The sequence below is a fragment of the Mya arenaria genome, chromosome 6, assembly GCF_026914265.1.
Source record: "Mya arenaria isolate MELC-2E11 chromosome 6, ASM2691426v1".
Classification (NCBI taxonomy): domain Eukaryota; kingdom Metazoa; phylum Mollusca; class Bivalvia; order Myida; family Myidae; genus Mya; species Mya arenaria.
The window spans coordinates 13516211-13588299 of NC_069127.1; the positions used below are offsets into that span (position 1 = coordinate 13516211).

At 39.8% G+C, this 72089-nt stretch overlaps 1 protein-coding gene and 5 non-coding genes across 6 annotated transcripts; 4 read left to right on the forward strand and 2 right to left on the reverse strand.

The window, feature by feature from the left end:
- The first annotated feature begins 1198 nt into the window (after positions 1-1198).
- On the forward strand, positions 1199-13755 carry LOC128239246 (beta-1,4-N-acetylgalactosaminyltransferase bre-4-like). The gene is made up of 6 exons (XM_052955795.1): positions 1199-1643; positions 3856-4088; positions 4415-4602; positions 10882-11004; positions 11365-11463; positions 13501-13755. Exons 1-6 carry the CDS (start codon positions 1337-1339, stop codon positions 13664-13666), a joined length of 1116 nt encoding a protein of 371 aa, XP_052811755.1. The 5' UTR covers positions 1199-1336; the 3' UTR covers positions 13667-13755.
- Positions 13756-39572: 25817 nt separating this feature from the next.
- Positions 39573-39645, forward strand: Trnaa-agc (transfer RNA alanine (anticodon AGC)). The gene has a single exon. It is a non-coding gene; the product is annotated as a tRNA-Ala (tRNA).
- A 4906-nt stretch (positions 39646-44551) lies between these two features.
- On the reverse strand, positions 44552-44625 carry Trnan-guu (transfer RNA asparagine (anticodon GUU)). The gene has a single exon. It is a non-coding gene; the product is annotated as a tRNA-Asn (tRNA).
- Positions 44626-48351: 3726 nt separating this feature from the next.
- Positions 48352-48425, forward strand: Trnan-guu (transfer RNA asparagine (anticodon GUU)). Its single transcript has one exon. It is a non-coding gene; the product is annotated as a tRNA-Asn (tRNA).
- A 472-nt stretch (positions 48426-48897) lies between these two features.
- On the reverse strand, positions 48898-48969 carry Trnad-guc (transfer RNA aspartic acid (anticodon GUC)). Its single transcript has one exon. It is a non-coding gene; the product is annotated as a tRNA-Asp (tRNA).
- Positions 48970-49087: 118 nt separating this feature from the next.
- On the forward strand, positions 49088-49161 carry Trnan-guu (transfer RNA asparagine (anticodon GUU)). Its single transcript has one exon. It is a non-coding gene; the product is annotated as a tRNA-Asn (tRNA).
- Positions 49162-72089: the final 22928 nt, after the last annotated feature.

Below are 72089 nucleotides of genomic sequence, written 5' to 3' on the forward strand. Positions count from 1 at the left end.
CAATCCGAAGACTTCCGAGTGATTTCCGGCCGTTACGGAGTTTTCCCTTGGTCCGGAAATGGTCATGTCCGACCAGTCTTTTATAGCCAACCGTTATATCGCAGTGAATAGCTACGTGCGGTTAGCGCTTTGATTTAGTTATGCCAAGATTCAGCTTAAGGGTTGAATGTTCGTTCCATAGAAAATGATAAAAATAGCATGTATATTGTCCTCTATCAATATACAAATATTAATGAACGTAACTTTATGATTTAAGATATGCCAAGATCCAGTTAAATTGTGGCATTTTCAATACTTTTGTTTCCATGGCAACAACTTTTCTTTATCAGATTTAGCAATCAAACGAATTATATAACCTCCTTATTGCCCTTTACCGTCATACCAAATTTCATGAATGTACCTTTAAAACTTTATATGTTTTGTTCTTGATCAATTTTGTCCCATTGTCCAGGGACTGGAAGACTCACCGATCAACGGACGGACGGAACAAGGTGATTCCCATACAGCCCGAACTACTATGGTATAATAAAAGTCAGTTTTCAGCAGTTACAGCATTTCACTACTGAATAGGACTAAAATGGGGCTGATGTTCATCGTGAAAAAAGGAGGTATATTGTTTGAATGACAAATGTATAACAACGGTGAGCATTAGATGGTCTCCTAAACCGGGACGTTCTATCTTCAGAGATAAGACTTTCTTCTACCAAGGACCAGGATCACAGGTCAGTCAACAATGAAAGACAAACCAATCTCTATCACATTATTGTTACATTGACCATAAATGTAAATTAAATTGAGAGAATATTATTAAGTTTTTATAAAAAAACACAGATATTTTTGAATTACATCCATCACATTCCCAAACGTATCCATATTGGACGTCGATATTTGTACCTATATCTGTAGCATAGTCAAACAGACAGGTAATGAACTGTTCAGATTTACAAATGCTTTAAATGTTATAAGTTAAGTTGACGTAATGAAGAGGAAAGTATATTTCGGGGCGAATAAAAAAAAGGTTATAAAATTCTGCCCAGATGCTATATCAATGAACAACATGTTGCTAAAAATATCCCAATAGCCGTAGTGACATGTTTAATGAAGTGTAAACAAATAATGCAAAACGATGAATCAACTATTACAGTTTGAAAGGCGCTGACAAGCGAATCGCATCACACGTCAAACGTCTGTGGCCTACCATGTGTCTTAATTAAGCGTTATGACAACATGAGTTATGCGTGTATTTGTGTAATTTAACTCATACCGCGCATTCATTCTGATAAACGGACCATTTAACGGTATGTTTTCAATGTCAATGTATACATCTAAGTTTTAAATGGTGCGGCGATGTACTAGATTTACATCTGTTGTTGTGTTTTTGGTGGGTTGTGCCGCCCTGGTCAGTGTTATAAATGTAAGGGAATTGAGCGTCACCCTCAAAACAAAACTCCGTGTTGCAAAACTCTCATTCGGTGCGGCTTCCGGTTTAAATAATGAGAAACGAACGTGTGATCCCAGAAGCAGAAACGAGCGTAATGGACGCAATTGCAATGACAAACCGCCAAACGTTATCAGGGGATTAACATACAAATCAAGAGGAAACGTGTCTTTGGAATTATGTCAGGCTGTTCCAGATTTACTCGGTAAGACAAGTTAAAACATACAAAGTTTACTGGACATCTTATATATGCTATGATTGAAGTAAAGTAAATAAAATTACTTAAATGGAAAAATATATAGCTTGTGCTAATTTATTAAGTATGTTAAGTCGTGAAGCTGTCAGTTGTCAGTATGTAGCATTTAACTGTCTTGTTTTATAACTAAAATGTCGACTTTGTTGCTTATGAATATCTTACTTTTATAGTAATCTCTTCGATTAATAAAATCCAAATATCCGATATGTTGAACATATCCGAGTTATATCACACACTCAAAACCAATAAATAAATGCCTAGAACCTATTTAATGGATGTTTGCAGTTTTGTTTCAAACGAAGTTTAATTGGTATATTTATGTATGGTTTCATTGATGAATATACCTGTATGTTTGTGCGTCTTTACAATGAGATTCATTTCCGCCTTGGGCAAAGGGTCTGCATATTTTGAATGACAAATGTAAAGCAATGGGAAAGAACTTTATTCTTAGAAAAGAACATATTCACGAGAGGCGTAATAAAAAGAAGTTGTTTGTTTACACAGAACCGACCTACCATATGTTTTTCATCCAGACCGAACATCATTTTGAGTTTAATCGATCATTGTTCAAGCTTGAAGAAATATTTGCGATTAAGTAACAATTTTTGCCAATTAGCCATTTTTATCTGAGTTTTGGGACGCTTATTTGCTCTGCAGCAGAACTTTTGTTACTGAATATCAAATACAGCAAAAACATATTTTAAAAGATGCTGCTGTCAACCACATGTGGTGGTAACGTTGACATGACCCCACAATGACCACGCCCAAACCCACAAAATGCAAACGAAATGTAATGGTCAAAAACAAAGTTATGAACAATAAATGATTGCAACATGAACACACATCATTAACACCAGAGACTTACCATCCAAATATATTACAATAAAGGCGGGAATACGTTCTAGAACTAATATCTATATGTTTTGCAATCTTGGAAGGAATTGATGCAGTTTCAGAAGATGAACAACTCCCATGCCTCTAGAATACTGAGACTTGACATTAGTAACAGAACATGTTCTCTGCTGACCCAAACTAAAACATGACTGAGGGTATTAATGTGTTCATTTCTTCAATTCAAACAAATGGCAGTGCATGTAAACAGTCTCAGTCTATACCAGCAACGGTATCAACCTACTTGCCGGTATAAATAATTCCCGATTTGACACCAGACAAGTATCACATCATTCTTTTCCATATTCATGGTCCCGATTCTCCATGGGTTAAATCTGGTATCAACAATTATTGCTGACTCTGGTCAGCAGTTTGAATGTTAGATGTGTGTACGTTGCCACGCCGTAACAAAACAGTTCACGAGTGTGCACGTTGACACTTTTACAGTGCCACTTGTTTCGGCGTTTTCTTTAATAATCATGCCATCAAAACATCTGAGAAGAGTAAATTCTTCTATTTCATCAAAAAGGTCACTTCAAAACACTTGTAACGAATGTGACGATTCATAACAAATTGGTCAAATGTGTTCGTTGACATGCCGTTTTTGGTTAATAGTGTTTGAATGTTTTTAAAAGTTAAAGGGGCTGTACTCCGTATGATAAAATAGCGAAAAAAAAAGAAAATTGTCGAAAACTGACATAAACTTGGCATCGATGTGTACAATGCAGTGAAACTTACTAACTGAAATACCACATAGTTTACAATGTGCTAGACTGCAATTTTGGCGACGCGGGTTCAAACCCGGTCTCCGACACAATTTTATTTTTACATTTTGGTACTTTTTTTAGCAATTATGATATCAAATCGGAATACATTCTATAGATAATTGTCCCGAGATTCGTTACAGAAAAAAACTATTTTTTGTGCCAATCTGGTGTACAGTCCCTTTAAACGTTCTGAAAGACACGCAATGTTTCTGAAAAAATATAAGTTTGGTGCAGTCGGTAGGCTAGGTCTGGATTTTAGGAGCGGGTTAATAACGTAGAAATATGCAAATAACTTACCTGATTTGTGCTCTTTTTCATACTTCCTGTGTGTACGTTACCATTTGTGTCACGTGACAAAATTGCTTCTTGACAGTTATATTTTGACATATGTACTGTTCATGAACGTTTTTTCAAACAGAATGTATTTTTAATTGACTGCCGAAGTAGCTGCAATGAGGTTAAGGTCTAGTTTTACTTTTACACATGTTTGTTGTTTTTTTCAGTAGGAAGACTGATTATTAACTTTGTTGCGGCACTTAAATCTCCACCGCCGCCGGCACTCCAGGATGTGTCGCCAGGGGGTACATGGAGTCCGAAGAACTGCGTTGCTACGCAACGGATAGCAATTATTATCCCTTTTCGTGACAGGCAGAAACATTTAGACATTTTAGCATACTATCTTGTTCCCGTATTAAAACGACAAGAAGTGGCTTTTCGAATATTTGTGGTAGAACAGGTAATTATGTATATATATATATTCCATCAATTATCATTCATAATCCAGTTTCAAGCCTTTTTATAAAAAGTAAAACAGTGATTAATCAAGTAAAACAACATTACATTCTGGAATAAATTATGCTTAAGTAAAACCGCAATTATATGGACATTACATACATGGTTAATTTGTAATAAAGACGCCTACTCTAAAGGATACTCATCAAAACTTATTACGCAATTGTCAACAACTGTTTGCTCCTTGTATAAGTGATATATTTTATACAGAGCAAATCATGTTGAGAGGGGTGATGCACATACCATCTTTACACATAAATTACGTTTCAGTACGGCAACAAAACCTTCAACAAAGGTCGGCTTATGAACATCGGGTTTACGGAAGCGCGGAAGTACGATGAGTTTGACTGCTTCATCTTCCACGACGTCGATCTCATACCGGAAGACGATAGGAATATGTATACGTGCTCTGAGAACCCTCGGCATATGTCCCCGGCCGTGGATAAATTCAAATATAAGTGAGTAAAATCGGTGTATTGAATGGACATTGTTGGCGTCGAGTCTATGGTATTGAGGCGTGGTGTGTCAATGGCTGTGCTGACAAAGGCAAAGTACGTTCAAGATACCTGTGTATATTTTCTAGACTGAGCTAATGTTATGCATAATTAAGAACATGAACATAATTTTATTCGACGTATACCAACAAGGTACATAGTCATAGAATATAAATACATTTATATAACGTGAATTTAACATGTCACATAATACAGATTCGATACAGGCAATGTCTATACGTAGATATGAATAAATGTCCATACGTGAAAAAAAAATATGCAAATGATAAAACATGAGGATGAGCTGATATAAACTAATCACTATGTAATAGAAGTTCTATGTTTAAGAGCTTCTTTTATATATTTGGATAATTTAAATACAGTATTTTTGTTGTCTGACTTAAGCAGTTCTATAAACTTGTACATGCTTGGTCTGACATAAAAAATATTTTTTAATGTATTTCCTTCTGATGTCATTATAACAAGGACATATTAATGTGAAATGAAATTCATCTTCTAGATCATTTGAATTACAAAAAGTACAATAACGTTCATTTCTAGGAATGTTGTTATTAGCATATCTACCGGTGTGGATTCTTAATGAATGAGCAGACACTCTTAATCTAGTAATATAAAATCGTAAGTCATGCGGTAGAATGTTCAAATATTGTTCAAGGTCTAATGTACTTTTAATATTATTATACAGATTTAGAACACTACTTCTAGCTTTGTCATTACCCCATGTTTGCTTAAATGTATCAATTAATGTGTCTCTGAATAGACTGACAATTGTATTAACATTATATAGCTGTGGATTATCGAACACATATGCAAAGCCATGTTTGCTTAGAATATCTTTAACATCAGTAACCCAATTATGTTTACAATTTTGACAGTCTTTAACAGACATATTATATATTTCCTTGATTATAATATTATCTGTTTCAATAACTTTGAACCAATACTTTAAAATTCTAATATATCGTAATCATACAGGGGATAACGGCCTAGTTCCCCGTATATAACACAATTGGAAGTATTGATGCGTACATTTAAGATTCTTTAACAAAACTTTAAATGAATGCGCTCGATTTCTTTTGATTTTCCAAATCCCCAAACCTCAGACCCATAACCTAGTATTGGGCCAACGAAGGCATCAAATAATTGACAACTAACTTTTGGCTTGATATTATACTTATTGCAATTAGCCATTAAAACATTTAGTGCCTTAAGAGCCTTTCCAATTATGTGTTCATGATTCCTGGCAAATGTGCCCGTGTAATTGAAAACAGTTCCCAAATAATTGAAGTCGCTAACAACTTCAATCCAATTATTTTTATATAGAAACTTTTCATTTCTGAACAGACCACCTCTTTTACGAAATACCATGGCTTTTGTTTTACTTGTATTAACCTCTAGACTCCATTTAATACAGTACACTTCTAATAATGACAGTGACCTATTGATATCTTCAAGAGTGTTGCCTAGTATAATCATATCGTCCGCAAACAATAGTAGTATAACTATAAGGTCATTAATAGTGAGGCCTGAATTCATATCTGCGTGTAAAAATAGTTCTAAATCATCTAAAAACAAGGAAAACAAAACCGGAGACATGACCTCACCCTGCCTCAAGCCTATGGCATATTCGAAAAAGTCAGAATAGTTATTTAACACCTTAACAGCCAATTTTACTTTTTCATACATATCTTTAACAATTCGTAAAACTTTACCTTTAATATCGGTTTTATACATTTTTAGCCATAACGCATTTCTGTAAATGCAATCAAAAGCCTTTTTAAAACCTACAAAAACACAATACAGACGTTTATTTTCGTTAAGAAATTTTTGTATAATACTTAATAAAACAAACTGAGCATCAACTGTTGATCTACCTTTTCTAAAACGGTCACTCTTTACTATTACTTTCATCGATGAATAACATTTGCATGAATTATCGACAGTCAATGTGACATTGTATCATCGTTTCTACGTGTCCATATAGAAACCCAATTGTTACTGACAGTACGTATAAAAAAACAAATTTGCCCATATATTAATTATTGATACATCTTGTGCTGAACGCCTGCGTACTGTTTAAACCGTAAATCAAAATCTCCCATCGGTGCTGTTGCGGTGGTCAACAACCTAATTCACATTATTAATCTGCTCTAACAGCTACGAAGCTCCTACAAAAGTGATGTAATGAATGCTCATAAAATGTTTTGTTTGATCTAAATAATAATAATAGGCAGTTTACGTGCAATCAAAATCATAGAAAATATTTTAATTTATTTTAATAGCGAACAGTCACAAAAACGCATTATGAAAAGCAAAATACGGAAATAGTTTCAAAATGAAATCGTGCTGGCTCCAAAAATTTTTTCGGTTACTCAATTCTGTGTACATGTATGTTTCTGGGTTAACATTTTGAAATCTCGCAGGGATCTAGAAGCTATCGGTTAATACTGTAATCTAGGTCATCGGTTTCGTGATTGGCTGATCGTTTTGTTGAAACCAATCCGAAACGAAGCGGAGACCCCAGCGTATGAATCAAGCAGCTTGCCGTTTATGGCCGAGTAAATACAATCGAAACTAGATACAGACGGAAAATCACATGTTTATTATATGCAAACGTTTTATTTAAGCGATCCATTGCGATCGGTTTCCCGAAAAATGTCATATAAAGGTGTGTGTACACCACTGCCAAATTATGCGGCCTCAGATTAGGAATCAAAGCGTTTGAATGTTTTTGGCCTGCTTTGTTTCTTTAGTATAGACATGTAATTTGTAAAATAAATAAAACATAAACATGTAAAGATAGTGTATGTATGCTCATCAATTCTTTCTCAAAGGCTTTTGGGTTTTACTGATACTCAATCAAATCAAAACGATGGAGTAACAGTCATTTGAAATACTCGTTTAATATGTGGAGTACCTAAATTATTTAAGTATTTAGATATAAATACGATAATAATTTAGCGCTCTCTGACGTCACGCCTTTCCCATAATTCTTAGGTAATATGTGGCGCCGTTTTTAGCGCTATTTTCATTGTTAAGCGCGCCGCCAGCCGAGCGGTCATCGTTTTTATTTTAAATTTAATCTTGGACAAAATGGCGTCTGGTGGTGCGAGATCGAAGAACGCGGTGGACGTTGAGGGTTCTATCCGCGAGCTAGAAGAACAGGGTGAACTTCTATCCCGAGAATTGCTGGAACTGACTCCCAGAGCAAAATCAAAACAAAAACCGATCGAACTTGACTTAGACGATCTGCTAAAGGAGCGAGATATTTTACGTAGGCAAGTCGAAGAGAAAAGGGCCCTTGGCGAGAAGAAGCGTCTTCTCAGCGAAATAGACGCGTTAAAACAGCAGCTGTCTTCCCTTTCCCTTGGTCGTGGCCATGATGACGTTCCGCGAGTCAAGGCTTCAGAGGGCGGCCTTATAACCAAACCCCGGACCCCTTTAGTGCCGAAGGAGGAGGTGACGCTCGACGATCTTCGTGCGATGCCTTCGATGACCGAAAGATTGGACTTATTGATGCCGAGTGAACATTCAGAGACAACAGTAGGTATAACACCTTACAAAAAGTTGAAATCTGGTAAATCTGCTAAATCAACTGATTTCGGTTCGTCACCCCCAGTTGTGGCCCCATGTGTTTGTACCGGCTCAAATATCTGGTCATTCAGACATTGACTATAAGGACCTGAATATGTCCCAATTTGTGGCCGGCTATTGTTCGCTTTTGACACATTTATGTTCTAAAAACACGGCCAGTGTGAATGGGGAGATAAAGCATAGATTACTTCACCTGAAATCGCTTATGTGTTTCGCTCATACATATCCCTGGACTTGTGTATTGAACATTCATGAGGAGATTCTACTTGAAATTGAGCGAGGAAATCGAGTCTGGGGTGATAGTTTCGCTGATTTAGAGAGTTTGAATTTACTACTGGAAAGGCCCGGTGCTGTTCGTAGTGAGGATAACCGTCGGAGGGATACTTCCAGCTGGAGTAAGAAAGAGGGACGCTTTTGGTTCTGCTCCAAATATCAACGTGGCGAGTGCAGTGAAACCAGTCCAAACACGGCGTACATTCGGGGAGAGAAACGTTCTGTGAAGCACATTTGCGCTGCGTGTCACATGAAGGATAATGTTTCCCGGAAACATCCAGAGAAGTCAGAAGAGTGTCCGTATCGGTCTGATAAGAAGGACTGACTAGAGAAATTGGACACGTTTTTTGTCAACACATGTTGCGACTCTTCAGAGCCGATTTGTTTTCTTGCTGAAGATTCGAGAACTTTGAATTATTTTGATGTGAAATGTGCCAATAAACTTTGCGAAACTTCAGAGCCCGCATGTAATTTTGCTAAAGTGTCGAGCCAAGTTGGGAGCTGCCCGGAGACGTCCGTGGACGGTGAGCATAATGGACTTTTTTCTTCCACCGACTACTGGATTCGCGTTCACGACGCCGTTTTTCACTCAGGACTTCCGAACTTTAAAGGTTTGCGTATTCCCCTTGTTTCGCACTGGAATGTACCTTAGTTGAGATCAGTGCTTCTTGGATACGAGGATTACGAGATATGTGATTTGATAGAATTCGGATTTCCTATAGGTTATTTTAAGGACTGTTTGCCTAACTCTGATAATCGTAATCATAAAGGTGCAGAAAACTTCCCAGAGTCTGTGGATGAGTTTATTGAAACGGAGATGAAGTACGGTGCGCTCTTGGGGCCACTCGAGCAGAATCCCCTGTGTTGTAACATTGCGGTTTCGCCATTGAACACCGTTGAAAAAGACATTTCAAGCCGACGTGTTATAGTTGACTTAAGCTGGCCGTTTGAGGAGTCCGTGAACTCAGGTATTTCCAAAGATTCATATCTGGATGAAGACGTAAGCTTGACGTATCCTACAGTTGATGACTTGGCGAGAATTGTGATTGAAAAGGACATGGTGCTTTAATGTTCAAAACGGATTTAAAACGAGCGTATAGACAGATTTTAGTTGACCCGGGTGACATGCATTTTCTGTGTTTTAAATGGAACGATTATATTTATATAGACAGATGTTTACCATTTGGACTTCGCTCAGCAGCCTATATTTGTCAGTGTGTGACTAGTATGCTCAGATATATTGTTTCTTTACATGATGTAAAAGTGGTAAACTTTCTAGATTATTTCGGAGGGGCAGACTATGCTCAGTGCGCGGAGAGGTCATTCAATATTATTTCGGAAGCGTTTCAGCGCGTGGGCGTGGAGGAGAACCCCAAAAAGGTATGTCGACCGTGTACAGGATAAATACTCATACAAGACTTTCAACGGAAGCAGATGCAGTTCACCAGAATACCAAGTTCAGTTATTGAACGAAATCGGATTTTCAGCTCAATGTCACCACAACCTTGACCTCTGACCATCTGACGTCAAAATAGTTAGGGTGGTGGTTATGTTTGAAGGGCCTCTACCGTGCGAGGTCTCTAGGCCTAAACAGTTTTCATTTATTGATAGGAAACTGTTATGTTCGGCTTACAGTCACTACTTTAGCATTTAAATAATAGTATCTTAATTTAACTACACATATTTTATTTGGTTAATGTTCCAGTCACAATATATTTTAGTAATGTAAACTTATCGTATTGTATGAATCTCCAAATGACTTCTTTTGACATTTTTTTAACCCCAGTTTGATAAAAGAACGCATTTATTGCAATATATTAACACTCTCTAGTAATTTTCTGTTTAAATGAAGTGACGTTCATTTTCGCATGAACGCCCCCGTATATTTTTTTTTAAGATTTGAAAGGGAGGCAAACGGGACCACAGTTTAGGCATATGCAAGTATGCTATAACCAGTGAAGACTATTAGGGCGGCTTTTTTTATTGAGCGTTGACACTGAAAACGATATAAACAAAGCGGCAAATTTGTATTTCTTTCCATTTTGTACACTGTTCATACAAGAAAATGGAAAAGGGGGGTAATAAGACCATGATATAGCCATGCTTACTGCATAGTTCGTACAGTCTTTATATTATACCATTGATCATTTTAGATGTTGTGAATTATCATGAATTACAAGTACCAACAACATAGCAAATCAAGTATACCGAGTTTGGGCAGAGATGCTGTGTCGCCTTAACATACATTTTATTTACTTTGCATAGTCCTGCATCAGTGGTTGTATCTGAAGCATTATGGCCACAGTTTAAGCTTTGTATACATTATGACTTTTTTGTGTATGTCGCGTGTTGCAGATTGCCGTACAAGGGTCTTGTGGGTGGGGTACTCAGCTTCCGGAGTAACCATTTCACCAAAGTGAACGGCTATTCGAACCTTTTCTGGGGCTGGGGCGGAGAAGATGACGAAATGTATCACAGGTAAGCAGGCTTTAATAAGTTTGAACACGGTTCTGGGAAAATAAAACATTACAGTATACTGAGCGCTGTGCTCTTAATATGCATATTTCAGTCAATGGTAAATAATGTAATGTTTTAAGAATGAATATTGATAACGATATATTTTTAGAGATGCAGAGCACCGGTTGCCTTTCATTTAACGAAATATGACTTTGTGTATGTTTGTTAATGCATGGCAATAGCTGAAAAACAACCAAGGGCGTATGGGTTTCTTCCTTCCAAACTATTTTCTAAATAGATAAAACATAAAATCCTTCTAGTTATGATGGTGTTTGTGGCTTAAATGGCTGTATGTACATGTCATTGTATTTTCATTTGTAGACTCACAGCCTCGAAAATAACTCTTTTGCGCACGCCATTCGAGACTGGAAGGTATAAAATGATAAAGCACGGCCGAAAAGGTGGTACTTCACCATTCAGGTAAGCAATATGGGTGTTAGTTTTCAATCACTTATTCACTTGGTTAATTCAATATTTAAAAACTAATGCTAATTTGTGTTTGTTTTATTCGTAGTTACAGCCGGATTATTCTATCTCGTGATTGTCAGTGGAAGACTTAAATGCATTTTTATATGTTGAGTCTAGATTGTTATGAGCCTTACAGTCGAAAAAGTAGATAAGAATAAATTGCAAATATAAACTGGTGTCCCTGTGCTATGTCGTCACGAGACATTAGTATTATGTAATCGGGTACACATTGTGCATATCGGTACCATCTTTGCGAAACCTACTGAAACGGTACCCTCTTTGCACATGCACTGGTCAGTCTCTGCTGAAAACAAATCGGTGATTGACAACAAGCCAGTAAATGCTCCTTCATTTCAGCACGGATACCCTCGTAGCACTGTATCGAGTTCAGTAATATTTTTTTTACTTTGTTATCTTATTTTTGCGTTGATCGTTTAATATGAGACAGAGAACGCATATATATATATATATATATATATATATATATATATATATATATATATATATATATATATATATATATATATATATATGCGTTCTATATATTGTGATATAAAAAAATCAATAGCAAAGAGGTATCCTGTGCCGCTGCAAAACCGAAAGTAGGGTGTTTTTATGAATTTACCACATATTTTAGACTATGAATTGCCATTTGTATGAATATGATATATACATGAATACTTGTAATATGTATGGGGTGTACATAATCAAACCAGTGGTTCATTTAAGCCCGCAAAACATGCAGAGGCGGTGGGCGAGGCAAGACATATCGGTATTGTGTAGCCTATTGTGGAGTTGCAGTAATTGAAAAATGGGCACATTACTAAAAAAGACATAGCTATAACATTCTAGTGTTCCGTGGTATACTTCTTTTACACATGACATACCTCCTTTCATCAGTTGAACGAACATTTACTGGCTTGTTGTCCATCGCCGATTTGTTTTCAGCAGAGAATTACCAGTGCATGTGCAAAAAGGGTACCGTTTCAGTAGATTTCGCAAAGAGGGTACCGATATGGATATGCACCGTGGTACAACAGCGTGAGAAATGACGTCACGATTATTTATCAAAGTATAACAAAACAACGTGACTTATACCAAATGATCTCCATAATGAGTTTTCGTGACTAAATTAAAGTAATATAACATGAAGTAAAATCTTTATGATAAAGAATGGGCGACGTATGTGCTCCTTAGTATACGATACTTAAGGTATATAATGACAGGACGATTTTCTGACGACCTGTATAACGTCCAGTTCGATGTGTAAACGTGTGTCCGTCAAGATATCCTTTTACTATTTCCATGTTTAATCGCACCGCTTTTAGCTTAAACTAACGAAACTGCACTTAGACTTGACACGATATTTCGAGGAAGTTCCAAACCGGATATGACGTCATAAATTAATCGCATTAATGTCGTGCATTTACTTTGATATAGACACATAACAGTAATTGAAAGCATCTAAATAATTTATATCGCAAATATAGTACGTTCACAAAAAATGTTACTGAAAAGTAAGAATATATGGTTAAAAACTTGAATAAACATAAGTCTATAAAAGGAAGCTGCAACACATGTTACTATACTGATGCGGGTTTGGAAAAAGGATATAAGGATTTTTCAATACGGCGTGCTTTAATTTTACTGTTGGATATTTAGAAGTATTTCTTTAGACATAGCGGTCAAGGATAACCCGTGAAAGTGCACGCGCAACGGGGTCCTTTATTTTTTGTGAAGGGACAGCACAGGGAAGAGACAGTGTTGGGATACAAGGAAGTCCGGGTGCAATACCCTAGCTCTTTTCGAAGAGGCCCCTCATTCCTTTTACGTGGTCGGTGTAAAGTACCACTTGTCTAACCACTACCCTTTAAATGCCGAGCGAGGGAGCTACTTGTGCCACGGAGACGATGGATATGTTTACTTAATGGATATGTAACTAATAAATATACATACTGCCTTCTGATTCATAGTTTACTTATATTTCAGATGGAAACTTTTGAAAACATTAAAGAAACGTTTAAAGAAAGACGGTCTCAACACTTTGGAGTACAAATTGGTTGAAACCCGGCTTGAGAAGTTGTACACACGAATATTGGCGGATGTGGGTGATCCGGCGAATGATTCGGATAGACTTTCCGCTTTGCTAGCCTAGAAGTGCGCAGACGAATCATTTGAATAATTCAATTGTTGCCTTTATCTAACGACAGTATTTAAATATGTTTATTCAGGAAATAAAATAAAAACCCGATCTTTAATATTTAAAAACTATGAACAAAGGTTGATCTGATACATACGGTGGGGTAAAAAAACATTTCATTACCCGCACCAATGAGTTTGAAAACAGGCAATGGATCTATTAATAAATTTCATTTAAAGGTTTCATACAATGGATGTACAGGGATAAGTCACTACCCAGGTCCCAGGGGCGGTTCCATGACTTAACGTTAGAGGGGGGTAACTTATGGGCGTAACCTTTGAAACTGTGCCCCTCCCTCAGAACGCAGGGTGGTTTGGGGGTACTTTCCCATGAACAATTTAACATTTTCGAGTCCGAAATGGTTTAGTTTGAGTGTATTGTATCACTTTTTTTCTCCTATATCGAAATAAAAAAAAACTTGGACGATCTCAGGAGGGCCACGCGCCGGGTGCGCCCCTCCCCTCCTAAATCCCCCCGCTCCGCAAGTGCTTCCAATATACGAGCACTGAAATATTGGACATATATCTGTTATACTCTACTAGTATTAAACTGGGCCATTGGTTCAAGACATTGTTATAAAAAGCACTATCATTAACGACATCTTTGTTAACTTTTAAACCTGATACATTTAATGATATGCTCACATATTCAAATATAAACAAGTACAGCTGAAACAGTTGTCTCAAATCTTGTTAGAAATATAGAAGATCACAAGTGTATCCTTTAAACTTGAGCAGATGACGTTAACAACGTTGTGAACTCTAACAAAGTTCTGGACAACCAAGCCTTTATGCCAAAGTCATATCAAGACAACATAGGCACTGGAATCTGTAGGGACAAGTCAAAATTATCTTGTTAGAGGCATACTTCGAGAGTCAAGTTCAAGTTCAAGTTTTTATTCGTCAAGGCATATAATATGCATGTGACATAACGAAACAATGAAACACATATCAATTAACATCAAATAAAACAGTGAACAAACATGTCAAACACAAGAAAAAAATAAACTTTTCTAAACAACATCAGTGAAAATATGAAGTAATAAGGCACAGTGGAATGGTATTGTAATTATTAATAGATCTTTGGTTAATCGGAGTCTGGAGAGTGAGTCATCTGAATTTCAGTAAGATGATTTTACAGAACAATGCCAACTTAATTAATTTAAGTCTATTGTTGCAGTTCATAAGTTCATTTAATTTAAAAGAGTTTGGGTGACGAATGTAATAAGAAGCAATAAGTTTTTACGTATGATTGAAAAATGGTTCCATTCATGTAAGTAGTGAAATTCATCACCAATAACATTCTTAGTACATAACTGACATAATTTTTGATTTCTCTCAATGTTCAAATGCCTGCCTTTTTCAATTGGCAAAGAATGGTTTGTGGTCCTAAACTTACAAAGTATTTTACAAAGGTTACTAGGTAACAAGTCAAGATAATCTTCAAAACAATGATTACTTTTAAACATTTTATATACAAGACATTTGGCAGAGCTATCAACAGTACTAGTCCAGTTTTGTAAGAATTGGTCATACAGTCTACTTTTAACAATTGACTTATTAATTAACAGGACTAATGACTGTTTGACTTCTAAAATAATCCAAGTTCGTTTAAGGTATTGTTAACGAAAGATAACCATGGAGAAACAATAACATTCTGTAGTTTTAGAGCCGTATTATATAATAACTTATATATTTTACAATCTTTTTCGTTTACTATCTTACTCCAGTAACATAAAACTCTCGATTTAATTTGTAAAGCTATGGGTTTTACACCAAGTTCACCATACACCATGCAGTTAGGGGTGGAAGCCTTGAGATTGAGTATTAATTTGCAATATTTCAGCTGAAACTGTTCAATTATTTTGATATTCTCAAAACCCCATACTGCGCAAGAGTATAACAAAATTGGAACAATCATAGAATCAAACAAATGTAACTGAACTGAAATGGGAAGTTTGAGTTTTCGGGACTTTTGAATAAGTGAGAACATAGCTCTTCTAGCTTGTTCAACTAATCTTTTCTTAGCTTTACAAAAACTGCCATTATAATTAAAAAGTATTCCCAGATAAGAGAATTCTTCATCACACTGTAGTACTTTTAATTATCGTTATAGAAAAATACTACATTATTTTTAACTTTTGATTTACTATACAGAACAGAACAACTTTTGTTTTATCCTCATTGACTTGCAAATCCCATAACGTACAATAATCAAACATAGCATTTAAAGCATTTTGTAAGTCATGATTACTTTTAGAAAATAATACCGTGTCATCTGCATATAACAATATAAAATTTCTAAGATAAACTTCAACATCATCATCACTAAGGCATTCAAAAGTAACCTTAGACATAGTGGCCAATCCTTCAAACTTTGTAGACATAAATTGGGATAAATCATTCAAAAATATAGAGAACAAAATTGGAGACAAATTCTCATCCTGACGTACTCCAGTATGACTACTAAAAAAGTTAGACAATGTATTATTCACCTTAACACATGATTTTGCCTTAGCATACATATTACGAATGTTCTAATACATTTCCCATCAATATTATGTGCAAGGATTTTTTGCCACAAATGAATGCGATTCACAGAATCGAAGGCCTTTCTATAGTCAACAAAAGCACAGTATAACTTTTTCCCTGTACCTAGGTAAAAGTCAATAAGTAATTTTAATGAGAAGATATGATCTACTGTGCTATACTTTTTACGAAACCCAGCTTGTTCTTCACAAAGTAAATTATGACTTTCTAAATAACAATTTAATCTTTCATTAATAATATTTGTAAATAACTTGCCAAAACAACTTAAAATAGTAATACCGCTATAGTTATTTGGATCTTAAACATCTCCCTTATTCTTATATATAGGTAATATAACTCCGCGGCTCCAGACATCGGGGGAAACACCAGAATCCAAAATAACATTAAAAAGTTGACAAATAATAGATAAAATGTCATCTCTGTCTGCATGTTTTATAAACTCATTCAGAACATTATCAAACAAAGAAGGGCATTTGTCATATGGCGACAAGCGTACAGATATATATTCATAAAAAATATCGTTATTAATAAATGTTGGACACAATGAGAGAGAGGAAAAACAATCACGTGACCACAAAAATGAATGATCAAAATAATGCATCTTATTGATATTTCATAACGGTAATCAAACCTAGCACACACTACTTATCTTTATTTCTTCTTCATATTATATATTTTTTGTTAACTTGGCTTTGTTTATTTTGAAAACATTTAATAACAAATTTCGAGTTGACCATGCAGACGACCTCACATTGTGTTGGACTTGCGAAAACCAACTATAAATCGGTTGCAACTTCATGTATATATATCACACATAGTACAACCCATAGAATAACAGACAATATACCGTACAATATCAAGTAGCAAACGGTGGGCTATGTGTGGGGTTTTTGTTGTTGTTTTATTTAGAGAAGCGTTTTGTTTTGTCAATTTCGCCACGGTTGTACACAAATAAGTTGACGTCATATGTTTACCCTTTGAACGGTCAGAGTGAACAAGAGATGCTAGGGAGTTTCTCCTGTATTCACTTCTAATACTCAACGACAGAAACAGAAACCTGCAAAACGAAGCATTTCATCAACCGAGGTAAGAATACGACCATGCGGCGAAGCATGACTATATAACGGTTGGAAATTTTTAATCGATGTGTATATAATTATATAAACACAGAACAATCACAAAGCAAACACAGAACAATTACAAAACAAGCACAGAACAAGCACAAAAGAAGCAAACACAGAATACGCACAGAGCAAACACAAAACAAGCACAGAACACGCACAGATCAAGTACAGAACAAGCCCATAGCAAGAACAGAAAAAGCACAAAACAAGCAGACATAGCACAGAACAAGCACAAAAGAAGCAAACACAGAATACGCACAGGGCAAGTACAGAACAAGCACAGTGCAAGCACAAAACAAGCACAGAACAAACACAGAGGAAGCACATAACAAGCACAGAGCAAGCACAAAACAAGCACAGAACAAGCACAAACCAAGCACAGAACAAGCACAAAACAAGCACAGAACAAGCACAAAACAAGTACAGAACAAGCACAAAAGAAGCAAACACAGAATACGCAGAGAGCAAACACAAAACAAGCACAGAACAAGCACAGACCAAGCACAGAACAAGCACAAAAGAAGCAAACACGGATTACGCACAGAGCAAACACAAAACAAGTACAGAACAAGCACAGATCAAGTACAGAACAAGCCCATAGCAAGAACAGAAAAAGCACAAAACAAGCACAGAAGGCAAAGAAAAAGTACAGAATAAACACAGATAAAGCATATAACAAGTACAGGACAAGCACTGGACAAGCACAGAACAAGCACAAAACAAGCACAGAGCAAGTACAAAACAAGCACAGAACAAGATCAGAGCAAGCACAAAACAAGCACAGAACAAACACAGAGAAAGCACATAACAAGCACAGAGCAAGCACAAAACAAGCACAGAACAAGCACAAAACAAGCACAGAACAAACACAGAACAAGCGTAGAACAAGCACAAAACAAGTACATAGCAAACACAGAACAAGCACAGAACAAGCGTAGAACGAGCACAGAGCAAGCACTGGACAAACACAGAACAAGCACAAAACAAGCACAGAACAAGCATAGAGCAACGACAAAACAAACACAAACCAAGCACAGAACAATCACTGGACAAGCACAGAACAAGCACTGAATAAGCACAGAACAAGCATAGAGCAGGCACGAAACAAGCACAAACAAACACAAAACAAGTACAGAGCTTGCACAGAACAAGAACAGAAAATCACGGAGCAAACACAGAATACGCACAGAGCTAGAACAGAACAAGCATAGAGCAAGCACAAAACAAGCACCAATGAAACACAAAACATGCACAGAACAAGCACAGAGCAAGCACAGTAGAAACACAGAACAAGAACAGAACAAGGACGGGGCAAATACAAAACAATCACAGAACAAGCACAAAGCAAACACAGAACAATCACAAAACAAGCACAGAACAAGTACAGAACAATCACAGACCAAGCACAGAACAAGCACAAAAGAAGCACATAACAAGCAAAGAACAAGCACAGAGCAAACACAGAACAAGCACAGAACAAGCACAGAGCAAGCCCATAACAAGCACAGGACAGCATAGAGCAAACACAGAATACACACAGAGCAAACACAGAACAAGCGCAGAACAAGCGCAGAACAAGCACAGAACAAGACCAGAACACGCACAAGACACGCACAGAGCAATCACAGAGCAAGCACATAACAAGTACAGAGCAACCACAGAACAAGTACAGAACACGCACAGAGCAAGCACAGAGCAAGCAAAGCAAGCACAGAGCAAGCACAGCGCCAGCATAGAACAAGCACAGAGCAAGCATCTACATGTAATCAATAAATGGTTGACCTGGTTCATAGATCGTAGCTCAACCATCGGAAATACATTAAGAGTGTGTAAAAACGTAGGTACTAAATCGTATTTCGATCATCTAAAATATATGGCTTGTAGTTTGACTCTTTATAATATACTAAAATTTAGTTGGTCTGATCGTTTGATCGTAGTTAGAACATCGAAAATACAATAAGAATTGGCTGACGTAAGTTGGCGATCGAGGCTCGTCCATGTAAAACGCATTAAGAATTAGTTAAGGTAGGCTCGAAATCGAGGCTCGACCATGCAAAATGCATTATGAAATGCCTGACGTATGTTGGAAATCGAGGTTTGACCATGCAGAATGCATTATGAAAAGCCTGACGTAGGTTTGAGATCGAGGCTCGACCATGTAAATTGCATTATGAAATGCCTGACGCTGTTTAGGATCGAGGCCCAACCATGTAAAATGCATTAACAAGCCATTAAGTGATGGCTGCCGTAGGTTGGAGATCGATGCTCAACCATGTGAAATGCATTAAGAATTGGTTGCCGGAGACTCGTCCATGTAAAATACATTAAGAATTAGTTGCCGTAGGCTGGAGATCGAGGCTCGTCCATGTAAAATACATTAAGAATTAGTTGCCGTAGGCTGGAGATCGAGGCTCGTCCATGTAAAATACATTAAGACTTAGTTGCCGTAGGCTGGAGATCGAGGCTCGACCATGTAAAATACATTAAGAATTGGTTGCCGTAGGCTGGAGATCGAGGCTCGTCCATGTAAAATACATTAAGACTTAGTTGCCGTAGGCTGGAGATCGAGGCTCGTCCATGTAAAATACATTAAGAATTGGTTGCCGTAGGCTGGAGATCGAGACTCGTCCATGTAAAATACATTAAGACTTAGTTGCCGTAGGCTGGAGATCGAGGCTCGACCATGTAAAATACATTAAGAATTGGTTGCCGTAGGCTGGAGATCGAGGCTCGTCCATGTAAAATACATTAAGACTTAGTTGCCGTAGGCTGGAGATCGAGGCTCGACCATGTAAAATACATTAAGAATTAGTTGCCGTAGGCTTGAGATCGAGGCTCGTCCATGTAAAATACATTAAGACTTAGTTGCCGTAGGCTTGAGATCGAGGCTCGTCCATGTAAAATACATTAAGACTTAGTTGCCGTAGGCTTGAGATCGAGGCTCGTCCATGTAAAATACATTAAGACTTAGTTGCCGTAGGCTGGAGATCGAGGCTCGTCCATGTAAAATACATTAAGACTTAGTTGCCGTAGGCTGGAGATCGAGGCTCGACCATGTAAAATACATTAAGAATTAGTTGCCGCAGGCTTGAGATCGAGGCTCGTCCATGTAAAATACATTAAGACTTAGTTGCCGTAGGCTTGAGATCGAGGCTCGTCCATGTAAAATACATTAAGACTTAGTTGCCGTAGGCTGGAGATCGAGGCTCGACCATGTAAAATACATTAAGACTTAGTTGCCGTAGGCTTGAGATCGAGGCTCGTCCATGTAAAATACATTAAGACTTAGTTGCCGTAGGCTGGAGATCGAGGCTCGTCCATGTAAAATACATTAAGACTTAGTTGCCGTAGGCTGGAGATCGAGGCTCGACCATGTAAAATACATTAAGAATTAGTTGCCGTAGGCTTGAGATCGAGGCTCGTCCATGTAAAATACATTAAGACTTAGTTGCCGTAGGCTGGAGATCGAGGCTCGTCCATGTAAAATACATTAAGACTTAGTTGCCGTAGGCTGGAGATCGAGGCTCGTCCATGTAAAATACATTAAGAATTAGTTGCCGTAGGCTTGAGATCGAGGCTCGTCCATGTAAAATACATTAAGACTTAGTTGCCGTAGGCTGGAGATCGAGGCTCGTCCATGTAAAATACATTAAGACTTAGTTGCCGTAGGCTTGAGATCGAGGCTCGTCCATGTAAAATACATTAAGACTTAGTTGCCGTAGGCTGGAGATCGAGGCTCGTCCATGTAAAATACATTAAGACTTAGTTGCCGTAGGCTTGAGATCGAGGCTCGACCATGTAAAATACATTAAGAATAAGTTGCCGTAGGCTGGAGATCGAGGCTCGACCATGTAAAATACATTAAGACTTAGTTACCGTAGGCTGGAGATCGAGGCTCGACCATGTAAAATACATTAAGACTTAGTTGCCGTAGGCTGGAGATCGAGGCTCGTCCATGTAAAATACATTAAGACTTAGTTGCCGTAGGCTTGAGATCGAGGCTCGTCCATGTAAAATACATTAAGAATTAGTTGCCGTAGGCTTGAGATCGAGGCTCGACCATGTAAAATACATTAAGACTTAGTTGCCGTAGGCTGGAGATCGAGGCTCGTCCATGTAAAATACATTAAGACTTAGTTACCGTAGGCTGGAGATCGAGGCTCGACCATGTAAAATACATTAAGACTTAGTTACCGTAGGCTGGAGATCGAGGCTCGACCATGTAAAATACATTAAGACTTAGTTGCCGTAGGCTGGAGATCGAGGCTCGACCATGTAAAATACATTAAGACTTAGTTGCCGTAGGCTTGAGATCGAGGCTCGTCCATGTAAAATACATTAAGACTTAGTTGCCGTAGGCTGGAGATCGAGGCTCGACCATGTAAAATACATTAAGACTTAGTTGCCGTAGGCTGGAGATCGAGGCTCGTCCATGTAAAATACATTAAGACTTAGTTGCCGTAGGCTGGAGATCGAGGCTCGACCATGTAAAATACATTAAGACTTAGTTGCCGTAGGCTTGAGATCGAGGCTCGTCCATGTAAAATACATTAAGACTTAGTTACCGTAGGCTGGAGATCGAGGCTCGACCATGTAAAATACATTAAGACTTAGTTACCGTAGGCTGGAGATCGAGGCTCGACCATGTAAAATACATTAAGACTTAGTTGCCGTAGGCTTGAGATCGAGGCTCGACCATGTAAAATACATTAAGACTTAGTTACCGTAGGCTGGAGATCGAGGCTCGTCCATGTAAAATACATTAAGACTTAGTTGCCGTAGGCTGGAGATCGAGGCTCGTCCATGTAAAATACATTAAGACTTAGTTGCCGTAGGCTGGAGATCGAGGCTCGTCCATGTAAAATACATTAAGACTTAGTTGCCGTAGGCTTGAGATCGAGGCTCGACCATGTAAAATACATTAAGACTTAGTTGCCGTAGGCTTGAGATCGAGGCTCGACCATGTAAAATACATTAAGACTTAGTTACCGTAGGCTGGAGATCGAGACTCGTCCATGTAAAATACATTAAGAATTAGTTGCCGTAGGCTGGAGATCGAGACTCGTCCATGTAAAATACATTAAGAATTAGTTGCCGTAGGCTGGAGATCGAGGCTCGACCATGTAAAATACATTAAGACTTAGTTGCCGTAGGCTGGAGATCGAGGCTCGTCCATGTAAAATACATTAAGAATAAGTTGCCGTAGGCTGGAGATCGAGACTCGTCCATGTAAAATACATTAAGAATTAGTTGCCGTAGGCTGGAGATCGAGGCTCGTCCATGTAAAATACATTAAGACTTAGTTGCCGTAGGCTGGAGATCGAGGCTCGACCATGTAAAATGCATTAAGACTTAGTTGCCGTAGGCTGGAGATCGAGGCTCGTCCATGTAAAATACATAAATACTTAGTTGCCGTTTGCTGGAGATCGAGGCTCGTCCATGTAAAATACATTAAGACTTAGTTGCCGTAGGCTGGAGATCGAGGCTCGTCCATGTAAAATACATTAAGACTTAGTTGCCGTAGGCTGGAGATCGAGGCTCGACCATGTAAAATACACTAACAAGCCATTAAGTAATGGCTGCCGTTGGTTGGAGATCGATGCTCGACCATGTGAAATACATTAAGACTTAGTTGCCGTTTGCTGGAGATCGAGGCTCGACCATGTAAAATGCATTAACAAGCCATTAAGTAATGGCTGCCGTAGGCTGGAGATCGAGACTCGTCCATGTAAAATACATTAAGAGTTGGTTGCCGTAGGCTGGAGATCGAGGCTCGTCCATGTAAAATACATTAAGACTTAGTTGCCGTAGGCTGGAGATCGAGGCTCGTCCATGTAAAATACATTAAGACTTAGTTGCCGTAGGCTGGAGATCGAGGCTCGTCCATGTAAAATACATTAAGACTTAGTTGCCGTAGGCTGGAGATCGAGGCTCGACCATGTAAAATACACTAACAAGCCATTAAGTAATGGCTGCCGTTGGTTGGAGATCGATGCTCGACCATGTGAAATACATTAAGACTTAGTTGCCGTTTGCTGGAGATCGAGGCTCGACCATGTAAAATGCATTAACAAGCCATTAAGTAATGGCTGCCGTAGGCTGGAGATCGAGACTCGTCCATGTAAAATACATTAAGAGTTGGTTGCCGTAGGCTGGAGATCGAGGCTCGTCCATGTAAAATACATTAAGACTTAGTTGCCGTAGGCTGGAGATCGAGGCTCGTCCATGTAAAATACATTAAGAATTGGTTGCCGTAGGCTGGAGATCGAGGCTCGTCCATGTAAAATACATTAAGAATTAGTTGCCGTAGGCTGGAGATCGAGGCTCGTCCATGTAAAATACATTAAGACTTAGTTGCCGTAGGCTTGAGATCGAGGCTCGTCCATGTAAAATACATTAAGAATTAGTTGCCGTAGGCTGGAGATCGAGGCTCGACCATGTAAAATACATTAAGACTTAGTTGCCGTAGGCTTGAGATCGAGACTCGTCCATGTAAAATACATTTAGAATTGGTTGCCGTAGGCTGGAGATCGAGGCTCGATCATGTGAAATACATTAAGAATTGGTTGCCGTAGGCTGGAGATCGAGGCTCGATCATGTGAAATACATTAAGAATTGGTTGCCGTAGGCTGGAGATTGAGGCTCGACCATGTGAAATACATTAAGAATTAGTTGCCGTAGGCTGGAGATCGAGACTCGATCATGTGAAATACATTAAGAATTGGTTGCCGTAGGCTGGAGATCGAGGTTCGTCCATGTGAAATACATTAAGAATTGGTTGCCGTAGGCTGGAGATCGAGGTTCGTCTATGTGAAATACATTAAGAATTGGTTGCCGTAGGCTGGAGATCGATGCTCGTCCATGTAAAATACATTAAGACTTAGTTACCGTAGGCTGGAGATCGAGGCTCGTCCATGTAAAATACATTAAGAATTGGTTACCGTAGGCTGGAGATCGCGGTTCGTCCATGTAAAATACATTAAGAATTGGCTGACCGGAGCTATGAACCTGTAGGTTGGAAGGTACTACGGACTTTTCTCGTTATATCGTGCACACTTTAAATTCAGTGGGAGCAATCTCGATCTTCTATTAAAGACTATTTATCCACGGCATTCTCTCGTCTTACCCTCGTTCTAGTTATTAAGAGCGGATGACGATCGCTTTTGAATTTGGTGATCCATTATATATAAAAAAGTTCGGGACCAAGCTCCGACCTCGAGGGAACGCCGGTTCTCGAGCGACCGCTTGTTCGAGGGAACGCAGTTTCACTGTATACATGTATTGTTTTATCTAGCCCGTTTGTAATTTATGCTTGCAAAATCATCCTAGATTCATTTTTGTAATTTCAGAACGAATGCCCATTTTGGGATATGATGAGACAGTTGACCTGTTGGGGTATCCCATGTCGAGCCGGGGGTCTCCCGTGGCGAATTGGGGGTATCCCATGACGAGGTGGTGGTCTCCCATGGCAAATAAGGGGTATCCCATGGCAAGGATGGGGTCTCCCATTGCGAATTGAGGCCCCCTATGGCGAATTGTGGGTATCCCATGTCGAGGTGGGGTCTCCCATGACAAACTTCGGTATCCCATTGCGAGGTTAGTGTATCCTATGGCGAATTGTGGGCATCCCATGGCAAGGTTGGGGTCTCCTATGACAAGGTAGGGGTCTCCTATAGCGAATTGGGGGTATCCCATGGCGAGGTTGGGGTCTCCCATGGCGAATTGGGGGTATCCGAAGGCGATGTAGGGGTCTCCCATGGGGAATTGGGGGGGGGGGGGGGTATTCCATGTCGAGGTGGGGGTCTCCCATTGCGAATTGGGGGTATCCCATGGCGAATAAGGGGTCTCCCATGGCGAATTTGGGGTATCGCATGGCGAGGTTGGGGTCTCCTATGGCGAATTGGGGGTATCCCATGTCGAAGTGAAGGTCTCCCATGGCTAATTTGGGGTATCCCATGGCGATAATAGGGTCTCCTATGTCGAATTGGGGTATCCTATTGCGAGTCTGGGGACTATTCTATGGCGAATCGGGGTATCCAATGGCGAGATTGGGCTCTCCTTTGGCGAATTGGGGGTATCCCATGGAAATTTTGGGGTCTCCAATGGCAAGGTACGGGTCTCCATTGCGAATTGTGGGTATCCCATTGCGAGGTTGGGGACTCCCATGGCGAATGAAAGATATCCCATGTCGTGGTGTGGTCTCCCATGGCGAAATGGGGGTATCCCATTGCGAGTCTCCTATGGCGAATTAGGGGTATCCCATAACGAGGTGGTGGTTTCCCATGGCATATAAGGGGTATCCCATGGCGAGGATGGGGTCTCCTATGGCGATTTGGGGGTATCCCATAGCGAGGTTGGGGTCTCCCATGGCGAATTGGGAGTCCCATGGCGAGGTTGGGGTGTTCTATGGCGAATTTGGGTATCCCATGGCGAGATTGGGTTCTCCTATGGCGAATGGGGGATATCCCATGGCGATTTGAGGTATCGCATGGCGATGTTGGGGCCTCCTATTGCGCATTGGGGTATCCCATGGCGAGGTTTGGGTCTTCTATGGCGAATTGGGGGGTATCTCATGTCGAGGTGATGGTCTCCAATTGCGAATTGGGGGTATCCCATTGCCAGGATAGGGTGTCCAAAGATGAATTGGGTGTATCCCATGGCGAGGTTGGGGTATCCTATGGCGAATTGGGGTTATCATATGGCGAGGCTGGGGTCTCCTATGGTGAGGTAGGAGTCTCTCATGGCGAATTGGGAGGTATCCCATGGCAATGCTGGGGTATCCTAAGGCGTATTGAGGGTATCCCATTGTGAGGTTGGGGTATTTTTTGGCGAATTTGGGTATCCCATGGCGAGATTGGGTTCTCCTATGGCGAATTGGGGGTATCCCAGGGCAATGTTGGGGTCGTCTCCAATGGCGAGGTAGGGGTCTCCATTGCGAAACTGGGGTAACCCATGGCGAGGTTGGGGACTCCCATGGCGAATAAAGGATATCCCATGTCGAGGTGTGAGTTTCCCATGGCGAATTGGGGGTATCCCATTGCGAGTCTCCTATGGCGAATAGTTGGTATCCGTTGTCGATGTGGGGGTCTCCCATGGCGAATTGGGGGTATCCCATGGCAAGGTTGGGGTCTCCCATGTCGAGGTGGGTGTATCATGGCGAATTGGAGGTATCCCATAACGAGGTTGAGTCTCCTATGGCGAACTGGGGGTATCCCTGGCGAGGTTGGGGTCTCCTATGACGAGGAGGTAATCCCCCATTGTGAGTGTTGGGGTGGGGGCGGTGTCTATCAGTCTCCTGCACATCCCAGTAGACTACAATGGTATTGGTATAGTTGAGCTTATCTGACCATGAAGTGATCATGTGCATTTAAGGACCGTAGGATGTCCGCCCTTTGTCTGTCATATATCCTGCTTTGATCATCATTGGTAAGTTTGCGCTTTAAAGATGTCACATTTGGTCCAACCTCGATAACACTTGGTCGAAACGTTTGTTTCCGTGGAATCTAATTGTAAGTACCTCTACAGCTCTATATTTATTGACGCAACTGTAATATTCAGCAGTAGCTATAAATGAAATATAATAACAGTCTTAAATTACACTTATATGGTTAGCTGTAACTACAAAATAAAACATACTGTTGTAAATGGAAAGCTGCGGCGAAAAACACTGTTGAATAATAATATGTATTTACATGTATGTGTGTATATATATACACACACACTGCTGAAACTGTCTTTGATAGGGCGTTATCTTTTGAGTCAGATGGTACGCAATACAAACCATATACACTCCAGAGGCCATAGTAACCCAATAGTGATGAAACTTGGTCCGAATGATGGTCTCATTGAATTCCACGACGGGTTGAATCATCTGACAAATCCTGGATGCCTATATTATGAAAGCGTTATTCGCATACATTGTTATATTCTAAAAATAAAGTATATTCGACCTGTTTTATGTCGACGTAAAAAAAAAATGTTGTCAACGTGCTATGGGCTGATTAACTGGATCTTCCGTTTTGTCGCCGCAAATCAGGGTCATCACGTTATGTTGCCTTCACAAATAAACTTGAAACAGCCTGTTCAGCTAATATGTGAACACATATTAGGTATGATGTAGACAATTCGGCATAACTTTTGCAACATGCCGTGTTATTTATTTCTCGTTAAGTCCTCATAAAATAAGTTCCCAAGACGAATACAAATCGGAAATGCAAAAATAATGTTTCAATATACCGATTAGTAAAGTATTCATTGATACAAAATTATGAATTGTTAATTCAAATTAACAATTATACAAATTTGAAATAAAGAACTTACACTTCTTTACTCGGGTTCATTTTACTACTTCGTAATATAAATACTGACCACGGACCTATAAACCAGTCCGTTGACTTACCAATTACTCTTAATATTTTCTTTTCTTATTTCGTTTTTACAATTTGATGTTTTCAAAATCAACTTGATTTTATTATTCAGATATTGTTATTTCTTAACTGCCGTATAACGTTTCGAAATACGAAATTTTAATTATTCATCCTTAATTTCCGAATGGACTTCTACCAATTGATTTTGATATTTACGAAATATAACTTAGTAATTCACAAAGATAGTTAGTTTTTAACGCAATATTTATCGCATTTTCGAAGTTTTACTTTGTAATTACGAACTGAAATTTTATTTCTACGAAATATCTTTTTTTTATTAAGAAATAAATGTGTTTTAATCACTATTTAGAAATATGTGGACTAAACAGTACAAAGGGAGACAATTACTAACAAGTACTTTTCATTAATTTATCTGAGTAAAGCCCCTTCAATTGAAATAAAAACAAATTCATGACTTGACAAATTTTAACAAGGAGGGGGAGAAGGAAGAGGATGACGACGACGATGATGATGATGACTACGATGACGATGATGATAATGATAATGCTCTGGTGTGATGACGGTGATGATGATGATGATGATGATGATGATGATGATGATGATGATGATGATGATGATGATGATGATGATGATGATGATGATGATGATGATGGTGGTGGTGGTGGTGGTGGTGGTGGTGGTGGTGATCAGGAGGAGGAGGAGGAGGAGGAGGAGGAGGAGGAGGAGGAGGAGGAGAATATGAATTAAAACTATTATAAAGATGATAAAAATTATAAAAATAATAACAATTATGAAAATAACAATAATAGTAATAATAATAATTACTATTATTATTATTATTATTATTATTATTATTATTATTATTATTATTATTATTATGAGAGGCGACAAAAGCATTACTGTTTAGATGTTATATAAAGATTTCGGAAGCGCAATGTCAATAGACTGGCGACTGCCGTCCATCTTCAGAAGCGCAATGTCAATAGACTGGCGACTGCCGTCCATCTTCGGATGCCACAAGAACCGGCGACGGCAGTCAAGTTTTCAGTAGGTCGTTGAAATTGTATGCAAATTGAATTTTAGAACATATCATACTTGTTCGGAAACATATGAAAGGTTTCCGTTGCTAATTATATCATTATGAAAAATTGTGAATCGCAAAAAGCCATTACTCTTTTGAACTTAATCTCCCGATCAAATATTGACTGAAATGAATAGCATATTTGCATGTTAAACACGCGTTTTCATTTGGTTTTATTTTGCATTTTCTGATTTTACAAGATGCAAACACAACAATTACATTTAATTTATTGTCAATGAAAGAGCTGCTACTATTATTTGATCAAGTATTCAGGTAATATGGAAACTGGCAATATAAATTACTATTAGTATTTAGAACTATTTACTTTTCTCACAAGTCGACACCGGATGTGTTTTTGTGAACCAGATTGGATCAGCTTGGCTAGTAAGCTTGAAAAATAAAAGCGAGACCCTACCGCTAGATATTGTTCTGCCCAATGTGGCAGTATCCGTGATTTTTTTTCAAAACGTTTTTTTTTTAAACATTTACATAGAAATAATTTCAGTAAATAACCGAAATAGTTCGTCAAAGACAGACGGTGTCTTCGTATTAGAGGTCTGAGATCAACAAGTGTCAGTTGCAACAATGCAGATCACCACTCTGTCCAAGCGACAGTTAACCGAGGTTATGCTGATCCCCGAGTGAGGACACGTCCTGCTGTCGTTCCTGGTCAGCCAGGACAGAGGTGGCCCAGGTCACACAGCCGACGACCCAGTGTTACCTCATCAGCATGATGCACGACGTGTCCTAACATGCAATTAATTCAATACAACCTGCCCGTCAGGTGCGCATCTTAACGGTGACCCCTATGACCTGCACTGTGACCCGCGGACCAGACTGTCCTTGTATGTCCCAATGTGAATCCTAGGGTGCAGTTTGACACCTGTTGACCCCTCGTTCAAGTAACAAGGGACGAATTAGGGACCCAGTAATGGTGAGGCACGCTCGTTCTGATTAGAGACGGACCGGACATTAATGTCCCCAGACCGGAAGTCTGTTGACAGGCATTAAGGAATATGTCATTTCCCATAACATTGATAGTTATACATGTACGTGTTAAAGGTATGTTTCTTACTATGTTATTTAGATAAAATGTGAGTGTATATTAACTTCAGGAAACATCTCTAAACTCTGACATAAGAAGCATTCAGCGAACACTAAAATCATGAGATCGGTAGTAACTTCTGACCTCAGGTTCGAACAATAGCACTATACCTGGTTCTTAGTGTGACCCACTCAGCGGGGCTCGAACACACAAGGCAGCAACAGTTACATTCTCATTATCGGAACATTAGCAGGAGCTATTAACCACGTAATCAGACGACACATTCTGTACAGGGCCAAGTCATTCGAAAGGATGTCCATTTTCCTTAAACGTCCAAACAATTGTTTAACAACAATAGCCCTCGTGTGGCGCACGCGACGTTTAGCACTTTGCGGCCCCAGGGAGACAGGAACACTTGTGCGGTTGATAGATGGCGGAGATTTCTGGCCGCTAATGTCCGGGTCGGGCAGACGACACATCTGGAAGGACAGCGCATGACGTAACTGCCCGGGTCACCCCGTGCCGGGGGCCTAGGGCTACTGTGCCCATCTTGTCACGGGCTTATCGCCGTAACATATGTTACAGAAAGCCATGTCATTGTTGTAAAATTAATGTGTTCGTTCAAAGTGAGATTTCTTAATTTGGAGATCAGTTTCTTCTACAATACCTGCTACATGTGTTCCTTTATATTTAGTTCAACTTGACACAGATGTGTGTTGAATTGTCCAAATTGTCTAAAATAGGTAATTTACTGTGACAGATTCTTGTGAAAATAGTGTTGTATTTAATTCAAGGTCGAACCAATATTATTGTATCGTGTGACATCGGTGACTTTCTCAAGATTGCGGAGTTCCATGTAGTGAATGTACTATTAACTGCATGGACGTTTTCTTACATTTCTTTCATGCTCGGTAAGGCATTATACTGGTCTAATGAGTTTAAGCTTTTAAACAAACACTTTATACAAACAGTCATTTTAGAATTATGTATGTAGAACTAAGACCTTATTATTGAAACACTTTATAGTAAATTACAGTGTTAGTACTCATTCATAGATATCATGCATGACAAATACTTATTTGATCAAAGTTTAACAGAAATGGCACACGAGAGTGAGACTGGTCTGGTGGTATGTGTGCCATTCTTTTTACTTTTCGAGCCCAATCAGGGTGAGAGTGGTATGGTGGTAAGGTTGTCTGTCTTTTACCCGAGAGGTTGTGTGTTCGAACCCACCAACGGTACATTATCATGGCCTCTCAAAAAGAAATCAGTATTGCTGTCTGCCAAAAACGAGTTCGAGAGTGATTCGACGGTATACAGCCGAGCAAAAATAAATTAGTATAAACAAACAACAACGTTGTCCTCGATGAGTCGGGAAGTAAAATATCCTACGTGTGTTGTAAAATATCGGAAGAATCTGTCACAGGACCCCCGCCCTCTCAGTAGGACGGGCCGAAACATATCCTTTGGTCAATATACCCGTTCGTGTGTCGTTAACCCAGAATCAATAGCCCAGGCGGTGGCTCATCCGTTCTCCCACGCTTTTTGTATTTACGAGACACTATTTGAAAGACGGTTTATGGCAGTGGGGTGGCTACAGGTCTTGAGGGCAATAAAATCAAAGTGGTTTCTTTATATCTTTGTTTTACGAATCTTTGGTCAATCTGAACGTTGGAAATATCAGTGTATGTCTTGTGAACTCATTGTAAGACTATGTCAATTTCGACCAACCCACACAGACGCAACGCCCTGAAAATTGCTTACATATGCCTTTATCTGATTTGAATGTCTCGAATATTCAATTACGACAAATTTAATCATATACCACAATGCCATCATGAACTGCGTAGTTAGTAATGAGAGAATTATCCAATTATTGACACGTAAGTTAAAAGTCGTCATAATTCCTGTTAATAGTGCCGAGGGCAAGTGGGTATCTCAGAGGAGAGAATCTTACCTTTTTGTGCTAATCACATGGACAATGGGCGCATTGTACCCGCCGACAATGTTGGGTGTTGGGACATAAAGGGTTTATTTGTTGCATTTTTTAAAGTTCGTCAAATAGCGATTTTCCTTACTTCTCCGGTAACTGCGTTTGAAATTTTCAATTGATTTGCATTTTACCGATAAATTTATTACTGGCATGCGATAATTTAATCAGTTGGCATTATATTCTGGTACTTTGTTCCTGACACCCTATCTTACATTTGCATGAGGAAGGAGGAAAATGGCACAACGTTTATAATACCATTATATTCTTTATGATTTCAGATAGGTATCAGCGTGCACTTTGATTGGTGGTGTCTTCAAAGAGCAAAATTAATTAACATTTCAATTACATGACAGTAGTGCGTTTTGATATTTAGATGTGTGAAGACATGTCAATATATCACCGAAAATGCATGAAGGGACAACGTAGCTTGAAAATAGCATATTCCTTGTAAATCACAGAACTAGTCGGAACACAGAATTATATAAGATCGCAGTCCTCCATGTGTCAAGTCGTTTTCCAAGCAAGTGTTAATAGTAGCAGTAGCAGTAGCAGTAGCAGTAGCAGTAGCAGTAGCAGTAGCAGTAACAGTAGCAATAGCAGTAGTAGCAGTAGCAGTAACAGCACCACCAGCAGCAGCAGTATATTATTAGTAGAAGCAAATTGTTGCAGCAGCAGCAGCAGCAGCAGAAGTAGCAACAGCGGCTTGTTTTTATAGTTTCAGTGGTATTGAAAGTAGTATAGCTGTATTATCATTTGAAATATCAAAGTTGTTGTTGTTGTTCTATCAAAAAGTGACAGTATAATTAACATCAACCAAGTATGGTCGAGGTAAACATTGATATTGCAAATTTTAAATACAGACGACAACATGAGGCCGGCATCAGTTTCCCGGCAACGGACGAACGGCTGGAGCGAGTATGGAGCGCGCATCTAGAGCCGAGGTCTATCCCAGCTTATGTCTTCACCCGTTATAATACCAATCACATCGATATCGATACATCTACAATGACAGTACGTTTGATTAAATACCTTTGAAGAGACATTCCGAAATTGCTCCTCCGCTCTTCTTATGTTATAACGGCATTCTTAATACTAAGTCAAATACTCCTTTATCTATGTAAATATTAAATGACAAATGTAACATTGTGCGGTGTAAGTCATCAAAAACCTATTTACCTCCATAAGCGTGTATCAATCTTCAATGCTATGTGCGGTAATATTGCGTTCTAATGCAGCTTTACTGACACCTCGCTGCATCAGGGCGACAATCAGCGGCACTTTGATGTTCAAGTGATGTACATAAATATTGAGCGTGATTGAATCATTTACATCAAAAGATCCGTTTTTTGTGAAAAAATGAAAAGTCAATAGTGTGACATTCAGATGTCCCCTAAATGTGCTAAGGCAAACTCGTGCATTATATACATATGTGTATGTATGGTTAGGTTTGAACTTGTTAAGTGTATGACAAAATGAGTGGCAGCAGCGCCACCCACTATGAACACCCATTAGCAGAATTGAGGAGCTTGACGAAGATCAAAGAACTGCATTTCCTGCTGTAACAGGTCCTCGAGTAATTTGTTAACAAGTGATTCTTGCTGTAACAGGTCCTCCAGTAATGTGTTTACAAGTGGTATATGGCTTTTTGCTGTCATATTTGTTATTACGTACATAAAGATTGATGATTCATTGGTGGTTTTCAGTTATTAATTTATCAATATAATGAAACGTATCTAGGCACAACCCATGTCTATGTTTTGAAGTATACAGTCAAATACTATCCGAGGAGGGCACAAATTACGGTGTCTGCTGAACAGCCGAACTTAGATATTGAATTTAGTCATTTTTCTTTTGGTAATTGAGTATCCTTGGAAAAAATCATATTTTAAATAATTATTTTTAATCTAAGACCGTTTTTGTTGGATTGTTTATAAAGTCAAACCAAAGACATAGTGGCTTAGATATCAGCACAGGAAGCACCATTTTACTGCTGCATTTCGTTTGTTTTTAATCCCAAAGTTTGAAAATCTTTTCTTTTCTGAAAATATCTATTTTAAGAGCTTTAATCTTAAAAATCGGTTTCAAAGATAAAAGTTTCTGCTTAAAGGGATGGGTAATTTGGAGTAGCCGGGTACTTGTGACGTCACCAATCAATGCATGTGTATGCTTATGCGCAGCAAGTATGGAATATTCCCGGATGTGCTTTGCACATGAAAAGGCGACATATGGCTGCCACTGTTCGTTTTTTTACTGCGGTACAAATGCAGACAAAAGCGCCGGGATTAGTGTCAGTGAAAAGGTGATGGCCAGGATATTTTGACATGCCTGCCGACAGAGCGCCAGGGGCCGTCCTCCACCTGTTACCATAGGAAAGTCCTCACACTCTTCCATAACTTGTTTGTTTTACTGAGATTTAAAATTATACTTCCGGTATCAATGGGATAATATAATGATCTCTTGTGTTTACCGACCTCTATAGCATTTTTCTTGATTTACATGCACTTAATAGTCGGTTTGTCGTCTGTTTGCAATACTGTGTAATGTTACATCAGTTGATGATCCTAAATTGAAAGTTTAAGCCTTAATAATTCGTTTGATATCAAAGTATTAAGAACTTAAGAGCTTCCTTTGCATTGCCGAACATTTTAAAACTATTAAACCCTTCAGTATAAAACTGACCAATGAAAATTTCAGACAGTCCTAGGTTACTATCGCATCATACTTACGAATATCCTTCTAATTCACCCGACTGTATCAAACAACAAATACTCTGAATCAACAAGTTAATAGCTGTATTATCAAATACAAAACTCTTTCAAAACTTCTTTGATAATTCAGTTTAATGCATTAGCGATAGTTTTCGGTTCAATCAGTGTTTCTCAAAACAAACCAAACGACACTTAAGACGAGGTACAAGTTGGACAGGCAGTGAACGTCAACATGAGTTATTATTAAGAAAAAAATGTATGTTTCTTGCGATCTTTGCAACTTATAGTTAAGTTTTTCGCAATAAACTAAAGCCTGAACATCTCTAAGGAAAAGGTCATTTTTTAGATATACAATATTACAAAATAAGTGTGTGGGTGTGGGTGTGGGTGTGTGTGTGTGTGGGGGGGGGGGGGGGTACTACAGCAATGTTTTCAAACTCAAATGATCAAAACAAATTTAAAATATATTCTCATTGACTATATTGGCACAACGTTCCGATGTTTCATCGGAGATAAGAGAATGTTTGTTCCAAAATGGAATGTGCACTAAACATTTTTCAACAAGTATAAGACAACTAATCTTATATTTTTTGCAAGTTCATTCTTCTTATTGAAAAGAAACAAACACTCTTCTAAAGATGATAAGTAATGACATGAAGGACTGCAGACCTTGTGACACGGGCTCTTGAGCCGGGCTTTACTCGGGCGCTGATGAAAGCCCATCCTGTGTTCCTGGGCTGTGGGTGGGTCCACGTATCTTAGCAATTCTCAACACGCACTTCAACGGAATTAATGCCGTGTGGAAACAAAAGATCTTTACTTTTTGGTTTATTTCTAAAGTACGAGCGACCGGAGATAAGTATTTGCTCAACTCTTCATTGTCGAAGTCTATGGGTATACAGATCAGCAATGCCGACCTTACTTGGTCTTATATTTAGCACGGTTATGTGCAGCGGCATACAATGTGTAAATTACACGAGTAGCTATGATTCAAGTGGTATTCGAGTTAAACCATGTTCACATACCTCACTGACTAAAATTTAAATAATTTGAAAATACTTATGTATGCATCTTTCTATATTATACACCTGTAATTGACATGTATTGTGGGGTTTCTTAAGCCGATCACGGCTATTAGATCATTATCGTGATTTAGATATTTATCTGATACTGTTAATTTGACAATTTCGACAAGTACCTAGCACATGGATGGGAATATTTTGCTTTCCACTGACACCTTACACCCCAAATTGATGCCTTGAAACCTTTATCATAACTATTACGTCAAAATCAAAACATCGCTTTATCATCGTGCGAACAATAACTTTGATATTGGACTCCTTTTATATATATGTTTTCTTTCATCCCCAAGTGCTCAATAATAATTTTGACTTCTGACGTGCGACTCCGCGGACATTGGGATGAGATAACGTGTTCAACATTACCACCATAATTGAATTTTTGAAAATTCCTTTTGACACAAACAGTGATTCGATCTCTTGATAAATTTTGATATAGAAATGATATATCAAATCAAACAATTTTAAATAGATCGATTACGATTCACTATTGACATAAGAATTCAGTAAAAGCCTCTAGAAGCACTGAAATGTACGCCGTGCGGTAAATAGGCTTAAATGGAATGAGGAAGATCATCGACCGCTTATTTCCATATTTATATATGTCATTGTCCTCTATGAAGACATTTTTTCCGAGACCTTCATCATTAAAAGGATATTTAACGTCTTCTTTATAAACGAAAAAAAATCTAGTATCATGTTTACGTACACTTAAATTTAAATGAAATAGTGCCGCACGGAGTTTTATCTATGAACAGAATCTCGAGCCATGATTACACAGTGTGACCATATCACGTGGTCTGTGACCCCTTCGAAAGTGGTATTGACACGAATATAATCGGGATGCGTTTTACTCCTCGTGAAAACACAAAATAACAACGCCAACCATTTTGTATGGCCACACTGATGACAGCTATGTCGAATGTTTGGCAACTCTAAAACGAAGAATGAAAGCGCGAGGCGACTTGGCGCGCTCTGCAAATTGTGGGTGGGGAAGTCACAGCTTTCTTTACAATTTGCAATGATATCCCCACACGAAAGTGTCGTATGTTAAGAAGATTATCAGTTTCCAGTGATAATTGAAGCGTATATTTACGTTTTTCTAAAACAGTTTTTGTATTTATTTATTACACCACGACTGCAAAACATGAAACAATCTGACCCTTTAAATGGTCAGTCAAATAATCCATTCAGCGTGCTATTGTTGGTAGAAGGGTGACGCTGTTGGATAAATATTGGTTCTTAAATGTTGTGTTTCCTTGACAAATCTTTCAAACAAACCGTCAAATTCCTGTTCTAGTGTTTGTGCAAGTCTCAGATGTTTTTGGAATTAGAAATAGGCACTGGGGATTGACATGTTAAATTAGTGTCTGTTATGCGCATACATTCTAAATATTTAAACAATAAGATACACTATCAACCAAGAACAATTAAAAGCATTATCAAATAGTTGTGGCAAATATCTAATTAAAGCTTAGAATACATAATATACTCAGTTTAAAAGGTATCTCAAAAACTATGAAAATTATTTAATTGTTACAGTCAAATTACAGATACGCATACATTTATAAATAGTTGGCACAGACTTGGCATTTTTAACATTATTTTACCAAATGATATACGAACATAAGTAACCTTGATTGTATCATGCAATGTTATTCACGAGGCATGTTAAGCCGATCAAAATGCATACTTTAAATCCGTGATTAATTGACACAAATACAGACGACCTCATGGCACGTTAAATTAAGTATGCAAATGAGTACTATTAAATAAATACATACGACATGTACACTCGTGAACTATCAATACACATCTGTCCAAAACTGGTTCAGAGTTTTTTGATTATTTTCTATATCCTTACAAACAAATGGCGTCTTTGTTTTACTATTAAACTCATTTTCGGGCAAATATATTAAAAGAAATTAAAGCAGTTCAAATGAGTTAGAGAAAATCAAGAGCAATATTAGTATGACCATGGTTGTTCCCAATAATACATTTTCATCTACAGCCCCATTCATGTGAACTTATTTTAAGTGTAATGAACGCATTTCTCTCTGTAATGGAATTTGAGTGCCAACCTCTAACCAACACAATACTTGTGGAAAGTGAATTCAAACAGACAAAATAAAAACGCCTTTTGATGTCAATACACAGACAATTATGTGGTTGTTCGCAATAAACACTTAGGAAATCACTGGTTGATCCGCGGGTTTGTCTCTGACAGCCATTGTGATCCCGGAGACCTCTATCATAACACGATGGTGTTCCGTAATCGAATTAGTGTCATCCGTCATTATCATCCCTATTGTTGGAACTATAGATGGTGGGCTGATTACCTCACTTGTCATTAGTGTTGTGGTGGTGTATTCATACGCCGATCGGGTATTACCTGTTCTATGAGTGTCAGTCAGTGTTGTTATTATCATCTAATCAGCCATGATAATGGAGCAGTAATATTACTTAACATCTGGAGAAAAATAGCGATTGAACACCATCATTGTAAATTCTAAACAACAATTTCCCATAACCAAACACCTGGTTTCAAAAGTTACGCGTCTTCGAAGATTTGCTCAGGTTCTTTTCAAAGATTTGCTCAGGTTCTTTTCTTCTAAGGTATAAGCGACTGAATATAATAGTCGCATCATCTCCTGGACTAGTATCGTAACAAGGCTGTAATGACGAGGCTTTGATGAGTTCCTCGTCCAAGCTAACATCTTACCTCAGAAATGATAATAAGGCAAACTTACGCAATAGAAACATTAACTTTAAACCGTATGTTGTCACAACACTTATCGACTCTTGGTTGGACGATTATCACGTATGTGACAATTGCCTAACAATATTTCGGTCAAACATTGAATGATCGAATTATCAGAGTTGACGAAACCCTGCCAACAAACTTCCGCTCATGTTGATTATTCTGTTACCTGCTTTCCTGTTGCTGCCGGGGGGTGGGGGGGAGGGGGTGTAATAGGACATTCCTGCTTACTCTATGTCGAGACCTCTCACTCCTCTGTGACAATTGACGTGGAATGCTCGTAATACCTTGTTTTAAGATTGAGACTCAACCTTTTGTGGCGATAGACTTGGTAAAACAACATCGTCGACGAAAATGTGTGCAATATGTATTAAACTACTATATACAGCTTTAATATACAGACAAACGGGGCGCAGATGTTGACCAAATCAACAGACTGCGTGTTTGATTAATGGTCATCACCTGCCCCCTGTCTTTTCAACGACCCCGCACCGAGACTTCTCAATTATTCCAATATTTTTAGAATATAAACTTAAACGTCTCAAGACATTTGTATAAATACGGGTCTGTTTGTCCTCGCCCGTCACCTGTTGCCGTTTCCGCCATTCATTCAAACGCCCACAAAACCCCGTTGACAAGGATATTCGAAATAAACTAGAGGAATTTAGGGTTTAAATTTCTAATTATTAACTGACCTAGATTTCATTGAAATAAATCAAGTATAATTCACTTAACATTGTTCGGCTGTATTGAATGTGATGATAAAGAATACCGGTTATTGTCGTCAGCCGGCGCGCGCGCCTGCGTTCATTGGTCGCGTGCCATTCCACCTGTTACCCGGGTCACATGACAGGAACCTGATGCTTATGGAGAGGTTAGCGGGATTAAACTTACGATGATATTTCTTAAGATTTTGTTATCGTCATCGTAATAAACTATTTGAGACCTTTTTGTTAGCATGCCACATATTTTACGTAAATGAGGACATCAGATTTAGCCTTATCAGCGGTCTAGTTGTCAAAGTTCATGTCTGTGTCGTGTTATCAATGTTATTGTCCGTCCGAGTGAAATGGGGCCATAAATGTTCACATGACTTTGATTAAAAATAACTGCTATATGGTCGCAAGTAAGAAGGGGAATTAGCTCAAGTGGTAGAGCGCTCGCTTAGCATGTGAGAGGTACCGGGATCGATACCCGGATTCTCCAGATTTTTTTATACATATTTTGGTTTATTTTTGTTTTATCTTCTTTTTCATTTGTTGTATCTCGTCAATACCTCATAATTAAATCGTTATTTAGCAACAAATCTCAATTAAACTCATTTCACTTTCTATTTACATTTGCCAGTAGTTATGATGTAATAGTATTCGTTGGCAGTATTATTATTATATGTATGTGCTCCAGATTGTGTGAAATGTCAAGATAGATGGACTGTATCCCGGCATTTATCATACTTACTTTATCAAAGCGCACTTGAATGCCATGTACACGGTAAGTCAGGGTATATCGATTTGGGATTTATATCTATCTGAATGGGCTACTTCCACTTATGGTAATCTGTAGTTAAGAACCCGGGGTCTCTTTCTTTTTAAACAAATTATCTTGCTAACACGTTCTCTTAAGCCTATTAAATACCCAATCGTGGCTTTTTATACAGTCATCGATTATGGAGATTGATTGAATGAAAGAGTGATTGATCCCTTCCCTTAGTTCACACGGTCATAGGTATTTGGAGCATAGCCGGCATATAAGACCAGGACTTATCTGTCGCACCTGAATATGGCATTCAAGAAATTCAACTTAAATCCCAGGATTGTACCTCTACAGCCATGTCGATTACAAGGTACACCTGTCAGTTTATGTGGTATCGGTGCTCATCCGCCAAAGGCTTGTTTTATATTGCTGCGGTCAACTCAATCGTCACAGATCTGTATTGAATTACTGCGGTCAATCCATCCATCCGCCACAGGCCTGTACTGTATTGCTATGGTAAACTCATCCACCACAGGCCTTTATTGTATTGCTGTGGTCAACTCCTCTCCGCCACAGTCCTGTATTATATTGCTGCGGTCAACTAATCCGACACACAGGCCTTTACTGTATTTCTGCGGTCAACTCATCAGTCACAGGCCTGTACTGTATTGCTATGGTAAACTCATCCGCCACAGGCCTTTACTGTATTGCTGCGGTCAACTCATCAGTCACAGGCCTGTACTGTATTGCTGCGGTCAACTCATCAGTCACAGGCCTGTACTGTATTGCTATGGTAAACTCATCCGCCACAGGCCTTTACTGTATTGCTGTGGTCAACTTATCCCCGCCACAGTCCTGTATTATACTGCTGCGGTCAACTTATCCGACACAGGCCCTTACTGTATTGCTGCGACCAACTCATCCACCACAGGCCTGTACTGTTTTGCTGTGGTCAACTCATCTGCCACAGGCCTGTACTGTGTTGCTGAGGTCTACTCATCCACCACAGGCCTGTACTGTGTTGCTGAGGTCAACTCATCCGCCACAGGCCTGTACTGTGTTGCTGTGGTAAACTAATCCGCCACAGGCCTGTACTGTGTTGCTGTGGTCAACTCATCCGCCACAGGCCTGTACTGTGTTGCTGTGGTCAACTCATCCGCCACAGGCCTGTACTGTGTTGCTGTGGCCAACTCATCCAGCACAGGCCTATACTGTGATGCTGCGGTCAACTCATCCGCCACAGGCCTGTACTGTATTGCTATGGTCAACTCATCCACCACAGGCCTGTACTGTATTGCTATGGTCAACTCATCCGTCGCAGGCCTGTACTGTATTGCTGCGATCAACTCATCCGCCACAGGCCTGTACTGTGTTGTTGTGGTCAACTCATCCGCCACAGGCCTGTACTGTGTTGCTGCGGTCAACTCATCCGCCACAGGCTTGTACTGTATTGCTATGTTCAACTCATCCACCACATGCCTATACTGTGATGCTGCGGTCAACTCATCCGCCACAGGCCAGTACTGTATTGCTATGTTCAACTCATCCACCACAGGCCTGTACTGTATTGCTGCGATCAACTCATCCGCCACAGGCCTGTACTGTATTGCTGCGATCAACTCATCCGCCACAAGCCTGTACTGTATTGCTATGTTCAACTCATCCGCCACAGGCCTTTACTGTATTGCTATGTTCAACTCATCCACAACAGGCCTGTACTGTATTGCTGCGATCAACTCATCCGCCACAGGCCTGTACTGTATTGCTGCGATCAGCTCATCCGCCACAGGCCTGTACTGTATTGCTATGTTCAACTCATCCGCCACAGGCCTGTACTGTATTGCTATGTTCAACTCATCCGCCACAGGCCTGTACTGTATTGCTATGTTCAACTCATCCGCCACAGGCCTGTACTGTATTGCTATGTTCAACTCATCCGCCACAGGCCTGTACTGTATTGCTATGTTCAACTCATCCGCCACAGGCCTGTACTGTATTGCTAAGTTCAACTCATCCGCCACAGGCCTGTACTGTATTGCTGCAATCAACTCATCCGCCACAGGCCTGTTTTATTTAACACCTTAATCACACCGATCAATAGCCCGTAAGCTAAACTCACTACCACACCGACCAACAGCCTGTAAGCTAGACTCACTACCACACCGACCAACAGCCCGTAAGCTAAACTCACTACTACACCGACCAACAGTACGTAAGCTAGACTCACTACTACACCGACCAACAGTCCGTAAGCTAGACTCACTACCACACCGACCAACAGCCCGTAAGCTAGACTCACTACCACACCGACCAACAGCCCGTAAGCTAAACTCACTACTACACCGACCAACAGTCCGTAAGCTAGACTCACTACTACACCGACCAACAGTCCGTAAGCTAGACTCACTACCACACCGACCAACAGCCCGTAAGCTAGACTCACTACTACACCGACCAACAGTCCGTAAGCTAGACTCACTACCACACCGACCAACAGTCCGTAAGCTAGACTCACTACTACACCGACCAACAGTCCGTAAGCTAGACTCACTACTACACCGACCAACAGTCCGTAGGCTAGACTCACTACTACACCGACCAACAGTCCGTAAGCTAGACTCAGTACCACACCGACCAACAGCCCGTAAGCTAAACTCACTACTACACCGACCAACAGTCCGTAAGCTAGACTCAGTACCACACCGACCAACAGCCCGTAAGCTAGACTCACTACCACACCGACCAACAGCCCGTAAGCTAGACTCACTACCACACCGATCATCAGTCCGTCTTTCCGTTACCTAGACTCACAAAATATACCTATTAGTTTAAAATTTTGATAATAAAACAGAGAAATGTATATTCAGACAAATGTTGTTGTTTTTAATGGAATAAAATGGCCATTATGTACTCCGGCTTTCTTACCAGGTCAATATTGAAACTGTGATCAGATTTGTTATGAAGATATTGTCATCCGATTTTCTCTGTTGATATTGTCGCATATCTGATCTAGATATATAACAGGATAAACAGTTTATCTTATCTTAGATCGTTGCTTGTATAAAACTTGGTATTTAGAGTACTATATATTTGTTTTATCTCCTGTCGTATCTGATAGGGTCATTCAATGAAGGTACTGCCAATAATAAGGGCTTCTAGTTTATTTAACAATTATGTATTACGATCTCTTGTGTACAATTTGTTTGTTTACATATTCGCCCAAAATACAATTCAAACAACCTTGTGTATCATTGTTTCGTTTCCCATTCAACACTTAAAGGTATTTTGTCCTACGGATATTTAATTGATGTTTGTTTGTATATTTAGATGAAAAATGCAGATATCATGCCCACCTATGCAAGATTCCAGCGGATTATTTATCATGACGTAGTGCAAAAGTGTGAAATACATTGAGAATAATGGCATTGACCAAATATATCTCCGACCAATGGACCCTTACAGTGCCGCTTTGCGAATTTAGATATTCAGCTTTTTGGCTCGATCTTTTGATTAACTATTAAGAAACGAGTCTGTAAATTCCTGTCTCCCAGTATGCGACGAGTCTGTAAATTCCTGTCTCACAGTATGCGATAAGTCTGTAAATTCCTGTCTCCCAGTATGCGACGAGTCTGTAAATTCCTGTCTCCCAGTATGCGACGAGCCTGTTAATTCATGTCTCCCAGTATGCGACGAGTCTGTAAATTCGTGTCTCCCAGTATGCGAACTGTCTGTAAATTCCTGTCTCCCAGTATGCGACGAGTCTGTAAATTCCTGTCTCACAGTATGCGACGAGTCTGTAAATTCCTGTCTCACAGTATGCGACGAGTCTGTAAATTCGTGTCTCCCAGTATGCGAACAGTCTGTAAATTCCTGTCTCCCAGTATGCGACGAGTCTGTAAATTCCTGCCTCCCAGTATGCGACGAGTCTGTTTATTCCTGTCTCCCAGTATGCGACGAGTCTGTAAATTCGTGTCTCCCAGTATGCGAACAGTCTGTTAGTTCATGTCTCCCAGTATTCGACGAGTCTGTAAGTTCATGTCTCCCAGTTTTCGACGAGTCTGTAAGTTCCTGTCTCCCAGTATGCGACGAGTCTGTAAGTTCCTGTCCCCCAGTATGCGACGAGTCTGTAAGTTCCTGTCTCCCAGTATGCCACGAGTCTGTACATTCCTGTCTCCCAGTATGCGACGAGTCTGTACACCCCTGTCTCCCAGTATGCGACGAGTCTGTAAGTTCCTGTCTTCCAGTACAGTACGAGTCTGTAAGTTCTAGTCTCCCAGTATGCGACGAGTCTGTAAATTCCTGTCTCCCATTATGCGACGTGACTGTTAGTTCTTGTCTCGCATTTGTGACATTCATTCAAGGCCTTTGGTTTGATAGTCTGACTTAAATTACAAGAAACAGGATTATTTCGTTAGACCACTTCGAAAAGGCCAATATCATGGCCAACAATTCTTGTTTTTCTATTCATAATGCATCTTCAAATAAATAAATGCATACGATTAGTTTTAAGCTTGTATTTGATCAAGCTTTGCAAATTGAAAATGAATCTTACACTAAAATGGTAACAGACTCTTTTGTATGTTTCAGTGTGTGTATATATATATATATATATATACGTTTCACTAGTTCAAAACATATTCGTCCCTGGGTGGGCTCGAACCACCAACCTTTCGGTTAACAGCCGAACGCGCTAACCAATTGCGCCACAGAGACAACTGAGGTGTTGCATATCGACTTTATCAAATAATAAATTTAAAGTGCAGAGTGAAGTACTTATATATATGTATACCTTATGTTACTTACATTACACTTTAGATATGGTGACCTATAGACCCAACGGGTCTGGTGCAAATGTTTGTGCGCATGTTATTACTACTCTGTTTGAATTGCACATGTCACAATAATAAACAATTTACTTACTTACATACTTACTTACTTACTTACTTACTTATTTTTATTATTAAAATATTTTATTTATTTATTATTACTTTTTATTTATTTTTATAGTTTTGCACCATTCGACAACCTTTGGCTTTTGAGTATATTTATGATGTATTTCTAAGTTGAACATCTAACCAATAAGATTACTGGTGACATATAATGTTCATTTCCTCGATTCTTCAAACTAATACATCTCGTACATAAACAAGTCCAAAAGTATTTCAATTCATTTTATATCCGATTATCCCAGACTCCAAACATCTTTTAATACATGATGTATCTTTTTTTAATATGTGAAAAAAAATGAAACGAAATCCAAATTAATATTATGAAAAGAACTATGAAAGGTTAAAAGACATTGTCTCCCCGCGGGAATCGAGCTCCGGTCTCCCGCATGATAGCCCCGTGATAGCCAGGGATACTACAACAATACTTTCGCGGAGATGAACTTATATAGGTATCAGTTTAACAACAATAATCTAAACAGAGCGCATCAAAAATACTCCCACAGTATCACGTCAAGTGGTCAAAACCGTACTGTCAGTGTGTGGCAGTAAAGTTCAAACAATATAGGTATGTATCGCTAGAACGTTATAAACTAGCAAGTGTATACATTTAGTTTTGAATTTTTGTTTTACAGTACCGGGTAGCTTTACCCAGCCCTGCTATATGTATCTGAACTTTGAACAAAAAAAATTGTTATTTTTTTGTTGGCATTAAAATTTTGTATGTTCCTACCTTTTCCTACCTGTCGTATCTGGGAGGGTCATGCATTGAAGGTATTGCCAATAAAAGGGCTTCTAGTTTATGTAACAACTATGTACATGTATTACGATCTGTTGTGAAAATTTGTTTGTTTACATATTTGCTCCAAACACAATTCAAACATCCTTGTTTCTTTTTATTTAACACTAATATGTAATAGGTCTATTGTCCTACGAATATTTAAATATTATAATTTTGTACATTTAGATGAAAAATGCATATGTCATGTCCACTTATCTGTGGTTCCTGTGGCTTCTTTATCCTATGATGACGCAGTACAATAGTGTGAAAAACATTGAAAATAGTGGCATTGGCCAAATATATATTAGAACAAAAATTTAATGACCTTTACAGTGCCGTTTGGAGAATTGAGCTTTTTGGCTCGAACTTTTGATAAACCCGAAAGAGACGATACAGTAAGTTCCTGTCTCCCAGCAAGAGACGATACTGTAAGTTCCTGTCTCCCAGTAAGAGACGATACTGTAAGTTCCTGTCTCCCAGCAAGAGACGATACTGTAAGTTCCTGTCTCCCAGCAAGAGACGATACTGTAAGTTCCTGTCTCCCAGTAAGAGACGAGATTGTAAGTTCCTGTCTCCCCGTAAGAGATGAGACTGTAAGTTCCTGTCTCCCAGTAAGAGATGAGACTGTAAGTTCCTGTCTCCCAGCAAGAGCAGATACTGTAAGTTCCTGTCTCCCAGTAAGAGATGAGACTGTAAGTTCCTGTCTCCCAGTAAGAGACGAGATTGTAAGTTCCTGTCTCCCTGTAAGAGATGAGACTGTAAGTTCCTGTCTCCCAGTATGCGACGATACTGTAAGTTCCTGTCTCCCAGTAAGAGCAGATACTGTAAGTTCCTGTCTCCCCGTAAGAGATGAGACTGTAAGTTCCTGTCTCCCAGTATGCGACGATACTGTAAGTTCCTGTCTCCCAGTAAGAGCAGATACTGTAAGTTCCTGTCTCCCCGTAAGAGATGAGACTGTAAGTTCCTGTCTCCCAGTAAGAGATGAGACTGTAAGTTCCTGTCTCCCAGTAAGAGATGAGACTGTAAGTTCCTGTCTCCCCGTAAGAGATGAGACTGTAAGTTCCTGTCTCCCAGTAAGAGATGAGACTGTAAGTTCCTGTCTCCCAGTATGCGACGATACTGTAAGTTCCTGTCTCCCAGTAAGAGCAGATACTGTAAGTTCCTGTCTCCCAGTAAGAGATGAGACTGTAAGTTCCTGTCTCCCCGTAAGAGATGAGACTGTAAGTTCCTGTCTCCCAGTATGCGAAGAGACTGTTAGTTTATGTCCCCTCGTAAAAGACGGGACATTAAGTTCCTGTCTCCCAGTATATCACGAGTCTGTTAGTTGTTGTCTCGCATCTGTGGCATTCATTCACGGCCTTTGGTTTGATAGTCTAACTCAAAACTAGATCATTACAAGAAACAGGATTATTACGTAAGACCAGTTCGCAAATGCCAAGGACATTTACTTTTATCTGACCGTCAATATAAATAAAGATGTACAATCCTTATTCAAAGTTGTAATTGTTTGCATAAGTTATTCATTATATATATAATTGATATATTCTCAATTCTGGCTTATATCTTACAATTCTTGTCGCTTGTCCTCGTGTGACTGCTTTTACAGGATTTTCGGAATACAAATGTCTGATCTGAACTCCTGTTTTGTACCAATAATGCACTCTCAAATGAATGCCTACTATTCGTTTTAGGGCTGGTACATGGTATTCGATCGAGTTTTGACAATTGAAAATGAGTCTTAAGCTTAAATGATAAAACACACGTATGTGTTGTTTCAGGATGTAATACTACAGAAAATATTGTTTAAAAAATGTGTAAGTGGGGCAATGTTGTCCAATTAATAAATTAAATGATAACTCTCCACGAATGTGTCCTCGAAAGTATAGTGGTAAGTATCCCCGCCTGTCACGCGGGAGACCGGTGTTCGATTCCCCGTCGGGGAGTATTATTTTGACAAAAAAATGGAATACTTTTTATTGTATTTGCAACAGTTAACAGCGACATAAAGCAAATGTATTTAACTAATTTCATCGAATTTTCTAACTTATATTTCTCGTAGATATGCAAATCCGTAAGGACTATATGCAATAAAATAAAGGTTCACATTATAGGTTTGCATAAAAATATTGCATTATCATGTTTAACCCATTTGATTTAAATGATCAAAATATAAACAAAAACATATAATCTGTGTACAGATAAAAAATATAAGCGATATTTTGGCGGTTTTTATGCTGCACATGTGTGGCCACGTAGCTATTAATTAAAAAAAAGATTTAGGCTAATATTACATTATAATATGTGCAACAATTCATATGGTTTTTTGTATATTTTTTAATTAACGTCAAATGAGTTAAACATGATGATACTTTAATTAATATTCGTGGGCTTCATAAGAAGTAAATAAAATAGTTTATTAGTTTGTCATTAAAATCACTATATATACATTATTATACAACCCTAGTGGATTTTTAGCTCTGCTATATGTTGAAATATCGACGATAAATCATGATAAATAGTTGTGTTATGTCCCATGACGTGATAAGCAGATCGTAAAAAGTTGTATGTTTTATGTTCAGGGTGAAGAGTGACCAGTGTGACAGGCGGGAATACTTACCACTACACCATCGAGGGCAGCACATAAAATGTTTTCATTAAGCTAGCATTTGAACAACATTAATAATATTACACACTAGGCTTCAAACCTCAGTTGTCTCTGTGGCGCAATTGGTTAGCGCGTTCGGCTGTTAACCGAAAGGTTGGTGGTTCGAGCCCACCCAGGGACGCTATTCTTTTACGACGAATGAATCTAGGCTGGTATTCATATTTCAGTAAATTTTGATACTTATGGTCCTACATCATCGACTTCATTCACTCTATGGGTTATTAATAACAAGTAATCCGATTAGCTACATCGTTCTTATATCCAATTTTGAATGTCAGCCCTCGTCTTTTATCAATAAGGAAAGCTTTTCCAAATGTATTCATTGTTTAGGTCATATGTCTTATCAACATATTTTATGAAGGAATCTTATAAAAGTAAAACAAGATTAAAATTATGTTATCTTAGATGATCATATATTAAACAGACATTAAACTCCAGCTCTGTCTATGGTGCAACATGTTTCAAATGGTGACAAAGAAACAACCAAGACCTGTATTATGAGAAGAATGTTAAAAGCTCAAAGATACTCAAAAGCTAAAGGTTGTTGAATGGTGCAAATACTATAAATTTAAATAAAAATAGTAAAAACATTGCTCCCCGACGGGGAATCGAACCCCGGTCTCCCGCGTGACAGGCGGGGATACTTACCACTATACTATCGAGGAGACGTGTACTTGTAGTAATCATGTAATTTATCAGTTGGGCAAAATTGCCCAAATATGACTCTACACTTTGCACAATAAATTTTATAAATAAATATAGTCGATATGCAACATATCAGTTGTCTCTGTGGCGCAATTGGTTAGCGCGTTCGGCTGTTAACCGAAAGGTTGGTGGTTCGAGCCCACCCAGGGACGAAGTTGTTTTAATATTCAACTCTTATCAAGAAGGAAATAAACGCTTCAATATCAAAAATAATTGTAAAGAGTTAAGACTTCTTTTAAAAACCCTGGGAGGTTCGGAGCCACAACCTTCAGTTAAAACACGGCCACTAAACGCTAGCTTCAACACTTATCGGTGATGCAAAGAAAATGAACTGTCGACACTTCCGTGGTGCAGCTGTGTCTGGTGTTTACTTCATCACACGTGATCATGATTTATACACGCCGGGTAATCATTGGAGCCATAACATTTTGTTATGTGTTGAAAATGCTCCAACGCGTCTTCCGTTATATTGCCAATGAGTAGAATATGGATGTAAACAGTGAGTATGGTTTCTTATTTTTCATTTTTAGAGGTTTATACGAGTAAATATAAAAAATTGGAGAATGTAGTTCCACATAGGAATGGCCTTGAGTTGTTCTAAATGTAAAAGTTCTGAATAAAATTTAAAATCTGATCGTCTAGAACTTAGGTTAAAGCATTTTCTTTACATGTGTGTGGCTTTTTTATTGACAAAAGGTTGCCGCGTTACAAATTTTAGAACTTTATTTGTTATACTTGCTGCACTATGCACGATTTTATGAACGTTGTGGTGCCAATGAATAGGTTGTGGTGCTCATGAATACTAATTTAGTAGGAAAAGAATTGTGAAAAAAACTGAAGCAATTTCATATCATGAAAATTAACAATTAAATGAATTAATATAGTTTTCGATCTTTTTAAAGTATGACCAACTACCACACTGCTTCGCGAACTTTAAGGTTCATTTTGTGTCTAATCAATTAATATTTAAAAGCAAATGATCGTCGTAATTCAAATTCTGTATTTCCAGGTATTATAAGGCAAAAATCTAACGATTGTGTTTATATATTTTCAGATGAGTGTCTTTAAATGGAAAAAGAGGCGGGTACATCACTCCGTACCTCAAAATTTGCAAGAAAAGGAATTAAGACGAACATGTTTCGAAAATCGGAGAGTGTGGTACCGTGTAAGAACACTTTTACTGCAGGTTGCTTATGATTTCATTTCAATATTTAGCGAACTGTGGTGCCAGGAGCTTTTCTCCCGAATCGGACTTGTGCATATTTTTAGATCTGCTAGCATTTCAAATACACTTCGTTGGTTACACACACCGTAAGATCATTCTGGTACATGCAAATATAAATATAATGTCTAGTACACCACAAAACTAATAAGCACTTTTTGAAAAGGAAATACTCAGATATGTATTAAACAGGTGCTGTTTCTCTTGTTATGGCGCTGTCGAGTAGTGGTGGTGCCACAGAATACTTAGAACATGTACTAGATACCGTAATGAACGCCTGCTGTTTTTGTTTTACACATATTCATTTCACCACTTTAGTTTAGGCAAACACTTCTATAGTAAACCAAACATAACAAATGATAAAACAATATGTTTTGTTCAAAGTTGTACATTTGTAAAACCTGAATATCGCTTAAAAACACGATGTAAATGGTCTGGGAAGGGAGATTGTTGCTTTTCAAGACTCAACATGTTTAGATATGTATTAAAACTCTTTAATTTTATGTTAACACAAAACTTTGGAATAACAAACATTAACAAATTTCAAAAGCAGTACGTCCCTGGGTGGGCTCGAACCACCAACCTTTCGGTTAACAGCCGTACGCGCTAACCAATTGCGCAATAGAGTGCTTTTGTATGAAATATGTTAATTCTGTTCGTAAGTGTAATATATGTATTATTAATGCGCCAAAATAACGAAATGAATGATCACAATAACTTCACATCTCCTCGATAGTATTGTGATAAGTATCCCCGCCTGTCACGCGGGAGACCGTAGTTCGATTCCCCGTCGGGGAGAATGCTCTTTTAAATTCTTCTCATTATACATTTTCACCGTCGGGAAGAAAGAAAACATCATAACATCCGCGTATCCGAAAATAAATGATCCTAAGTCTAAAGTAATTATCAAAATGTTGCTGAGTATAACACGTTGCACTTGCCCTGGTGGTTTTCTGCAGTGAGAATAGTACTCCCCTACTCACTAACTCATTCCATCGGCTAAGCATGTCGTGACCACGGCCCACTAATATATCTCATTCACACGGCTTAATATGTCCTGGCCACGACCCACTTACTCATTCCCACGGCTTAGTATGCCCTGGCTACGACCCTCTGACTCATTCTCATGGCTTAGTATTTCCTGGCCACGACCCTCTTACTCATTCCCACGGCTTAGTATGTCCTGGCCACGACCCTCTGACTCATTCCCACGGCTAAGTATGTCCTGGTCAAGACCTGATAACTCATTCCCACGGCTTAGTATGTCCTGGCTACGACCCTCTGACTCATTCCAACAGCTTAGTGTGTCCTGGCCACGATCCACTAACTCATTCACACGGCTTAGTATGTCCTGGCCACGACCCACTTACTCATTCCCACGGCTTAGTATGTCCTGGCCACGACCCACTTACTCATTCCCACGGCTTAGTATGTCCTGGCCACGACCCACTTACTCATTCCCACGGCTTAGAATGTCCTGGCCACGACCCACTAACTCATTCCCACGGCTTAGGATGTCCTGGCCACGACCCTCTGACTCATTCCCACGGCTTAGTATGTCCTGGCCACGACCCTCTGACTCATTCTCACGGCTTAGTATGTCCTGGCCACGACCCACTTACTCATTCCCACGGCTAAGTATCATCCTGGCCACGATCCACCTACTCATTTCCACGGTTAAGTATGTCCTGGCCACGACCCTCTGACTCATTCCCACGGCTTAGTATGTCCAGGCCACGACCCTCTTACTTATTCCCACTGCTTAGTATGTCCTGGCCACGACCCACTTAATCATTCTCACGGCTTAGTATGTCCTGGCCACGACCCAATTACTCATTCCCACGGCTTAGTATGTCCTGGCCACGACCCTCTGACTCATTCTCACTTCTTAGCAGGTCCTGGCCACGATCCACTTACTCATTCACACGGCTTAGTATGTCCTGGTCACGACCCACTTACTCATTCCCACGGCTTAGTATGTCCTGGCCACGACCCACTTAATCATTCCCACGGTTTAGTATGTCCTGGCTACGACCCACTAACTCATTCCCACGGCTTAGTATGTCCTGGCCACGACCCTCTGACTCATTCTCACGGCTTAGTATGTCCTGGCCACCACCCACTTACTCATTCCCACGACTAAGTATGTCCTGGCCACGACCCTCTGACTCATTCCCACGGCTTAGTATGTCCTGGCCACGACCCTCTGACTCATTCCCACGGCTAAGTATGTCCTGGTCAAGACCCGATAACTCATTCCCACGGCTTAGTATGTCCTGGCTACAACCCTCTGACTCATTCCAACAGCTTAGTGTGTCCTGGCCACGATCCACTTACTCATTCACACGGCTTAGTATGTCCTGGCCACGACCCACTTACTCATTCCCACGGCTTAGTATGTCCTGGCCACGACCCACTTACTCATTCCCACGGCTTAGTATGTCCTGGCCACGACCCACTTACTCATTCCCACGGCTTAGTATGTCCTGGCCACGACCCTCTGACTCATTCCCACGGCTTAGTATGTCCTGGCCACGACCCTCTGACTCATTCCCACGGCTTAGTATGTCCTGGCCACGACCCTCTGACTCATTCTCACGGCTAAGTAAGTCCTGGCCACGACCCACTTACTCATTCCCACGGCTAAGTATCATCCTGGCCACGATCCACTTACTCATTTCCACGGTTAAGTATGTCCTGGCCACGACCCTCTGACTCATTCCCACGGCTTAATATGTCCAGGCCACGACCCTCTTACTTATTCCCATGGCTTAGTATGTCCTGGCCACGACCCTCTGACTCATTCTCACTTCTAAGCAGGTCCTGGCCACGATCCACTTACTCATTCACACGGCTTAGTATGTCCTGGCCACGACCCACTTACTCATTCCCACGGTTTAGTATGTCCTGGCTACGACCCACTAACTCATTCCCAAGGCTTAGTATGTCCTGGCCACGACCCTCTGACTCATTCTCACGGCTTAGTATGTCCTGGCCAAGACCCACTTACTCATTTCCACGACTAAGTATGTCCTGGCCACGACCCTCTGACTCATTCCCATGGCTTAGTATGTCCTGGCCACGACCCTCTGACTCATTCCCACGGCTTAGTATGTCCTGGTCAAGACCCGATGACTCATTCCCACGGCTTAGTATGTCCTGGCTACGACCCTCTGACTCATTCCAACAGCTTAGTGTGTCCTGGCCACGATCCACTTACTCATTCACACGGCTTAGTATGTCCTGGCCACGACCCACTTACTCATTCCCACGGCTTAGTATGTCCTGACCACGACCCACTTACTCATTCCCACGGTTTAGTATGTCCTGGCTACGCCCCACTTACTCATTCCCACGGCTTAGTATGTCCTGGCCACGACCCACTAACTCATTCCCACGGCTTAGTATGTCCTGGCCACGACCCTCTGACTCATTCCCACGGCTAAGTATGTCCTGGCCACGACCCTCTGACTCATTCTCACGGCTAAGTATGTCCTGGCCACGACCCACTTACTCATTCCCACGGCTAAGTATCATCCTGGCCACGATCCACTTACTCATTTCCACGGTTAAGTATGTCCTGGCCACGACCCTCTGACTCATTCCCACGGCTTAATATGTCCAGGCCACGACCCTCTTACTTATTCCCATGGCTTAGTATGTCCTGGCCACGACCCTCTGACTCATTCCCACGGCTTAGTATGTCCTGGCCACGACCCACTTACTCATTCCCACGGCTTAGTATGTCCTGGCCACGACCCTCTGACTCATTCTCACTTCTTAGCAGGTCCTGGCCACGATCCACTTACTCATTCCCACGGCTTAGTATGTCCTGGCCACGACCCACTTACTCATTCCCACGGCTTAGTATGTCCTGGCCACGACCCACTTACTCATTCCCACGGTTTAGTATGTCCTGGCTACGACCCACTTACTCATTCCCACGACTTAGTATGTCCTGGCCACGACCCACTAACTCATTCCCACGGCTTAGTATGTCCTGGCCACGACCCTCTGACTCATTCCCACGGCTTAGTATGTCCTGGCCACGACCCTCTGACTCATTCCCACGGCTTAGTATGTCCTGGCCACGACCCACTTACTCATTCCCACGGCTTAGTATGTCCTGGCCACGACCCACTTACTCATTCCCACGGCTTAGTATGTCCTGGCCACGACCCTCTGACTCATTCCCACGGCATAGTATTTCCTGGCCAAGACCCGATGACTCATTCCCACGGCTTAGTATGTCCTGGCTAAGACCCACTTACTCATTCCCACGGCTTAGTATGTCCTGGCCACGACCGACTTACTCATTCCCACCCACGGCTTAGTATGTCCTGGCCACGACCCACTTACTTATTCCCACGGCTTAGTATGTCCTGGTCACGACCCACTTACTCATTTCCACGACTAAGTATGTCCTGGCCAAGACCCACTTACTCATTCCCACGGCTTAGTATGTCCTGGCCACGACCCACTTACTCATTCCCACGGCTTAGTATGTCCTGGTCAAGACCCGATAACTCATTCCCACTGCTTAGTATGTCCTGGCTACGACCCTCTGACTCATTCCAACAGCTTAGTGTGTCCTGGCTTCGACCCTCTGACTAATTCCCACGGCTTAGTATGTCCTGGCACCGACTCACTAACTCGTTCCCACGGCTAAGTATGTCGTGACCACGACTCACTAACTCATTCCCACGGCTTAGTATTTCCTGGCTCCGACTCTCTTACTCATTCCCACGGCTGTGTTCTGGCCACGACCCACTAACTCATTCCAACGGCTTATTACATCGTGACCACAAACTATACTTTGCTAAGTCGTTGGAACAAGTTTGTAAGTCGTGGCCACGAAATTTTAAAAAATCCGTATACTCTCAGGCACCGTAAGAAAATTAGTAAAGTAACTACATGTACTTGTATCTCACTTAATCACGACGGTTGTTATAGTTTGTATCTGTAACTGCTGTGCACGTGGCTACTTTATACGCTTTGTCTTATTTAGTTATTTCATAAGAACTTTTATTATCACAAAATCAGGTTCATACAATATACACTTAAACCCTAAAGAATGCAAGAATCTGTATTTTCAACCGGATTAGCGTGGTACAAAAAATCAGATATAACAAACCCGCCCAGGTCACCCTCGTTAGCACACATGCTACTTGGTGCATTTAGTTCTGAGTGGCTCATAATGTTTTCAACTCGAGAAATTCAGATATTGGCCTTTTCAGACGAAGAGTACAAATATTCGAGAATAGAATAGCCACAATAATGTTCAAATAGGGTAAGAATGAGCTATTTGTAATATCAGTATTGACTTTTTAATTAAATGAAGCTTTTTGCCAACACCCGTCACTGTTCGAGGTTATGTTCATGTTAAGGAATGGACATTTCCCTTTCAAAGCCATACCAAACTTCTCATGATGGTGCTAAACGCCTTGTCACTTCAACAAATTATTGTTGATATGAAAAATTAATGAAATATCGATATATCAATTAGTTTTCACACTTAATTGGCGAATTGACATATGAATAGGGAAATTTGTACGAAACTGAAATCCGATAGTCTGTCACAATACATTTCAGGACTATTGTGGAATTACTATTTGTTGCTAATATTTTAAGTCGTTCAAAGCATATATCAGCAATGTCCAGGACCCTGGAGTCATCGATCTCAAATATGGTATCACTATAAGACTTGTTAAGATGGATCTATGGATGATTTGCCATGTCGAAAGCCTGTCTGTCAGAACGCCCGTCCGTCCGTCTGTCTGTCGGTCTGTTTCAGTCTTTCAGTCCGTCCGTCTGTCTGACAAAATTTGGCGTATGCCAAATTCATGAATGTGTTTTGCTAAAACCCCTACAAGTCATCACAAATGCAAGTAGCTTTCTTACCGCTTATAAAATTAAAAATGTAAAATGATAATAATATTTAATTCTTTCACGATAAACAGAAAAAAAAAGATTTGTAATCATTTATTTTGAGTGCATCTCTGATTTCTCGTGTGACCGCTTTTGGAATTCAAATGACTAATTCAATGATTTGTACATACTGTTTTGTAACTATATTGTACTCTTTAAATGGCATGCCTACATTGGATTTGTGGAATAAAATGGCTGTATAGATGGGGTTTATTGTGATTAAACTGTCTGGTGAAAGAACGCGGCCGTAAAATCTGGCACTTATTCGACTCGCACTCTCTGGAAACCCGGAGCGTCATCTGTTCACACGGACACAGACAGTGTCAACTGCAACCTTTTCATGGTGGCTCAATGCCCCGGTATGTAACACTAGAATGAAACTACAAATTTTCTCTTCGATAGCAAGTTGAACCGCGCTGTGAGCTTAAAGCCCACAGTAGATCGATTATCGATCCAAGTATTTGTAAAATTGTCTCACTACGACAGCCGGTAAGGTATGTTATTGAGAAATTACTTACTACTTTGTTGACTGCTGCAAGTTCTTGCACGTCGCAGACTTGTCATTTAACTCTCCAATCCGGATGATTGGAGCGGGAATGATTTGCATGTGTCACGTGATATATTGGAATTGTCCAATCAACATCGATTAACTCATTTACATTTGCATAAAACGTACCGTTTGATAGGAGAATTTATATAGATAGATATCAAAAAGGTGGAATATTTATAGAATCTTGTCCAAATTTACGGTTTATCTGTTTATCGAAACTGGTCTGTGTGTTTATTACACTTGCCCAGTGAACCCAGACGTTGCCTGAAAGAAGAACCTGTACAGTTTGCATTTAAAACGCTTTATTTATTATAGATATACCTCCTGAATGCTAATTAGGCTGATTATGGCTAATAAGAATTATCTACATATTACTGTGGAATCAAATAGCATAAAATAGGCTTTGGACTTATCTCGATAAAAAGGACCGCAGATCTTATAACAGCTATTGACGGGCGTGTCAATTTACACGATTTATGGTATTAAAAATAAATATGTTTACCTATATTTTAATGTCGATCGCATCATAAAAGACATCGGTGAAAGTCATCATAATATTCATAATATTTCAAGTTAATAGACGCCTTGATTGGTTGATCTTAACAATGAGAGCATTTCGGTGCATTTTCATTTATAATACTACTACATGCAGTATATAAGCACAGACCTTTTCAGCGCGAATTGATATGTGTGTATCGTACAGTGTATTTCAGTACCCTAATATATCAGCAGACTCCAAACATGATGCGCCATTGAAAATAATTGGTAAGATGTTTTACCAAATACCTGCTTTTGGTATATGTTGACTAGATAACTAGCATGCAGTGAAATATCCGTGAACTGGAATGGTTGCTCATAATTCTGCAGTGTACAGTTAAGTGTCTGATTCTTGTAACTATAACGCCAGGGTGACACGCTCTTTAATATTCCAATATTACCGGGATGGAGTCGAACACTATCCGCCTATTTTTTAAGTACATGCCTCTGTTTTAAGATTCTACCATTGCCATTGGCTAGGTGACTTTGACTTTCTGCAAAAACTTATTTAGTTCTACAATTACAATTTTCATGATGACGTGAACTTCTGCAAATACTTGTAACTAAAGATTTTACCATTGGCATAATGACGAGGCTATTTAGCAGATACTTGTATCACAAGATTTTACTACTGTTATTGGCATGGTGACGTGGACTTTCAGCAAATTCTGATACCTAATGATTCTACCTTTGACATTGGCATGGTGACATGGACTTTCAGCAAATTCTGATACCTAATGATTCTACCATTGTTATTGGCATGATGTCGTGGACTTTCAGCAAATTCTGATACCTAATGATTCTACCATGACATTTGCATGGTGACATGGACTTTCAGCAAATTCTGATACGTAATGATTCTACCATTGACATTGGCATAGTGACATGGACTTTCAGCAAATTCTGATACCTAATGATTCTACCATTGACATTGGCATGCTGACGTGGACTTTCAGCAAATTCTGATACCTAATGTTTCTACCATTGACATTGGCATGGTGACACGGACTTTCGGCAAATTCTGATACCTAATGATTCTACCATTGACATTGGCATGGTGACATGGACTTTCAGCAAATTCTAATACCTAATCATTCTACCATTGACATTGGCATGGTGACGTGGACTTTCAGCAAATGCTTATATCAAAAGATTCTACCATCGTCATAGAAATGGTAAGGCGGAGTTTTAGTAAATAAATGTTTCTCTTAGGATGCTAACATTGTCATCTTCATGGTGACGTGAACTTTCAGCAACTGATTATATCTAAAGATTCTACCATTTTCATGGTGACGTGGACTTTCAGCAATTGATTATATCTAAAGATTCTACCATTTTCATGGTGACGTGGACTTTCAGCAACTGATTATATCTAATGATTCTACCATTTTCATGGTGACGTGAACTTTCAGCAAATGCTTATATCTAAAGTTTCTACCATTTTCATGGTGACGTGGACTTTCAGCAAATGCTTATATCTAAAGTGAACTTTCAGCAAATGCTTATATCTAAAGTTTCTACCATTTTCATGGTGACGTGGACTTTCAGCAAATGCTTATATCTAAAGTTTCTACCATTTTCATGGTGACGTGGACTTTCAGCAAATGTTTATATCTAAAGTTTCTACCATTTCATGGTGACGTGAACTTTCAGCAAATGCGTATATCTAAAGTTTCTACCATTTCATGGTGACGTGAACTTTCAGCAAATGCTTATATCTAAAGTTTCTACCATTGTCATGGTGACGTGGACGTTCAGCAACTGATTATATCTAAAGATTCTACCATTTTCATGGTGACGTGAACTTTCAGCAACTGATTATATCTAAAGATTCTATCATTTTCATGGTGACCTGGATTTCCGCAAATGCTTATATCTAAAGTTTCTACCATTTCATGGTGACGTAGACCTTCAGCAACACCGTTGTCATCGTTATGGTAACTTGGACTTCCAGCAAATACTTAAATCTAAGGAGTACACTACTGCAATTGGCATGATGACTTTCAGCAAATTCTGATATCTTAAGATTCTACCATTGACATTGTCATGGTGACGTCAACTTTCGTCATTTTTTTTTGCAGAATATTCTACAAAAAGCATGCTTAAGTCTTTTTTACGTAATACCTATTGTTGAATATTTTGACAGGAATACGTAATTGATGTTAGAAATTGATAGAGTTAATGCTTATTATTCAAGCATGCAGTGTATCATGAGATTGGTGATGTCAACTTCCAATAAACATTTATGGCTGAATGTTCAGGACAGCATTGGCCCAGTAACGCGAACTATAAGTAGAGACAGATAATTATTATTGCACAAGCATGGTGACGTTGCCTTTCTGTGGAGATTAACAGCTGCTTTGTAAGCTGTCATCAGTATGCTGGTGTCAAATGTTATCAGAAAAGTTTAAGATAACAGTTTGGAAATGAGTGTTTTGTACTAGTATTTAAAAATGTAATTCCGATCACAGACGTGGTTTGAGTTATGCATTCTTGGCCTGGTGTGGGTTGTCTACTGGAGCACTTGCCATGTCATATGTACTTTTAGTGTTTTGTTTATGTAAAGCTTATCATGACAAGTAGCAACCCCAAATACGAGTACATCTCTAAAATCCGTTCATAAGTATGTCTGTTTACTTGTTCTTTCCGTTCATAAGCTTTCCCAGTTGAAGAATTACCATAAAAGTCCGATAAAAATGTTAGAAATGCTTTGCCAGTTTGCCTGTTTCTGATTGTACATGGTCTAAGCAGAGTTTGTAAGGGTGGCACAAGATCTGCTAATAATTATGTGAGCAGTAAACAAATATACATGTACTTACTAATATATCATGAAGTGATCTTCAAGCAAAAAGGTAACTTCAAATAAAAAGCAGACTTTAATCCATCTTTAACCTACATACATGGTAAAAGGTCACTTCTGACTTCGTTTAAAGTGGATAGCACCAAAATTGCAAACGTTAGCAGTAAACACATATTTACTTACTTATATGATAGCGGACCACTCCCGAACTTCTGAATACAAACTCTTTGGGCGGAACGGTCTGTTCATCTTATGGTTCGTCGTTGCTTGTTTAACTTGTTTGGGAAGGGTAATGGGATTATAGATGTGTGTACAAGAAACGTAAACAAGCAGAAAGTTATTCCATACACTCTTATGGAATTTGAATATCTGTACTACTAGTATATCGTGTACTTTAATGAATAAATCTTTTGCAATGCTTTTCTCGCAGCATTTTTAAATCCCTATCTTATCTTTGCACTTTCACCTAAATAAAATAACCTAACTATTAGAATACTGCCATAACCCATCAAGAAGAAAGTACACGATCCATCATGGAAAAAATGTGGGACAGAACCAAGGATCACGATGTGGGAGATCACCAAGGATCACGATGTGGGAGATCACCAAGGATCATGATGTGGGATAGAACCAAGGATCACGATGTGGGAGATCATCAAGGATCACGATGTGGGAGATCACCAAGGATCATGATGTGGGAGATCACCAAGGATCACGATGTGGGAGATCACCAAGGATCATGATGTGAGAGAGAACCAAGGATCATGATGTGGGAGATCACCAAGGATCACGATGTGGGAGATCACCAAGGATCACGATGTGGGAGATCACCAAGGATCACGATGTGGGAGAGCACAAAGGATCACGATGTGGGAGAGCACCAAGGATCATGATGTGGGAGAGCACCAAGGATCATGATGTGGGAGAGAGCACGAAGGATCATGATGTGGGAGAGAACCAAGGATCATGATGTGGGAGAGAACCAAGGATCATGATGTGGGAGAGAACCAAGGATCATGATGTGGGAGAGAACCAAGGATCACGATGTGGGAGAGAACCAAGGATCATGATGTGGGAGAGAACCAAGGATCATGATGTGGGAGAGAACCAAGGATCAAGATGTGGGAGAGAACCAAGGATCATGATGTGGGAGAGCACCGAGGGTCAAGGGAGAGCACCAAGGATCATGACGTGGGAGAGAACCAAGGGTCATGATGTGGGAGAAAACCAAGGGTCATGGGAGAGCACCAAGGATCATGATGTGGGAGAGAACCAAGGATCATGATGTAGGAGAGAACCAAGGATCACGATGTGGGAGAGAACCAAGGATCACGATGTGGGAGAGAACCAAGGATCATGATGTGGGAGATCACCAAGGATCATGATGTGGGAGAGAACCAAGGATCACGATGTGGGAGAGAACCAAGGATCACGATGTGGGAGAGAATCAAGGATCATGATGTAGGAGATCACCAAGGATCACGATGTGGGAGAGAAAAAGGATCATGATGTGGGAGATCACCAAGGATCACGATGTGGGAGATCACCAAGGATCATGATGTGGGAGATCACCAAGGATCACGATGTGGGAGAGAACCAAGGATCACGATGTGGGAGAGAATCAAGGATCATGATGTAGGAGATCACCAAGGATCACGATGTGGGAGAGAACCAAGGATCATGATGTGGGAGATCACCAAGGATCACGATGTGGGAGATCACCAAGGATCATGATGTGGGAGAGAACCACAGATTACGATGTGGGAGAGAACCAAGAATAATGATGTGGCAGAGAGACCAAGGATCAAGATGTGGGAGAGCACCAAGGATCATGATGTGGGAGAGAGAACAAAGGATCAAGATGTGGGAGAGCACGAAGGATCATGATGTGGAAGAGCACGAGGGATCATGATGTGGAAGAGCACGAAGGATCATGATGTGGAAGAGCACGAAGGATCATGATGTGGAAGAGCACGAAGGATCATGATGTGGAAGAGCACGAAGGATCATGATGTGGAAGAGCACGAAGGATCATGATGCGGGAGAGCTCCAAGGAATGAAATATGGGAGAGCACCAAGGATCCTGATATGGGAGAGCTCCAATAATCATGTAATGGGCGACCATTACTTTGAATATATCTCCTCAACCGACTGACCGACCTTTACTGTCAATGTAACTTCTCAACCAAATGGCCGACCATAACTTTCAATGTAACCTCTTAACATATGGCCGACCATTACTGTCAATGTATCCTCTCAACCAAATGGCCGACCATTACAGTCAATGTACCGTTTCAGCCAAATGGCCGACCATTACTGTCAATGTATCCTCTCAACCAAATGGCCGAACATTACTGTCAATGTACCGTCTCAACCAAATGACCGACCATTACTGTCAATGTACCTCCTAAACCAAATAACCTACCAATACTGTCAATGTACCTCCTAAACCAAATAACCTACCATTACTGTCAATGTACCTCCTAAACCAAATAACCTACCATTACTGTCAATGTACCTCCTTAACCAAATGACCGACCATTACTGTCAATGTACCCCCTAAACCAAATAACCTACCATTACTGTCAATGTACCTCCTAAACCAAATAACCTACCATTACTGTCAATGTACCTCCTAAACCAAATAACCTACCATTACTGTCAATGTACCTCCTAAACCAAATAACCTACCATAACTGTCAATGTACCTCCTAAACCAAATAACCTACCATTACTGTCAATGTACCGTCTCAACCAAATAACCTACCATTACTGTCAATGTACCCCCTAAACCAAAATAACCGACCATTACTGTCAATGTACCGTCTCAACCAAATAACCTACCATTACTGTCAATGTACCCCCTAAACCAAAATAACCGACCATTACTGTCAATGTACCTCCTAAACCAAAATAACCTACCATTACTGTCAATGTACCCCCTAAACCAAAATAACCTACCATTACTGTCAATGTACCCCCTAAACCAAAATAACCTACCATTACTGTCAATGTACCCTCTTACCAAAATGACCGACCATTACTGTCAATGTACCTCCTAAACCAAATGACCGACCATTACTGTCAATGTACCTCCTAAACCAAATGACCGACCATTACTGTCAATGTACCCCCTAAACCAAAATAACCTACCATTACTGTCAATGTACCCCCTAAACCAAAATAACCTACCATTACTGTCAATGTACCCCCTAAACCAAAATAACCTACCATTACTGTCAATGTACCCTCTTACCAAAATGACCGACCATTACTGTCAATGTACCTCCTAAACCAAATGGCCGACCATTACTGTCAATGTACCTCCTAAACCAAATGACCAACCATTACTGTCAATGTACCCCCTAAACCAAAATAACCGACCATTACTGTCAATGTACCATCTTACCAAAATGACTGACCATTACTGTCAATGTACCTCCTTAACCAAATGACCGACCATTACTGTCAATGTACCTCCTAAAGCAAATGACTGACCATTACTGTCAATGTACCTCCTAAACCAAATGACCGACCATTACTGTCAATGTACCTCCTAAACCAAATAACCTACCATTACTGTCAATGTACCTCCTAAACCAAATAACCTACCATTACTGTCAATGTACCTCCTTAACCGAATGACCGACCATTACTGTCGATGTACCTCCTAAAGCAAAGGACTGACCATTACTGTCAATGTACCTCCTAAACCGAGTGACCGACCATTACTGTCAATGTACCTCCTAAACCGAATGACCGACCATTACTGTCAATGTACCTCCTTAACCAAATAACCTACCATTACTGTCAATGTACCCCCTAAACCAAAATAACCTACCATTACTGTCAATGTACCCCCTAAATCAAAATAACCTACCATTACTGTCAATGTACCTCCTAAACCGAATGACCGACCATTACTGTCAATGTACCTCCTAAACCGAATGACCGACCATTACTGTCAATGTACCTCCTAAACCAAATAACCTACCATTACTGTCAATGTACCCTCTTACCCAAATGGCCGAGCATTTCTGTCAATGTACCCTCTTACCAAAATGGCCGACCAATAATGTCAATGTACCTACTCAACCAAATGGCCGACCATAACTGCCAATGTGGCGTCTCAGCCAAAATTCCGACAATTCCTGTCACCGTCTCAACCAAATGGCCGACCGTTACTGTCACTATACCTCCTCATCCCAATGGCCGACCATTACTGTCACCGTTTAAACCAAATGGCCGACCGTTACTGTCAATGTACCCTCTCACCCAAATGAACGACCAATGCTGTCAATGTACCCTCTTACCCAAATGACCGACCAATACTGTAAATGAACCCCCTCAACCAAAGTGACCGACCATTACTGTTAGTGTACCGTCTCAACTAGATTGCCGACTATTATTGTCATTGTGCCGTCTCAACCAAAATGACCGACCATTACTGTCAATGTACCGTCTCAACTAGATGGCCGACCATTACTGTCAATGTACCCTCTTAACCAAATGACCGACCATTACCGTCAATGTACCCTCTTAACCAAATGACCGACCGTTACTGTCAATGTACCTCCTCAACCAAATGACCGACCATTACTGTCAATGTACTGTCTTAACCAAATGACCGACCATTATTGTCAATGTACCCTATTAACCAAATGACCGACCATTATTGTCAATGTACCATCTTAACCAAATGACCGACCATTACTGTCAATGTACCCTCTTGACCAAATGACCGACAATTACTGTCAATGTACCTCCTCAACCAAATGACCGACCATTACTGTCAATGTACTGTCTTAACCAAATGACCGACCATTATTGTCAATGTACCCTCTTAACCAAATGACCGACCATTATTGTCAATGTACCCTCTTAACCAAATGACCGACCATTACTGTCAATGTACCCGCTTAACCAAAATAACCTACCATTACTGTCAATGTACCCCCTAAACCAAAATAACCTACCATTACTGTCAATGTACCCCCTAAACCAAAATAACCTACCATTACTGTCAATGTACCCTCTTACCAAAATGACCGACCATTACTGTCAATGTACCTCCTAAACCAAATGGCCGACCATTACTGTCAATGTACCTCCTAAACCAAATGACCGACCATTACTGTCAATGTACCCCCTAAACCAAATGACCGACCATTACTGTCAATGTACCATCTTACCAAAATGACCGACCATTACTGTCAATGTACCTCCTAAACCAAATAACCTACCATTACTGTCAATGTACCCTCTTACCCAAATGGCCGAGCATTTCTGTCAATGTACCCTCTTACCAAAATGGCCGACCAATAATGTCAATGTACCTACTCAACCAAATGGCCGACCATAACTGCCAATGTGGCGTCTCAGCCAAAATTCCGACAATTCCTGTCACCGTCTCAACCAAATGGCCGACCGTTACTGTCACTATACCTCCTCATCCCAATGGCCGACCATTACTGTCACCGTTTAAACCAAATGGCCGACCGTTACTGTCAATGTACCCTCTTAACCAAATGACCGACCAATACTATCAATGAACCTCCTCAACCAAATGGCCGACCATAACTGTCAATATACCTCCTCATCCAAATGGCCGACCATTACTGTCAATGTACCCTCTCACCCAAATGAACGACCAATGCTGTCAATGTACCCTCTTACCCAAATGACCGACCAATACTGTAAATGAACCTCCTCAACCAAAGTGACCGACCATTACTGTTAGTGTACCGTCTCAACTAGATTGCCGACTATTATTGTCATTGTGCCGTCTCAACCAAAATGACCGACCATTACTGTCAATGTACCGTCTCAACTAGATGGCCGACCATTACTGTCAATGTACCCTCTTAACCAAATGACCGACCATTACCGTCAATGTACCCTCTTAACCAAATGAACGACCGTTATTGTCAATGTACCTCCTCAACCAAATGACCGACCATTACTGTCAATGTACTGTCTTAACCAAATGACCGACCATTATTGTCAATGTACCCTATTAACCAAATGACCGACCATTATTGTCAATGTACCATCTTAACCAAATGACCGACCATTACTGTCAATGTACCCTCTTAACCAAATGACCGACCATTACTGTCAATGTACCTCCTCAACCAAATGACCGACCATTACTGTCAATGTACTGTCTTAACCAAATGACCGACCATTACTGTCAATGTACCGTCTTAACCAAATGACCGACCATTATTGTCAATGTACCCTCTTAACCAAATGACCGACCATTACTGTCAATGTACCCGCTTAACCAAAATAACCTACCATTACTGTCAATGTACCCCCTAAACCAAAATAACCTACCATTACTGTCAATGTACCCCCTAAACCAAAATAACCTACCATTACTGTCAATGTACCCTCTTACCAAAATGACCGACCATTACTGTCAATGTACCTCCTAAACCAAATGGCCGACCATTACTGTCAATGTACCTCCTAAACCAAATGACCGACCATTACTGTCAATGTACCCCCTAAACCAAAATAACCGACCATTACTGTCAATGTACCATCTTACCAAAATGACTGACCATTACTGTCAATGTACCTCCTTAACCAAATGACCGACCATTACTGTCAATGTACCTCCTAAAGCAAATGACTGACCATTACTGTCAATGTACCTCCTAAACCAAATGACCGACCATTACTGTCAGTGTACCTCCTAAACCAAATAACCTACCATTACTGTCAATGTACCTCCTAAACCAAATAACCTACCATTACTGTCAATGTACCTCCTTAACCGAATGACCGACCATTACTGTCAATGTACCTCCTAAAGCAAAGGACTGACCATTACTGTCAATGTACCTCCTAAACCAAATGACCGACCATTACTGTCAATGTACCTCCTCAACCAAATGACCGACCATTACTGTCAATGTACCTCCTAAACCAAATGACCGACCATTACTGTCAATGTACCTCCTAAACCAAATGACCGACCATTACTGTCAATGTACCTCCTTAACCAAATAACCTACCATTACTGTCAATGTACCCCCTAAACCAAAATAACCTACCATTACTGTCAATGTACCCCCTAAATCAAAATAACCTACCATTACTGTCAATGTACCTCCTAAACCGAATGACCGACCATTACTGTCAATGTACCTCCTCAACCAAATGACCGACCATTACTGTCAATGTACTTTCTTAACCAAATACCGACCATTATTGTCAATGTACCCTCTTAACCAAATGACCGACCATTATTGTCAATGTAGCCTCTTAACCAAATGACCGACCATTACTGTCAATGTACCCTCTTAACCAAATGACCGACCATTACTGTCAATGTACCTCCTAAACCGAATGACCGACCATTACTGTCAATGTACCTCCTAAACCAAATGACCGACCGTTACTGTCAATGTACTGTCTTAACCAAATGACCGACCATTATTGTCAATGTACCCTCTTAACCAAATGATCGACCATTATTGTCAATGTAGCCTCTTAACCAAATGACCGACCATTACTGTCAATGTACCTCCTAAACCAAATGACCGACCATTACTGTCAATGTACCCTCTTAACCAAATGACCGACCATTACTGTCAATGTACCCTCTTAACCAAATGACCGACCATTCCTATCAATGTACCTCCTAAACCAAATGACCGACCATTACTGTCAATGTATCCTCTTAACCAAATGACCGACCATTACTGTCAATGTACTGTCTTAACCAAATGACCGACCATTATTGTCAATGTACCCTCTAGATGGCCGACCATTACTAGATGGCCGACCATTGCTGTCAATGTACTCTCTTAACCAAATGACCGACCATTACTGTCAATATACCCCCTTAACCAAATGACCGACCGTTACTGTCAATGTACCTCCTAAACCAAATGACCGACTATTACTGTCAGTGTACCATCTTACCCAAATGGCCGACCATTACTGTCAATGTACCTCCTCAACCAAATAACCGACCATTACTGTCAATGTACTGTCTCAACCAAATGACCGACCATTGTTATCAATGTACTCTCTTAACCAAGTAACCGACCATTACTGTCAATGTACCCTCTTAACCAAATGACCGACCATTACTTTCAATGTACCTCCTAAACCAAATGACCGACCATTACTGTCAATGTACCTCCTAAACCAAATGACCGACCATTACTGTCAATGTACTGTCTTAACCAAATGACCGACCATTATTGTCAATGTACCCTCTTAACCAAATGACCGACCATTATTGTCAATGTACCCTCTTAACCAAATGACCGACCATAACTGTCAATGTACCCTCTGAACCAAATGACCGACCATTATTGTCAATGTACCCTTTTAACCAAATGACCGACCATTACTGTCAATGACCATCTTAACCAAATGACCGACCGTTACTGTCAATGTACCTCCTAAACCAAATGACCGACCATTATTGTCAATGTACCCTCTTAACCAAATGACCGACCATTACTGTCAATGTACCGTCTCAACCAAATGACCGACCATTATTGTCAATGTACCCTCTAGATGGCCGACCATTACTAGATGGCCGACCATTACTGTCAAAGTACCGTCTCAACTAGATGGCCGACCATTACCGTCAATATACCGTCTCAACTAATATTTTCGACCATGTACCATTTAAATCAAATGGCATAGCTTTCTTTAATTATACTTTAGTTGTAGTTCGTTCTTTCACTTTTCAATGATCATATTTTCTCATTTCTTCACAGAATGAAATTGACAGTCGGATAAAAACGAATTGCAAGTAAACAATGAGTATGCCGTTACTAAATAATGTATGTAGTTATCCAAACACATTGAGTGAGATTTTGTTATATATAATTATGGAGGTTCTTGTAGCCAGTCGCTGGGCGGAGCTCTCGCCCACCCCGGTAGCGGGGACTACTTTCTGCGTCATGACAGTGTGGTTAGTGCCACCCGTGTTCAGGTTTCCGAGCTCTCAGTACGACATATGGCGAGTTAAGCCAGGCTTTCCACGAAAATTAAATTAAAAGGTATGTCGATATTTGTCATTGTTTAAATCGGAAGTGCTACTTGTGTGCAAAATGGACTGTAAATACAGTACAAACGATTTAAACGCGTGTCCTCTTTTAACTGGTGGCGAAATTGGAAAATACTTTATGTATTACGTGGAACTTTTGTTCCTAAATTAGCCTTTGTTTGTGCATCAGATAATCTGATCGATGCTTCATATGTACAGAGACACAGGAACATATTGCCAAACGCATCAAGTACTTATCTGTCCAGACCCATTCTCTGTGTCGTCGGAAACTCTAAGAGTACATACCGTAAGTGCCGACGATGGGGCGCATTATGTTCCAAGCTATTTTACTTTGGTATTGACAAAAAAAATGAATTGCCAGAACGGTCTTTGCCCTCAAATATTTCGATGACGCATTTATCTATGCCATGATATAACAAAAACCCATCTCACCGAAAGTGATAGATTAAACACGTGCTGATCTTCCGAACGATGAATGATTTAAATTTGGAATTGGCAACAGGTTACCTATGCCTATAAATATAGGTAATGTTGATCGTATTGGCATTCCATTGATAACCTGTACCTGATCTCTATATAGGTGCGAGAGATTGTAAAACTACGTAAATTGTAAGAGGTTTGATCAAGAGCTGTATGGAAATGCAAGTGCAAATATTGGTAGAGGATGAAATGTTCTGAGAGGTGCTTGTGTATGCAATCAGGCCCTTCGCAGCCACTTGCACCGACCCACTTCCCAGTTCTCAGAGACAGGGTCTGGCAGGGTTGGCTGTTGACTTTAAATATTTTGCTTTGGCTAATACGATCTTGCTTTCTTAATCAATTGATAATAAATTGACAATAAAAGTCAAGTGTATCCATTGATTGTGGGCCAATCTTTTACATAAACATACCATTTGGTTGTACTTTTATATATTTGAATATCATGGAAAAGGTCATTGCAAAAGTGAAGTTAATTGTTGAAGAGGAAGTGTCAATTTGGTGATTTTTCTTGGTGCATTTGACTGCCTTCGAAATGTTGTTTCCCATTATGAAAAAGTGTCCATTTTCCCCAAAATTTCGATAACATTTCCCCAATTCAGTGAACACAGTTTCCGTGAATGACCGTTGCCAGGCCAACTCTAATACAGCATAATGCATGCATTAAAAAGGCAATACATATTCATTTCCTAACATATGACGTATTTTAACAAGATTTGATATTTGCCAAAGTCGGAAATTTTCCAAATTTGGAAGGCACAGGTGGTGAAAACATTTTCAAAAAACACTCGTATATTGCACGCATTCTATCTGTGAGTAACAGTTTTAAGACCTTAGACAACCTCTGGTTATTGACAATGATTTTGTCATCTCAACGTTTTGTATTACCTACCTTATAGCCAGCTGTCACTGAAATACATGTTGAAAAGTTCGTCCTCTGATGATTAACAGGCCAACCGGAAGTGAGCTGACCAGTCCCACTATTCCCATTAATGACTGAAGAAGGGCGGCCCGCAGACAAACAAATACTTGAAACCCTCGAGTGTTTGGTCATACCGTGTTTATGGCTGTCTGGGGTCTTTATGACAAATCCCTGTAAATACTTACATTGGTATTGGTTTTATATGAAAGCCAGTTGTTGATCAAAACAAATATGTATTATATGAATACTGTCACTTCTCCTTGACCCGGAACCGGAAATACATCTAAATTATTTATTCCTGTAAACATCTTCTCACGGAGAAGGGAATGTTTTTGACCAATTGGTAAAGACGTTTGTTTGCACTGCAATGATTGATTATTCAATAAAATACAGACATGTTCTTCAACAACAATGTTCCGGACTACTCTCTTTTTTTAAAACCCTCAATGGTGGTCGTAACAAAAAGCATCACAACACCAGTGCCAGAGAGTGATAGTTCGCACGACTGGCCCTTTCTTTGGACACAGGGCCAGGCCCAAGCACTGTGTTAATATACACGGACGTCATTTTCTGAGAGTGGGTATGACAAGGCACATTGCAGTGTTCAATTTTCTCTACATCCCATATGCAATGCAATAGAATGTCAAACAAACTTTGTGTAATTCTTTGTTAATTTCAAATACGCGAAAAATATTGTTATTGTTTGGGGGTTTTCGGAACATAATTAGTAATGTGAATGACACAGCCTTTTGAAATTAATGGAATTAAACTGATCGCTAATTATTGTAAACGTCAAATTATCATCAAAATGGAAGCAAGATCGATTTTATTGAAAATGCTGATGGTTGCGCAAAATAATTTCAACAGTTAAAGAAATGGAGTATTGTGGACTGCTGTGAAGTTTTTTTTATAGTAACTGGTATTTGAATTGAATGGCATTCATTTGCAGATCATACGTATGTATGGCTAGGATCAAGTGATCTTTTAAAAATCATTTAAATAGAAGAAAACAACCAATTCAAAGAAGTGGTAATCGAACTTTGCTTTGGTTTTCATTTATTTAAATGACTCTATTAGATCTTATTATGTTTGTCTTTCATTCAAATTATTTGTTTACTACCGGCCAATTGACGTACAAATAAAGATAAAGGAACAGATTACATAGAGGAAAATGGTATATATGAATAAAGATAAAACCAGGGTGAAATCAGAAGAAAATATTACGTAGATAATTATCAAGTATTTTTTTCAATAGGCACTGCAAAGAAGTATGAACTTTGGGTATTCTATTTAGGGAGGAATGGTGCACTGTTGCGGGCACGGCGTGGAAATTGTATGAATTGCTGATCTTATTGCTACTCGAACTTCGGTCCTTATATACCTAAAATGCCTAAAATGCACTTTAATGTTGAAATGATCTGATGTAAGATGGGGTTTGAGTGTATGTGTGTTTTGTATTGTATTAAATAAATTATATTAAAATATTAAAAAAGGGCGAACTTTAGCCTCATTTATCATCACCATTGTGCCGTGTGCATATATGCGGTGTAGCAGAAATAGCCTTTCGGTGAATTAGTAACCTATCACTTTGGAAGACATTT

Bases quoted from the DNA above. Each gene is read 5' to 3' on its own strand.
- LOC128239246 (XM_052955795.1), top strand. From the start codon at position 1,337: ATGGTGCGGCGATGTACTAGATTTACATCTGTTGTTGTGTTTTTGGTG. The intron at 4,089-4,414 runs GTAATTATGTAT...ATTACGTTTCAG, and splicing joins GAATATTTGTGGTAGAACAG to TACGGCAACAAAACCTTCAA. The intron at 4,603-10,881 runs GTGAGTAAAATC...CGCGTGTTGCAG, and splicing joins GTGGATAAATTCAAATATAA to ATTGCCGTACAAGGGTCTTG.